The 70,233-nt window shown below is 57.2% G+C and overlaps 1 protein-coding gene across 2 annotated transcripts; it reads right to left on the reverse strand.

Moving 5' to 3' along the window:
* Positions 1 to 11,190: 11,190 nt before the first annotated feature.
* Positions 11,191 to 31,742, reverse strand: PSEN2 (presenilin 2). 2 transcript variants are annotated; one of them, XM_084868931.1, is made up of 11 exons: positions 31,648 to 31,742; positions 25,255 to 25,413; positions 23,184 to 23,398; positions 22,753 to 22,894; positions 19,769 to 19,836; positions 18,242 to 18,462; positions 17,566 to 17,664; positions 16,354 to 16,437; positions 16,016 to 16,114; positions 12,794 to 12,912; positions 11,191 to 11,786 (listed from the first exon to the last, which is right to left on the reverse strand). In XM_084868931.1, exons 2-11 carry the CDS (start codon positions 25,393 to 25,395, stop codon positions 11,631 to 11,633), a joined length of 1,344 nt encoding a protein of 447 aa, XP_084725057.1. In that variant the 5' UTR covers positions 25,396 to 25,413; positions 31,648 to 31,742; the 3' UTR covers positions 11,191 to 11,630. The 2 variants fall into 2 exon arrangements, with proteins under 2 accessions (XP_084725057.1, XP_084725058.1); XM_084868932.1 differs by having other exon boundaries at positions 16,016 to 16,117; positions 31,648 to 31,711.
* Between the last annotated feature and the right edge of the window lie 38,491 nt (positions 31,743 to 70,233).

Below are 70,233 nucleotides of genomic sequence, written 5' to 3' on the forward strand. Positions count from 1 at the left end.
ACGCCTCTGGGTTTGGGGACAATGAGCGAAGAAGCCCAGGGAGAAAGATACTGAACTTCCTGTTAACCAGACCAAAGGGGAAAGAAGCCAGTTTCCTCTAGGGGAGAAAAACCCAAAAGACAGGATCATCTTTGCATCCTAACGGGGTGGGACCATTCATCCTATGGACTCAGGTATTCCTGAACCCCGAGATACCTGTGCACGGGGTAGCACTTCCTGCCTTGGCAACGACTTCTGGAACTTGTGCTCCAGCTAACCTGGCTGCCACCTTCCTCCGAGTCCTCTGGGCGTCTGGCCTCTAGGGGCCCCCTTCCCGTCTGCAATCATTCAAGCCCCACTCATTCCTTAAGACTGAATTCCAGCCGAAACCGGTTTGGCTCAGTGGATAGAGCATCAGCCTGTGGACTGAGAGGTCCCGGGTTCGATTCCAGTCAAGGGCATGTACCTGGGTTGCGAGCACATCCTCAAGTAGGAGGTGTGCATTGTGGGTTCACACACCTGCACGTGTGCATGCAACACACAGACACACGACCTGAATCTTACTAGGGAGAGAGGAAAACACACACACACACCTCCAGTTCCTGAGGGGTTGTAACATCTATTTTACAAAATTACACATTTTAAAGCTTTTTATAACTATTGCCAAGACGTGGAACTGAGGTTTTTGGGTAACTTTTCATTGATTTCTGTATTTAAGAGTGATTTTGCAATTTTAACCTGAATTCTTACGAATATCCCAGACACTAGCAACTACAATAAACTAGAGGCCCAGTGCATGAAATTCACTGCACTTGGAAATGGGTGTGGTCCCTCAGTTCTCTTGTAGTCTTAGAGTCCTCAGGGGATGTCCGACTGCCAGTGGGGAGCGGGCCTAAGCTGGCAGTTGGACATCCTTAGAGCTGCCACAGAAGCAAGAGAGGCTCCTGCCACTGCCTTTGTGCTCGCCAGTCATGAGTCCAGCTTCTGGCTGAGTGCTCCCCCTGTGGGAGCTCACTGACCTCCAGGGCACAGCTCAAGCATTGAACATCTGCCCCCTGGTGGTCAGTGCACGTCATAGCAACCAGTCGTTCCCCTGTTCCATCAATTTGCATATTAGCCTTTTATTATATAGGATCATTTGTTTTCCTTTTAAGAAAATAATATAAGACTAGACTTCAGGTGGGGAACATACAATAGAGTACACAGACATTGCATTATAAAGTTAGTTGTATCCCTGAAGTGTTTTTTGTTATTAGCCAATGTTATCCCCATAAATTTAATTTAAAAATTAACATAGCCGAAACCGGTTTGGCTCAGTGGATAGAGCATCGGCCTGCGGACTGAATGGTCCCAGGTTTGATTCAATTCTGGTCAAGGGCATGTACCTTGGTTGCGAGCACATCCCCAGTGGGGGGCTTGCAGGAGACAGCTGATCGATGTTTCTCTCTCATCGATGTTTCTGACTCTCCCTTTCCCTTCCTCTCTGTAAAAAAAAACCAATAAAAGATATTTAAAAAAATAAAATAAAAATTACCATAGTGTGTGGCTCCTTTCACAGTGCCTAAAGTAGCAGAGCCAAATGGCTTTAGCGTGAGGTCCGTGTCCCAGCATTCTCCCCGGAAGGTGAGATGGGTCCCGATGACGGGGAGGTGGCAGGGCCTTTCTCCCCGCTGGCCCCAGGCCGTGACCTTTACACTCTGCTTCATCTTTTCCAACCTGCTTGTTTACTGGCGTTCCTGGCGAGCAGCCCCGCGCCTGTCCTCCGGGGGCCTCGCTCCTTGTGAGCCGGGACCATGTCCTGTGCCACTTTCGTAACCCGTGCCCCCCTCCTGCTGCCGTGTGGAGCCCCTCGCGTCCCCGGAGCCGGGGACAGACAGCCCGTGGAAATTTCCACCGCAGCTGCTCGGCCCCCGCCCCCGCCCGGGGCCCGGCCTCCGAGGCCACCAGCCCAAGGACACGGGCCTGGCTCGGGGTCAGCTCCCGGGCTATTTATGACTTTTTATCTCAGGGTTTGCGCCTTGGCACTTTGCTCTCGGGAAACCTCCTCCCCTCCTCCCCAGTCAACACTCACGTCCTTCTCCGGAGGAGGACAGGGGTCCGGTGAGCACTCTTGTTCGCGCCCGCCTGAGGGCCCAGGCTCCCGCATTCTTCTTCGTTTGGGGCCTACATCCTTAGAACTGAAGGAGAGGGGGAAGTTTCCAGACATGCCAAAGCTGAAGGAGTTAAATAAAATACAATTTAAAATTACAACTACCGCCCTAACCCGTTTGGCTCAGTTGATAGAGCATCGGCCTGAGGACTGAAAGGTCCTGGGTTCGATTCCGGTCAAGGGCATGTACCTGGGTTGCGGGCACCTCCCCAGTAGGAGGTGTGCAGGAGGCAGCTGATCGATGTTTCTCTCTCATCGGTGTTTCTAACTCTCTATCCCTCTCCCTTCCTCTCTGTAAAAAAAAAAAAAATCAATAAAATATATTTTAAAAAATTAAAATTACAACCACCATTTGACAATGCAGTTTTCAGTAATTCAGCTGCGGTGGCACTAGCCTCGTTTTAGGTGCTCAATAGCTGCCTGTGGCCAGTCGCTCCCACGATGCACAGAACAGAGCATGGCTGTCACCACAGAGTGATCCACCGGGAAACCCTGGTTTCGGGTCATGCTTGTCAGTTCACAGAGGCCGAAGGGGAGTCAGCCGCCCAGATGGCCACAGGGGCTGACACGATGGGCCAGCTCTGACCAGATGAACTTGAACAAATGGAAGCGCAATACCCTCCGAGGGCTCCACAATACAACGGCAGAAGTAGAGCCCTAACTGGTTCGGCTCGGTTTGGCTCAGTGGATAGAGCAAAGGCCTGCGGACTGAAAGGTCCCAGGTTCGATTCCGGTCAAGGGCAAGTACCTTGGTTGTGGGCACATCCCCAGTAAGAGGTGTGTTGGAGGCAGCTGATGTCTCTCTCTCTCATCGATGTTTCTAACCCTTCCTCTCTGTAAAAAATCAATGAAATATGTTTTCAAAAAAGAAGTAGAGCAGAATTGTGGGGGAAGTGATTCTGCTGGAAGACAAGCTCCCTGGGGCAATGCAGCTGCCCACAGCGATGAGATTTGGAGCTGAATTCACGAAGCACAAGTTCAGAACAAAAGAGGGCTCATTCCAAGCTATATTTGGTCAAAACACAAGGAGAGTTCAAGGGATCTTGATGCTGTGGTGTTTTCAGAACTGGAATTCACTGTGATAAAAGTGATTAACTAGGCCCTAACTTTTCCCAAACTTTTGACATGTGTGTCCCCCTTCTATAATTTTCGTAACGCTGAGCACCCCTCGTCCTCATGAGAGCGTAGAATTAGGCGCAGCTAAGCACGGTGCAGTGCATATCCCCACCGAACTCCGGTGCCACGCGTACCCCCACCAGACTCTTCCCGTACCCCTGGGGGTACGCGTACCACACTTTGGGAAACACTGAACTAGGGAACAATTTCCATCACTGGGGACTGCTATTGGTTATAAGGTGATCACAACTGGGAACTAGCACAGAGTACAGGAGGAGAACACTGTTATGAATAGCCCAGGACTAGGTTTTACTAAACAATTAGTCACACAGGTAACAGAAGTGGTGAAGCTGGTGAGAAACTGTGTCAACATGGTGGTGCTGTGGGGAGAGAGGGCAGAGAAGGAGGGAGAGAGAAAAGGAGGGAAGGAGGAAGGGAGGAAGGGAAAATGACTATCACACTTGAGCAAAAGCCGGAGGTAATCACAGGATGTTGAAGGTGTCACAGCAATGCCACAAGAGCTTTGAAAAACAGCTTTGTGGTCAAAATTCCTGCAGGAGAAAATCATTGTGTTATTGTACATCTAAAATTTCTATTCCCTAACCCCATCTAAAAAAATCTTATATTAGACTAGAGGCCAGGTGCATGAATTCATGCACCAGTGGGGTCCCTTGGCCTGGCTGGTGATTGGGGCCAATCAGGGTCATCTCCCACCCTGAACAGGGCCCAGGGCCAATTGGGGAGGGGCCGCAGGAGGTTGGCTGTGGGACCGCACTGATCCCCAAGGGGCAGCTCCTGCATTGAGCGTCTGCTCCCGGTGGTCAGTGCGTGTAATAGCAACTGGTTGACTGCTTGTTCAGTTGCTCGGTTGCTTAAGCTTTTATATATATAGATTAAAAAAGGGTATGTTTTAGAGAAGGTATGATTTCCTAAAAATTCAATTACCAACGAAACCGGTTTGGCTCAGTGGATAGAGCGTCGGCCTGTGGACTGAAAGGTCCCGGGTTCGATTCTGGTCAAGGGAATGTACCTTGGTTGCGGGCACATCCCCAGTAGGGGGTGTGCAAGAGGCAGCTGATCAATGTCTCTCTCTCATCAATGTTTCTAACTCTCTATCCCTCTCTGTAAAAAATCAATAAAATATATATTTTAAAAAATGCAATTACTAACAACAGTGGAGTAGATAAAACTGTGCTCAGCTCTGAGGATTTTGGCCCAAAGGGATGCTGAAGTACTCGAGCAAAAGAAAGAGGAGCGGATGGGTCAGTCCCAGGAACAATGGCAGACAGAGGATATTAGCACTGAAACTAGTGATGAGTGTGTGCACCTGGGAGAGGGGGTGTGACTAGACCCCGCTTCCAGCTCAGCACAAGGACGGCTTCCCCACAGTGAGAGGGGACCGGCGGCTGCAGGCAGCAGTGAGGGCTGGTGGGAAGGCTGGATTCCACAGTCAGGCCGCCCTGGGCTTGCATGCTGGTGCTTTCTAGCCATGTGACCTTCAGCAAGTTACTTAGCTCCTCTACACCTGTAAAAGGAGACAACGCTGTCTTCGTGTTGTTTTAAGAATTAAGTGAGCCCGGCCAGTGTTGCCCAATGGTTGAGGGAGTCGACCTATGAGCCAGGAGATTACAGTTCAACTCCGATTCGGGGCACATGCCTGAGTTGCAGGCTCAATCCCCAATTGGGGTGTGTGTGTGTGTGTGTGTGTGTGTGTGTGTGTTGGAGGCAGCCGATCAACGATTCTCTCTCATCATTGATGTTTTTATCTCTCTGGCCCTTTCCCTTCCTCTCTGAGATCAATAACAACCATTAAAAAAATAATTAAATAAGATAATGATGCCTGGTGCTTATCACAGCACCCGGCACATGGCAAACCCTCCATCAGCGTCCCCTCTCAGAGGCGACGCCTGTTCGTGTGATCACCTTGGGGTGGTGCAGCTGAGGCTGCCGATGGCTTATGGGAGGAGCCAGACTTCTCCACCGGCCGCTGGTCAGGAGGTGTCTGCCAACACTAGCGATCTGGCAGCTAAAAGGTGACGGGGGGAAGGGGTTCTGCAGGCAAACAAACTTGACAAATGCTGGACCAATGGAAGGACCATCTACTTGGAGCAAGAGAGTGAACACATTTTAAAAAACCGAATTAGGCCGGAACCGGTTTGGCTCAGTGGATAGAGCATTGGCCTGCGGACTGGAAGGTCCCGGGTTCGATTTCAGTCAAGGGCATGTACATTGGTTGTAGGCACATCCCCCTGGGGGCTATGCAGGAGGCAGCTGGTCGATGTTTCTCTCTCATTGATGTTTCTAGCTCTCTATCCCTCTCTCTTCCTCTCTGTGAAAAATCAATAAAATATATATTTTTTTAAAAAAACACAACGAATTAGAATACTTCTGATTTTCCTCTCGACTCCGACACCTGTAAAAGCCCATGCTCCAAACCATGGGCCTCACTGCAGCACGGACTGCTGACGGTCTGTGCGTGGCTGGGTTGCCTTAGCATCGCGGTGAGTATTCAGGGGGGAACACACTTGGGGTTGGCGTCAGAGTGAGAGGAAAGCACCAGCCAGGACCCAGGAGACTTGGCCTGGAAGCCTTCTCCTGGAAGTCAGAGCTCAGGCCCTGTCTCCTGAGCAGTCGTCCAGCTGGGTCTGCACGTCCGGACGCTGCAGGGTTAGGAGCGCTCCCGGGAGCAGCCGGTAAGGAAGGCGGAGGTCACCCTAGCCAGTGTGGCTCAGTGAATAGAGCGTCGGCCTGCAGACTGAAAGCTCCTGGGTTTGATTCCGGTCAAGGGCATGTACCTTGGTTGCGGGCACATCCCCGGTTGGGGGTGTGCAAGAGGCAGCTGGTCGATGTTTCTCTCTCATCGATGTTTCTAGCTCTCTATCCCTCCCACTTCCTCTTTGTAAAAAATCAATAAAAATATATTTTTTTTAAAAAGGCAGAGGTCATTCTGAGTTACGTGGCCGCGAGGCCTCCTTCCCCGTTGCTGGATGCCCATGACCTGTTCTGGCACCAAGGAGGCCCGAGTTCGGGTAAACGTCGCACGTGCCCTCCACCTCCATCTTCATGTGAGATGAGCTGGGAGGGAAGAGGTCACCTCTGCCCCTCTCGTGCCTGACCACTTGCTTGCATGAGAACTACACGCCACTGGCAGCTGCGGACAGAGATGGGCTGGACAGGTGGTTACGGTGGTGGTCACACCCCAGGCACAGAGCTTACCTTTGCCTTCAGCTAGTCCTGCCCGCTGTTCCTGTGCATCTGGCTTCACACACCTTGGACAGAAGCATAATCCCCCTTAAGAGAACACGTGATGCCGAAACCGGTGTGGCTCAGTGGACAGAGCCTTGGCCTGCAGACTGAAAGGTCCCAGGTTGGATTCCGGTCAAGGGCATGTACATTGGTTGCGGGCACATACCCAGTGGGGAGTGCGCAGGAGGCAGCTGGTCGATGTTTCTCTCTCATCGATGTTTCTAGCTCTCTATCCTTTTCCCTTCCTCTCTGTAAAAAAATCAATAAAAATATATTTTTTTAAAAAGGAGAGAGAACACGTGAACTATCCTCCCATTCCATCTCCGCCTTGCTTTCTCCCACTTGCATGTAATCGTCCTGAAATCCCTCCTCAAGTCCCAGTGCAGGAGAGGAACTGCTCGCCGTCATTCTCCAGAGCGCTGGAGACCTGGCTGCCCGGCCGCTGCCCAGCTGGGCTGACAAGCTCTGATAAAAAGCATCTGGCAGTTTCTTATGTCAACACAGCGGAGAGCACAGGTGCCGTCCCCCGACGACCATCAAACAGGAACAAACATGTCCGGGGCGGAGCGGAGGCGCCGGGAAACGGGCTGCACTCGGAGGGGATGGGGCCCACCCACTGAACACATCCCCCCGCGTGTGGCAGGCTCCGGTCACCATCAAAGCCCGGTCCTCTTCCGCTCCGGCTCCTGGAGGGAGCACGCAGGGCCCTGGACCTCGCACCCTGGCTTCCTGGGCACACAGTACCCCGCTGCTGGAGGACCCCTGAACCTGGGCGAGGCCCACGGGGTGGCTCTGGAGGAATCTGCCGCCCTCGTGTGGCCATCCTGGCTCAGAGCGCACGGGGAGGACACAGGCAGACGAGTCCCTAGGGGAGGCCAAAGCTGGTAAGGACAGCTGAACTGCAAGCCTCCAGGCGAAAGCAGCAGCCTTCCTGGGGGCTGCCTCCAACCCTTTGGTCTCAGGACCCCTTTCCACGCAGAAAATTTGAGGCCCCAGGAGGTTGGGCTCCGTGGATAGAGCGACGGCCTGCGGACTGAAGGGTCCCAGGTTCGATTCTGGTCAAGGACACGTACCTGGGTTGGGAAGCGGGCGGGAGTCAACCCATCGATGTGTCTCTCTTACATCGATGTTTCTCTCTGTGCCTCTCCCCCACCCTTCCACTCTCTCTTTAAAAATTAATGGAAAAATATCCTCAGGCGAGGATTAACAAACAAAATAAAATTATTGAGGGCCCCAAAGACTTTTGTTATGTGGACTGTCGTGCATTTAGATATATATATATATTACTGATTTTTTACAGAGAGGAAGGGAAAGGGATAGAGAGCTAGAAACTCTATCGATGAGAGAGAAACATCGACCAGCTGCCTTTTGCACACCCCCTACTGGGGATGTGATGTGCCCACAACCAATGTACATGTCCTTGACTGGAATCAAACCTGGGACCTTTTAGTCCGAAGACCGATGCTCTATGCACTGAGCCAAACCGGTATTGGCTGTCGTACATTTCTTCATACCTGGGTACCTGGTGTGAATGAAAGCCCCCTCCATTTGCAGCGTAGCCCCGGGGTCTGGAAGGTCAGCGTCCCCTCAGGTGCCCAGGCCTCAGGCACAGGATCTCTGACCAGCCCCCTGCTGCTGTGGGGTTTCCCAGCGCAGTCGCCGTGGGTCTGACCTGTGCTTCTGGGAACAAAAAATCCTTTCAGGGAGCCAGACCCCAAGACCTGGAGACAGTCTTCTCACTTCCGTATCTCCTCGCGGCCTGGAATACACGCTGATCTGCAAGTTCCCTGTACAAATCCGTCCACTTCCTCCCGAGTTCAAAGCAGACGGCGCCCCGGAGTCTGTGGTGACAACGGAGTCTGCTCTGCAGTGCCAGCCCCTCCACAAGCTCAGAGCACAGGCCCCACGTGGGAGACAAAACTGGGTCCCTACTAGAAATAATACATAAAGTAAGTTTCAGATGGATTAAAATCTTAACAAGAAAATTAAAGTTTTTAATAAATCTTTTAATATATATATATATTTTATTGGTTTTTTACAGAGAGGAAGGGAGAGAGATAGAGAGCTAGAATCATCGATGACAGAGAAACATCGACCAGCTGCCTCTTGCACACCCTCTACCGGGGATGTGCCCGCAACCAAGGTACATGCCCTTGACCGGAATCGAACCTGGGACCTTTCAGTCCACAGACCAACGCTCTATCCACCAGGGGTCTTCAAACTACGGCCCGCGGGCCACATGCAGCCCCCAGGGGAGTCTGATCCTGCCCGCCAGGTTTTTTGGGCAGTGAGCGCAGCCAAGGTGTTACAGTAGGAATTAGTAGTTCATATAGTCCGGCCCTCCAGCTCTCTGAGGGACCGTGATCTGGCCCCCACTTTAAAAAGTTTGAAGACCCCTGACTGAGCCAAACCGGTTTCGGCAGAAAATTAAAGTTTTAGCTTTTAGAAAGCATCGAGGGTCGTGAGATCTCTTAAAGGAGACTAGAAGGCACAGCGTACAGGTGAGGGGCTGACACACTGAACAACACTAACGTTTAGAAATCACTGTGGCACCGTAAGACCCCTACGGGAGGGGAGACAAGCCACAGCCGGGAGAATATCCGAAACGGACCTAATTGGCCAGAGATTTGCATCGCTCCAGAGTATGTATCTTAAGAGGCCTAAATATTTATACTATTGAAAGGGTAATATGCTAATTAGCTGGGAGACCTTATGGACATCCTTCTGGACAAAGCCACGGTGGCAGGGCTGAGGCAGAAGCAGTTAGGGGCAATCAGGCCAGGAGGGGAGGGAAGGCGGAGGTGATCACACGGCGGAGGGAGAGGCGGGTAGTTGGGGGCGAGCAGACCGGCAGGAGGGGGGCAACTGGGGGCAAACAGGCTGGCAGGCACAGTGCTTAGGGGTAATCATGTAGGCAGGCAGGTGAGCGGTTAGGAGCCAGTGGTCCCGGATTGTGAGAGGGATGTCCTACTGCCAGTTCAGGCCAGATCAGGCCTAAACCGGCCGTCAGACATCCCTCGAGGGGACCCAGATTGGAGAGGGTGCAGGCTGGGCTGAGGGACTACCCCCCCCCCCCCCATGTACAAATTTTGTGCACCTGGCCTCTAGTTCATAAATAAAAGGCCAAGAGTCCAAATGAAAAATGGGCAAGAGACAGGAACAGGTAACGTACAAGGAAACATGCACAGCCCAGACGTCTAAAAAGAGGCTTAACCTCTTTATAAACTAAAACCACACCTTGGCCTGGTAACACAATGGTTCTTACCCTTTGGTCTTCTCACATTTACTTATTGTTTCCCATCTCAACACTTACCATAACCCTTCATTATGGGACCACCATCTCCCTCCCTCACGGCCCAGCTGCTTCGGACAGGCCCTGCCTTCTGCTCCACCCCCGAGGGCACCTGTCCGGCCTCTCAGAGGACCTCTGGGAGCCTAACAACCCAAACTCGGTCAGGTCTCCTTCGGAGCCCCGCGCTGCAGCCCCTCCCAGACACACGTGGCACATCGAGTGAGCGTCCGTGCTCCTTCCCCTCACCTCCTGGGAGCCTCACGCCAGGGACCAGCCCCTCCTCCTGAGCGCGGCCCTGCACTGGATGCCGCCCCCGGCGTCTGACGCGAGCTGGTCACAGCCCCTCACAGCCCAGCTTCCTGCTGCAGGCCCGGGAATGCCACCTCCGGCCCAGGGGAGAGAAGGCTCCCGTCAGACATCAGAACACATAGTTCCTATTCCTCTCATGGCCAGCAGCCAGCTCTCAGCACCCACTGTTTCTGGGACAAGGACACGGAGTCTGACCGGAGCGCACACAGCGCCTGTGTTTCCGCAGGGCCTGACCGCCATGGGCCACCTGGGGCCTGACTGCCGTGGGCCACCTGGGGCCTGACTGCCGTGGGCCTGACCACCGTAGGCGCGGGGCCTGACCGCTGTGGGCGACCTGGGGCCTGATCGCCGCGGGGCGCGGGGCCTGATCACCACGGACGTGGGGCCTGACCGCCGCGGGGCGCGGGGCCTGACCGCCATGGACACGGGGCCTGACCGCCGTGGGCACAGGGCTGCCCCGTGCAGCTCCGAGGTCCTCGCAACTGTGAACCCTTTAGAGAAAGGAGAGCAACCTCTACCCCCCACCCGGGCCGAGGCGGACGGCGGGCGCGTTTCTGCACACGGCTGGCCCTCGCCCCACTGCACGCTGGTACCGAGGACACTTGCTCTGTTTCAGCAACTGCCTTGCAGGTTTCCGGCCACATGCAGGGTGGAAGCCAGCACAAGGCCCGGGCTCGGCACTGGCAGCTGGCACAGCTCTGAGCTGCCAGCCCCTGGGCCTCGGGCACTCTGCACACCTTTGCTTAGGGAACTTTCTAGTTAAAGAAACGACTGCAGAGATGGAGGTGGAGGTGGGGGTAAGTCTCTCTCTTTTTAACGTTTTTATTGATTTCAGAGAGAGGGAGAGGGAGAGACAGAAACGTCAGCCATAGAAACATCGGCGGCCTCCTGCACCCTCCTCCTGGGGAACGAGCCATAAACCCGGGCGCGGGCCCCGAGGGACAGAACGAGGCTGGTTCACGGGGACGCTCAGCCAGAGCCACCGGCTGGCCTGTCTCTCCTCCGTAACGGGGTCTCCTTCCTGTGCCAGACCGGGCCCAGGAGTGGCCGCGAGGTGCGGGGACGAGGCCCACGCTGACGAACGGACCACAGACACCCCACCAGGATTATCTTTTATTGAGGTTAATATTAAGCCACTTCCTAGTGGAACCGCTGCAACACGATTAGGTCTTGGTTTCTAAGGTAATAAAACGACGATGTCCCGGACGAGCACTGGAACGTTCCTCGCAGAGAAGCGGGCTTTTCCTTCGCCGCAGGGGCAGGTGCGGGTCCGCCCTGCGGGGGCCGGGCCTGCTGTGTGCGCCTTCCTTCCAGCCGCCTCCTTCCCCGTCTCCGCCCGGACGCCCCGGCCCCTCCGGCCCCTCCGCCGGACGGCCGTCTCCGGTCGGCGCGGGCGCTCGGGAAGGCTGAGCTCGGTCTGGTGGCTGAACGAGCACCGAGAGGGGTTCTCCATGGAGGGAACACGGTGCTCCATTCTCGTCTACGTTTCCTCGGAACGGAAGTCCTGCGGAGACGGCACTGGGTGTGGGCTGCATGGCCTCAGATGTGGAGCTGGTGCCAGGCCAGCGTGTCCATGAAGGGCCGCACCAGGTTGTCGGTGGAGAAGTAGAAGATGAGGCCGAAGGCGATGGAGATGGGCAGGGCGGGCAGCGCCTTCTTGAACACGGCGAGCAGCAGGAGGGTCAGGCACAGGCCCTGCGGACACGGGGTGGGGAGGGGGGCACACGGGGAGGGAGGGGGACAGTTAGACGGCCCGGCCTGGGCGCAGGGCTTGTCAAGGACACGCACAGCCTCCCGGGTCCTCCTGACAGCCGAGGCCGAGGGCAGTTCCCCGAAACTCCCTGCTCAGTGGGCGATCCCCAAAGTGGCTCCTGACTGGGTATGGCGCTGCCGCCAGACCACCTGCCGCCTGCTCACAGCAGGGACACACGGGAGGACAGCAGGCGCCCCTCGGGACACAAGTTTCTAGAATCCGATGGGCTCGACTGAGTGCCGGCACTGCGGCAATCGGAGATGGCGTGTGCCTCCCCCCTGGTGCTGCCCTGCCCGTCCCGCCTGGCAGATGCAGGCACGGTCGGCGGGGGAGGGGGGGTGGGAGTGTGGGAGGGAGGCAGAGCCAGCGTCAGGGCGTCAGGTCCCCAGGGCAGGGGGCGAAGGTCCAGCACCTGATACTCTGTGGACACAAACCCCCAGAGAACTGGACCTGAGCCGTAACATGCCGCGTGGTTTCGGGGTTTGCCCCTCAGAGCCTCTGCCCTGAGATGCAGCCACAGCCCGTCTGGCCACCCTAAGTGACTACTTCACTGCTGGGGCTCGAAGTGGTGGGGTTCCCTCCTGGGCCTGGGGGACCCTGGATTGAGGACGGCGTGGTGTCGGGGTGGCACGGAGGGAACGCACCCGCCCTGGAGTCAGAGACCCGAGCTCATGGCGTGGGCACCTAGGCTGGGCCGTGTCCTCTGCCAGGACCCTCAGGTCCTGACCCCTGACCCAGCGCCCAGCTCCCATGCCCCCTGCGCGCCTGCTCAGCAGCATCCGAGCTCGTCCCCCCCTGCCCCCCCCCCCCCGCCCCGCACTGCCCTGCGTCTCATGGACGCCCGGAGCCTGTGCCCCTCGGTCTCGTGCTGAGGGTCTCGGGAACCCTGCGGCCCTCCAGGGCCCACAGCCCCTGAGCCCCGGGAAGACCCAGGCCCGCTGGCACTCACGATGAGGATGGCCACGAAGCAGGCCAGCGTGGTGTTCCAGTCGCCGCTGCCCGTGGCCGCCGCCTTGCCCACCAGCACGCTGTAGAAGATGAAGTCTCCGAGGCCCAGCTTCACGCCCCCTGTGCCGGCAAGACAGAGGCCGTTGTCCCCGAGGCCGCAGCCAGACGCCGGGACCCCGGAGAGGCCGGGAGCTCAGGCCCGAGGGGCGGCTTCCACCGGCCCCACTGGGACCCGGAGAGGCCGGGGGCTCAGGCCCGAGGGGCGGCTTCCACCGGCCCCACTGGGACCCGGAGAGGCCGGGGGCTCAGGCCCGAGGGGCGGCTTCCACCGGCCCCACTGGGACCCGGAGAGCCGGGGGCTCAGGCCCGAGGGGCGGCTTCCACCGGCCCCGCCGGGACCCCAGAGGGCCGGGAGCTCAGGCCCCGAGCACCAGGCCTCGGGGACAGGACCGGCTGCACGGAAGAGCCGCAGCCAGCGGAAAAAGGGGGACCCGGGGCGGGCGGCCTGCAGGCTGGGCTGCGAGAAGCTGACGTGTCTGAGAACTCAGGCAAAACTGCTGCTTAAAAAACAGAAAGCCCTGGTGCTTGGCGCTTACTCAGGAAAATATCAAATACAACGCACTGTCCGGGGTGGGAGGGAGGCCGCACGTCTGTCTCAGAGCTGCGTCTGAATTACAAGGCCCTTTGGGGATCTCACTTCACTGCGTGTGAGAGCACGCACACGCCTCGCGGTCCTCGGCAGACCTTCCCTAAACACGGGGAACGTGCTGCAAGCAGCCCACCCCTCACTGAAAAGCGAAGAGAGCTTCTGGGCTGCTTTCGCGTTGGCTTTTACACAACTGCCCCTGGACACGCAGGACAATGTCTGCACACAGACGGTGAGAACCTGTATCTACATGTAAAAGCCTAATAAGCCCCTCAGGAGTTCAACCGACCGGAGTTCGATCGCTCGCTATGACGTGTGCTGACCACCAGGGGGCGGCACAGAATGAAGGAAGGCCCTGGCCCTGGCCAGCAGCCAATAGCTGGGGAAGGGAGGCCCCGGGCAGCCGACAACCACTAGGGACCCTAAGCATGCATGAATTTCCTGCACGGGGCTCTAGTGTTTCTGTAATAAACTCAAGTTGAACTGCATCGAAGGGAACTGCTGGCCTCCTCTGCCCAACACCCTCTCATGCCCTCCCCCCCACGCCCCCCTCCCCCCACCACGCCCCACCACGCCCCCCCCCACGCCCCCCTCCCCCCCACGCCCCCCTCCCCCCCCCTCCCCCCTCCCCCCCCCTCCCCCCCACGCCCCCCTCCCCCCCACGCCCCCCTCCCCCCCACGCCCCCCTCCCCCCCACGCCCCCCTCCCCCCCACGCCCCCCTCCCCCCCACGCCCCCCTCCCCCCCCACGCCCCCCCCCCCACGCCCTCCCCCCCCCACGCCCTCCCCCCCCCACGCCCTCCCCCCCCACGCCCTCCCCCCCCACGCCCTCCCCCCCACGCCCTCCCCCCCACGCCCTCCCCCCCCACGCCCTCCCCCCCCACGCCCTCCCCCCCCCACGCCCTCCCCCCCCCACGCCCTCCCCCCCCCACGCCCCCCCCCCCACGCCCTCCCCCCCCGCGCCCTCCCCCCCGCGCCCTCCCCCCCCGCGCCCTCCCCCCCCGCGCCCTCCCCCCCCCGCGCCCTCCCCCCCCCGCGCCCTCCCCCCCCCGCGCCCTCCCCCCCCCGCGCCCTCCCCCCCCCGCGCCCTCCCCCCCCCGCGCCCTCCCCCCCCCGCGCCCTCCCCCCCCGCGCCCTCCCCCCCCGCGCCCTCCCCCCCCGCGCCCTCCCCCCCCGCGCCCTCCCCCCCCGCGCCCTCCCCCCCCGCGCCCTCCCCCCCCCACGCCCTCCCCCCCCACGCCCTCCCCCCCCCACGCCCTCCCCCCCCCACGCCCTCCCCCCCCACGCCCTCCCCCCCCACGCCCTCCCCCCCCCACGCCCTCCCCCCCCCACGCCCTCCCCCCCCCACGCCCTCCCCCCCCACGCCCTCCCCCCCCACGCCCTCCCCCCCCACGCCCCCCTCCCCCACGCCCCCCCCCACGCCCTCCCCCCCCACGCCCTCCCCCCCCACGCCCTCCCCCCCACGCCCTCCCCCCCCACGCCCTCCCCCCCCACGCCCTCCCCCCCACGCCCTCCCCCCCACGCCCTCCCCCCCCACGCCCTCCCCCCCCACGCCCTCCCCCCCCCCACGCCCTCCCCCCCCACGCCCTCCCCCCCCACGCCCTCCCCCCCCACGCCCTCCCCCCCACGCCCTCCCCCCCCCCCACGCCCTCCCCCCCCCACGCCCTCCCCCCCCACGCCCTCCCCCCCCCACGCCCTCCCCCCACGCCCTCCCCCCACGCCCTCCTCCCCCCCCACGCCCTCCCCCCCCCCACGCCCTCCCCCCACGCCCTCCTCCCCCCCCACGCCCTCCCCCCCACGCCCTCCCCCCCCACGCCCTCCTCCCCCCCCACGCCCTCCCCCCCCACGCCCCCCCCCACGCCCTCCCCCCCACGCCCTCCCCCCCCCACGCCCTCCCCCCCCCACGCCCTCCCCCCCCACGCCCCCCCCCCACGCCCTCCCCCCCCACGCCCTCCCCCCCCACGCCCTCCCCCCCACGCCCCCCTCCCCCCCACGCCCTCCTCCCCCCACGCCCTCCCCCCCCCACGCCCTCCTCCCCCCACGCCCTCCTCCCCCCACGCCCTCCCCCCCCACGCCCTCCCCCCCACGCCCTCCCCCCCCACGCCCTCCCCCCCCACGCCCTCCCCCCCCCACGCCCTCCCCCCCACGCCCTCCTCCCCCCCCACGCCCTCCCCCCCACGCCCTCCTCCCCTCCAGGCTCCAAACAGGTGGCTCTCCGCCTGGTCAGGGTAGGGACTGTCCTCACTGAGCTGAACCTGGGAGCTCGGCAGTCACTCTCAGTCTCCCTCTCTGACCCCCAACCCCGGGGCAGGAACCCCTGGTGCCCCATCCCCTGTTCCCCTGCACAGCTCCCCGCCCCCTCTGAGGGGTGAGTCTCAGAGCCGGACCCTGCACGGGGCAGGCAGGCACAGGCCGGGGCTCGGTGACCGGGGTCCAATACCTGCTTCAGCCCGCGGGAAAGCCGCAGCCTGCCAACAGGGCCCATCCTCGCGGTTTCTCCTGGACGCCTGCCAGGCCACCCCTCACACCTCCTCCGGACTCCCCAGCTCCCCCGCCCGGGGCCCCCAGGGCACCTTACTTTCCTCCTCTTCCTCCAGCTCCTCCCCGGGGGAGCCAGGCAGGGGGGGCGCGAGGACTTCCGGGTACGAGGGCTCCCCCAAACTGTCACAGGAGTCTTCTTCTGGGTCCAGAGATGCCGGCATCCCCGCGGGCGGGAGGGACAGACAGAAGCTGGTCAGAGGCTTCTCTGGAGCTCGGTCCCTGCCCGCCCCAGCCGGCGCCCCCACCCCCGGGCTGAGTCAGAGGGAGGGCGGGGCAGAGGACAGGGGGCCACCCTCGCTCCATCCCCAAGGTGCCAGGGGCTGGTCTTCCCTCTGCCCCCCGAGCAGGGCCCTGGGCACCAGCCCCAGCACTCACCCATCTCCGGGTCGTACGGGAGCTGAAGGGCCCCCTGAGAGGAGGGGTCCAGCTTCGCCATGCCCACCGTCCACACCATGGCGGCTGGGGAAGGAGAGGGGGTCACGCCTCAGGCGCGGCTAACGGGCTTCCGGGGCCTAGCGGCAGGGGCCCATCTGTGTCCCCAGAACCCGCTATGGCCCCAGGCAGGAGGCCGCTGGGTGGGGAGGGGGTGGGTCCAGACTCCATGACCAGGTTCAGGCAGACGACGTCTTTTCCTGCCTTTTCCCTCCTCACAGAAACAGCGGTGACAATACCAGCGACAGTTGGATGAACCAATGGTGTTTTTGTTTATTGTGTAGAGAACATGTAACATACTAAGCCAAAGCATCTTAGCCATCGTAAGTGTGCCATGGGCCCCGTTAAGTCTATGCACGTTGTTGTGGAGCAGATCTCCACGCTCCCAACTCGCAGCGCTGAGACTTCACCCCGTGACCAAGCCCTGCCCCCGCTACTCCCCCTGACCTCCCCTGATCCCCCCGCCCCGGTCCTTCCACCTCCTGTCTCTGAGCCTGACACCTCACACACGTGGAATCTGCAGTATCGGTCTCGTGGTGACTGGCTTAATCTGCTTAGCATGTCCTCAGGTTCATGTGTGTAGCTCACATCAGAACAGCGTTCCTTTCTAAGGCTGAACACGGCCACGTTTGGTCCATCAGTCACCCATCAGCGACACCTTGGCTGCTGTGAACGATGCTGCTACGAACATGGCTGCACTCGCGCGCACGCGTGCACACACACACACACACACACACACACACGCACGCGCGCGCACCCAAGACCTGCTTTCAGTCCTCTCGGGGCCCTGTCCAGAGGGGGCCGCCGCATCACGCGGTACTAACCGTGTTCTCTGGCCGGAAACTCCCTCCTGGACTGCCCCCAGCTCTCCAGCTGCATGCGCTGGGGCATCTCACACTCAGTATGCCCCCGCTGCTCCCCACAACTGCCAGTGCCACCTTCTTGTCGCTCAGGCCCCAAACACCGCCGTCACCCGTGACTGCCTCCTGTCACATCCCAGCCACCCGCAATCTTGCCAATTCTGCCTCTAAAAGGCTCCAGAGTCCAACCACGTCCTAAGGGCACTGCGGCTGGCCCGAGCCAAAGCCCTCCTCCTCTCCTGGGCCTCTCCGGCCTCTAATCCAGACCCGTGTCAGGCGGGGGAGGGGCACTCACAGGAGTAAATCAGGGCAGGAAATATGGGCTCGTTTCGCTCCTGGGCGGTCTCCACCAGCATCCGCAGCGGCCCCTTGGGGCAGAGCACAGCCATGAGATCTGCAAAAACAAAGTTAAAGAAGAGCTTTATCCCCAAGCACCCCAAAGGGAGGAGCCAGCCCCCTAACACCAGCATGGGTGGGGGGGAGCCCACAGCCTGAGTGTGAGGCTCTCAGGATGGGCCTGCCGTCCTGTCACCCACCCCCCGGCCCCCAGCCCAGCCGCCCCCTGCCCTGAGGGAGCCCCCTGCCCTGGCGGAGCCTGCGGCCTGGGAGGCTGATGCAGGATGGGGAGGAGCCTGGAGCCCACTCCTCTGGGCCCTGAAACAAAAGAAAGAGAACTAGGCACGGCCCCCACCCTGATGCTAATGAGACCGTGGCTGAGCTTCGGGTGCCCATTACAGATGCCATGCCCAATCCGTGCCCAGCGACTGGCAGTGCATCGGTGTGCAGGCTCAGTCAATGTTTGCTATTAACAAATCGCGTCCACAGTCTGAGTCCACACAGGAGTCTCAGGAGGGAGGCCCTGCCGTGGGGAGGGACGGGGGCCTGTCCACCCCGGCCACACGTGTGCGGCAGCGAGGCTGGGCCCGCCGCTGACCCCACCGCCCCAGGCTCTCCCGCGGGTGCCCACGTACCGTACACGGAGATGGCGCCCAGGATGACCCAGGCGGACCACTCGGGCAGGTACTTGATGAAGACCAGGGCCATGAGCGCGCTGATCATGATGAGGTAGGCCTGCTGCAGCACCAGCGGGCCCTTCCAGTGCACGCACACCATGCCCACCGCCCCGAAGTTCCACACCACCAGCAGCAGCGTGGGGTAGTCCATGGCCACGTTGTAGGTCTTGAGCACCTCCCTGCGGGGCCAAGGCAAGCCGGGCGGGCACTCAGCGGAGGCAGCCCCGACGGTGCCACCTCTCAGCCTCCGTCCCCGCCTGGGCTCCAGCTCTGGTCACTGACCAGCACCCCCGCCCACTCCTGTGAGCCCCGCACGAACCCCGGGAATGGCTTCCGGAACGAGGGGGGACCGATGGCTCATGCTGGGCGTGGCTCACGTGAGCACAACCGGAGCCCCGGCCCCGGACATTCCAGGAGAAGTGCCCTCCCCGCTCCCTCCTGTCTGTGCCCCTCCCCGCTCCCCCCTGTCTGTGCCCCTCCCCGCTCCCCCCTGTCTGTGCCCCTCCCCGCTCCCCCCTGTCTCTGTGCCCCGGGCCAGGCGGACATCCCAAACCAGGGGCAATGGAGACCCTTTCGCCATGAACTAGGAGCGCCCAGGTCCCGCCCAAAGCTGAGAATGTAAACTCTGAGCGGGCTACCCTCCATGGGTTCAGAGAGCCTCGTCCCTGATGGGTCTGATCGTTTGTTTTACCCTGTTTCCCCGAAAACAAGACAGTGTCTTATATTAATTTTTTTCTCCCAAAGTTGTGCTAGGTCTTATTTTCAGGGGATGTCTTATCTTTCCATGCGCTAGATCTTATTTTCGGGGAAACACAGTATTTATTTATTTATTTATTTATTTAAATATATTTTATTGATATTTTACAGAGAGGAAGAGAGAGGTATAGTTAGAAACATCAATGAGAGAGAACCATCAATCAGCTGCCTCTTGCACACTCCCTAGTAGGGATGTGCCCACAACCAAGGTACATGCCCTTGACTGGAATCGAACCCGGGACCTTTCAGTCCGCAGACTGACGCTCTATCCACTGAGCCAAACCGGTTTTGGCATCTGCTCATTTGTTTTAAATCAGGAACCACAACGAGACGACGCATGGCCACCATGGAGACCACTCCTGCGTCAAAACAAGGCCTGCAGGCCTGGCCAGTGCGGCTCAGTGGCTGAGCATAGACCTATGACCAGGAGTCCATGATTCAATTCCCGGTCAGGGCCCGGGCCCGGGTTTCAGGCTCGATCCCCAGGAGGGGCGTGCAGGAGGCAGCCGATCAATCATTCTCATCACTGATATTTCTTTCTCTTTCCTTCTCCCTTCCTCTCTGAAATCAATAAGAATGTTTTTAAAAAAAGGTCCGTGGGGAGAGGGGCCGGCCTCGGAGCGGAGGCCCCGAGGAGGGAGCGGAGCCCGGGGAGCCCTCCCCCCGCAGGTCCTCAGGCCGCTCGTGCCCCAGGGGAGGGGCCCGGACGGGTGCTCCCGCTGCACTCACCCGAGGTAGATGTAGGTGAAGAGGAACAGCAGCATCAGCGAGGACATGATCAGCCAGCCGTGGATGAACTGGCGAGAAGGGCAGTGTGAGCACAGGGCCCACCCCCGCAGCCTCGGGTCCCGCACTGACAGCCACCCCGGAACCGCCCCTCAGGCTCCTCTGGAGGGCCGGGGCGGGGGGCATTTCCTGGGCAAACAGGGCACCACATTCACGGTCTCTCTAGGTCGCCCCACAGGTGTATGGAGACCAACTGCTTTCGGTCTGACCCCTGGACCTGGCACACGGGGCACCGTGCGGGCGCTGGAGGGAACGCCAGCAAAGGCTGCCCACGTGTGCTGCCTGCCAGGTGAGGCCACGAGGCGACACACAGATATGGTGACCGGGGTGGCACGGGCTCCGAGGAACACCAGCGCAGGCTGGTCCCCGGAAGCCATGGGTGCCATGCAGACGAGAGGGCGGACAGGCCCTTGAAGAGGCGTCTTCTGGACAGAGTGGGCCAGGGAGCCCCTTCCCACCTGAGGGCTGCAAACACTCCTCTCCTTGCCGAGCTGGGGTGAGGGAGGAGGGGGCTGTTCCTAAGCCAGTCCTGGGCCTGGCACAGGGCACAGGGCACAGGCACAGGCTCAGGCACAGGGCACAGGGCTCAGGCACAGGGCACAGGGCTCAGGCACAGGGCACAGGGCATAGGGCACAGGGCACAGGCACAGGGCTCAGGGCATAGGGCACGGGCACAGGGCTCAGGGCTCAGGGCACAGGGCATAGGGACAGGGCACAGGGCTCAGGCACAGGGCACAGGGCTCAGGCACAGGGCTCAGGCACAGGGCACAGGGCTCAGGGCTCAGGCACAGGGCTCAGGCACAGGGCACAGGGCTCAGGGCACAGGGCACAGGCACAGGGCACAGGGCACAGGGCTCAGGGCACAGGCGCAGGGCTCAGGCACAGGGCACAGGGCTCAGGCACAGGGCACAGGGCACAGGGCACAGGGACAGGGCTCAGGCACAGGGCACAGGGACAGGGCTCAGGCACAGGGCACAAGCACAGGGCTCAGGCACAGGGCACAGGGCACAGGGCACAGGGACAGGGCACAGGGCTCAGGCACAGGGCTCAGGGCACAGGGCACAGGGCTCAGGCACAGGGCACAGGGCACAGGGCACAGGGTACAGGCACAGGGCTCAGGGCACAGGGCACAGGGCTCAGGGCACAGGGCACAGGGCTCAGGCACAGGGCTCAGGGCACAGGGCACAGGCACAGGGCACAGGGCTCAGGCACAGAGCTCAGGGCACAGGGCTCAGGCACAGGGCACAGGGCACAGGGACAGGGCACAGGGCTCAGGCACAGGGCTCAGGGCACAGGGCACAGGGCTCAGGCACAGGGACAGGGCACAGGCACAGGGCACAGGGCTCAGGCACAGGGACAGGGCGCAGGCACAGGGCTCAGGCACAGGGCACAGGCACAGGGCACAGGGCACAGGCACAGGGCTCAGGGCTCAGGGCACAGGGCTCAGGCACAGGGCTCAGGCACAGGGCTCAGGCACAGGGCACAGGCACAGGGCACAGGGCACAGGCACAGGGCTCAGGGCTCAGGGCACAGGGCTCAGGGCACAGGGCACAGGGCACAGGGCTCAGGCACAGGGCACAGGGCTCAGTCACAGGGCTCAGGCACAGGGCACAGGGCACAGGCACAGGGCTCAGGCACAGGCACAGGGCTCAGGCACAGGCACAGGGCACAGGGCACAGGCACAGGGCACAGGGCTCAGGCACAGGGCTCAGGCACAGGGCACAGGCACAGGGCTCAGGCACAGGCACAGGGCTCAGGCACAGGTACAGGGCACAGGCACAGGGCACAGGGCACAGGGCACAGGCACAGGGCACAGGGCACAGGGCACAGGCACAGGGCACAGGGCACAGGGCACAGGCACAGGGCACAGGGCTCAGGCACAGGGCTCAGGCACAGGGTCACGCTCCTTCCCGCCTCCCCACCTGCAGACAGACCCAGCTCGGACAGGGCACCTCGGGCAGGACCTGGTCCCCAGGAGGGAGGCGTGCCTTGCTCAGGGCCTGGCTGCCTCTGGAAATGCCGACACTTTACCAAAGCCAAGCCACTGCCATCACCTGAACGTCCTGGGGCCAACAGGTAAACCCCAGTGCAGGGCCCAGACCGCCCACCTGATGCCTCCTGACCACAGCCACGCTGGCTTCCCCTCCCAGCTCCCAGCTGGGGAGGGGGCATATCTTCAGGCTGCGCCTCCTCACTCCTCCACCTGCTCCTCACTCCTCCACCCGCCTCCTCACTCCTCCACCTGCTCCTCACTCCTCCACCCGCCTCCTCACTCCTCCACCTGCCCGGCCGACAGCGCAGCCTGAGGGCGTGCCACACCGTGTGGGAGCGGTTTAAGGTAGGTGATGCCTAGTTTAACTTCCTCCTGGTCCTCAGGGCGTCAGAGCTCTGAGAAGCCTGGCACTGAGTCTACAGACGAGGGCATCTGGGGCATCCGGGGGCGATGCCCAGGATGTGGGCCAGGGACTCTACCAGCCCGGGGCCACTCACAGCTGGAGGAGGGGGAGGGGGAGGGGCCTCCCACCCAGGCCTGGAGCCCCAGCACAGCATCTGCAGTCCCTGCCTGAAGGGGAACGGAGAGTAGAAGCAAGCCTGGAGGGGAAGCATGGGGCAACGGGAGCCTAAAATAGAACACGCATGCCTTCGGAAGGAGAAGCAAACTAAATTAACCTTGAGTAGGAAAAGTGACATTCGAATGTTGCAAGGAGGGACTGATTCAGTGGGACAGAGCAGAGGATAACCCACGGCAGGGGCAGGAGAGGTGGTAAGAGCACCAAAAACCAGAGACTGTTGTGCAGGAAAAAGGAACTCTGGTTGTTTTTAAGCCAACGGTTGCAGCCTAAGAGGTCCCGCGAGGGGCGGTGGTGGTAGTGGGGGAAGGGGCCCGGGGGAGGGCCAGTCCCGAGGGCGGTGAGCGGGCGGCTCACCTTGTAGCAGCGGTACTTGTAGAGCACGACCAGGAAGATGGTCATGACCACGATGACACTGAGCATGATGAGGGTGTTGAGCACCGAGTTGAGCAGGCGCTGGCCCACCGAGGGCGTGTCTTCGGTGAAGGGCGTGTAGATGCTGAGGAGAAGGCAGGGCTCGGTGCCCATCCTGTGGGCCCCCCCTCCACCTGCCCCAGGGAGCCTTGGACGCCTGCCTGGGGGAGTGCTGTGGGCCATCCCACCTGCTGCCCTGCCTTCCATCCCATCGCCTGGCCCCGCCCTCAGCCTGAGGACCGGGCCCAGACCAGGGTGCCCAGACCGGGGTGCGGACCCTGCGTCCCTGCTCCTCTCTGCCGCGGGCACGCAGCTGCGGTGCCATGGCCGGGGAGCTCCCACCCGCCCCAGCCCGCCCCGCGCCGGCCACTCACAGCTGCCCGCTCTTCTCCGTGTAGAAGCGCACGGACTTGATGGTGGCCACCACCACGACCATGCACAGCGTGACGGGCACGAAGAGCATGATCACGTGCTTCGCCCCATACTTGAGGGTCAGCTCCTCCTCCAGGCCCGGCAGCCGCCCGGGCACCCCGCTGCAGACGTAGCGGTCAGGGTCCTCCTCCTGGTCCTCCCCGGGGTCCTGGCTTCCCTGTGGGAACACACGGTCAGGGCCAGGAGGCCCAGGTGGCCGACCACGGGGTGCCGGGCGTGGAGGAGGGAAGGAGGCGTGACGGCTGCTTCCCGAGGTGAGGGCAGCCACGGCCGCAGCACAGGTGCGGGGCTGGGAACGCCAGCACAGCGAGAGCTCAGAGTGTGTGAGCACAGCGAGAGCTCAGAGTGTGTGTGACAGCGAGAGCTCAGAGTGTGTGAGCACACCGAGAGCTCAGAGTGTGTGTGACAGCGAGAGCTCAGAGTGTGTGAGCACACCGAGAGCTCAGAGTGTGTGTGACAGAGAGCTCAGAGTGTGTGAGCACAGCTGGAGCCGGCATTCTCCACTGCAAATGCAGAAGGGAGGCCATGGCAGCCAGAGGAGGGGTCTCAGACCCGGGCCTAATGGCCACTGGGTGGGGCACATCCACAGAGTTCTCTTGCTCAGCACAAGGCACATGGGCCGAAGCTCTATCCACTGAGCCAAACCGGCTAGGTCGAGTAAACATTTTTGGTTCACAAATCACAATCTAGAATGGTCAGCACACATAGGGATGGACTTTCTTGGATTATAAATAAGACACTGGGAATGTGCAGAGGGATAAATTACTTTGAATGTTTGCACCGCAAAATCAAGCATGCAAATTTGCAGCTCTGAACCAGAGCGGCTAGCCGAGAGCCAGCGTCGGGGAGGTCCTGGGACGGGACACTGGGAAAGCAAAGGAGTGAGCAGTGGTGAAGGAGTGGGCGGGACGCCGGCCAGACGCAGGCACAAATGGATCCCCAGAACTGCCGTTTGGAATTGTGGCAACTCAGGGCCATGGGCTGCTCCGGTGATTACATAACAGCCGAAGCATGAGGCAAATGGAGCAAAAATAAAAAGCGACCACTGCTTCGGTAGGTGCTTCGCAGAGATTCCCATCTAGATCCTCAGCTGAGAACAGAAGAAACTGTTCATGGACAGGAAGCGAAGTAACTAAAATGCACAAAAACTCCAGGCGCAACTCGCAAGGAGAGGCTGAGGGGTGGCTGTGCGTGGCCTTGGGCTGTGAGGTCTGGGGGGAGCACAGAGGACAGAGGACAGAAGAAATGAGGGGGGAGCGGGTTGGCTGAAGAAAGAATCCCTCTCGCTCCCCCGAAGCTGCCTAAGTACAGAATGGGGAGACAAAGGAGACCGTTTTCCCTGAGGGGGAGGGTGGCTTGGCTGGAGCCTCTCCTAGGACACCCCCACTTCGTGACCTTGTAACCTCCTGCCCTGTGGCTGCAGAGACCCCCCATTCCTGCACGAACTGTCCCCCCACATTTCTTGTGCTAAAGCCGCCCCCAGTGATGTGTCAGGAGGCGGGGCCTCTGGGAGGGGACTGTCATGAGTGGGGCCTCTGGAGCAGCATCCGGGCCTCATAAAGGGCCCTCCACCGCGAGGACATGCTGCCGAGGAGCTGGGAGGGGCCCTCCAGACACCGGGATGCTGGGCTTAGCCTCCGGGACAGGGAGGGTTAAATGGGCATCTGCGCCATTTCTGTGACCGCAGCGGGAATGGAGTAAGACAGCCCCCGCTAAAAGCCGAACACGACTCAGGACCGGCCCGCTGGGTCACACGCTGCCATCTGCCCAAAGGCTGCCATCTGCCATCCTGGAGCCGGTCACTGCTCCCGCATCAAACTCACACTCCCGCTCTCACCGGGAAGGAGGGTGAGGCAGGGGCGGGCGGTCGCTCTAAAGCCCTCAGAGCACCCACCCAGCCACCGCCTGCCAGTCCTCACGTTCACCCCCTCCCCCAAGCACTGGGCACGCCGGATCCCACCCGTGGGTACAGGGACCCGGGCCGTTCCAGGCCTCCCGCGGGCGGGGACCTACCGGCCGGGCGGCGTCCTCCGCGTCCTCGGGGCCCTGCCTGCCGTCCGGGCAGGAGCGCGGCACGGGGCTCTCGGCCGACATCAGGGACGTCCGCTCGGTGCACGCGTCGTCCTCGCTGTCAGAGGCCATGAACGTGAGCATGGCCCGGCCGCTGGGCGCCTGGGGAAGCAAACGCAGGAGACTCACTGCCCTCCGTGGAGGACCGAGGGCGGCGGCTCTGAGGCCTGGACACAGGCCCTGCCTCGCAGCAGCCCCCGGACGGAGTGTCCAGTGACAGCCGTAAAGCACAGGCCCCGCAGCTGCCACGGAGGCTGCCACGCCGAGGGCACTGCCCAGGCCACGGGGAAGCACCCGCCGGGAGGCAGCCACGCCACTGGCAGCAGCTCACCCGCTCAAGCAACAAGCAGCCGCGGAGCACCTCTGGGTGCCAGCACTGTGCTGGGCTCGGGGTACAGAGATGGGTAAGACACACGTCATCTTGAAGAAAACAAACAAAACCACCCAATGTGACAGCTTCATGATGCAGCTGCTCCCCACGTGGTGCAGAGGCACCGAGGAGGGACTAACCCTTCCAGAGAAGGCGACAGGGACTGATGGACGCAGCCTTTCCGGGGGGAGGGAGGCACGGGGAAAGCCCAGGGCCTGCACTGCCAGTGGGAAGGGTCTCCCGCTCTCTCCTCCCCCAAGGCAGCGGGACAGACCGACCAGCTCGGTGTTTGGGGATGTCAGTCCAGCCACGGTCTGGAAAAGGAGGAGGAAGGGGTTCCCCAGAAGGCGTCAGCAGAGGATGAAGTGAGGGGACAGGCCCAGGAGGGTCAGGACGAAAGCAGATCGGACCGGATGTGGGCAGAACAGAGGAGAGAGTCTGGGGGGCCAGGCTGGAGGAAGACAGGGAAGGGAGATGGTCTCAGGAGAAGACGGAATTCGGTCCAGGAGCCAGAGTGTCTGTGGGTTAAAGGGAGAGCACCCAGGAGGGGCTGAGTGGGGGGAGGGAGATGCCAGTCATGAGTTAGAAGTGAGACCACGTGGGTGAGTGTGAGCGCATGTGTGTGTGTATGTGTGTGTGTATGTGTTGGCGGGGGAGGAGTACAGCTGAGGCAGGGCCCATGGGAAGGCCCAGGCTGCTCACTGGCGAGGCGGACCGGGCTCATCCTGGCCAGCGGCCCAGGCCCTGTGCTCCGAGGAACGAGGAAGCCCCTGGTGGCTCTGTGGCAGGTGTCAGACCCCCTCTGGGCTGTCTGCCCGGGAGCCAGACACCCGTCCCGGGCCCAGCTCAGAACTGCACGTGTCCAGGCACAGTCCGCCTCCCCTCCCTCACACCTCTCCTCCCTCTGCCTCGCCCTCCCACGGTGGCACCCCACTGCTCCGTGCTCTGTGCTGGTAAACGGGGGCGTGGCAAAAGGAACAGGCCTTTCTCTGGAGTCCCCCGTGTCTGCTCGGAGCAGGGCGGGCAGAGGAGCAGCTTTCAGACCCGGAAAGCTGCGGGGCCAGCAGAGTTCTCGGGCTGGGAAGGTCCCCACGCCATGCCCACCACGGAGGAGGGTGTGGGAAACCGGGACTCCAACACCCCTCAACACCCTGTACAAACTGGACCCACCTTTCCTTCTTTTTAAAAAATATGTTTGTGTTGCTTTCAGAGGGAGAGGAAGGAAGAGGGAGAGAAACATGGATAGGCCACTTCCTGCACGCCCCTTCCTGGGGACAGGGCGGCTGGGAGGACTCTGCTTCCCGGTCCCGAAGCCCTGGGGGGAGTGGCCCCAAGCCTGCAGATAAACCGCCTCCTCGCGCACGCCTGTCCACCGCAGCAGCACACGCCTGTCCACCGCAGCAGCACACGCCTGTCCACCGCAGCAGCATATGCCTGTCCACCGCAGCAGCACACGCCTGTCCACCGCAGCAGCACACGCCTGTCCACCGCAGCAGCATGCGCGTCCCCACGGAGGCTGGCTCCTGGGCGGGGGCGGTGGTGCCAATCCTGCACCCACACGGCAGCCAGCGCTCCTTTCTCTGCGGGCCAGGACGGTGCAGGGGGCGATGGGGTGGGGCAGGAGTGTGCCCTGCACAAGACTGTTTGTTGTTCTGGAAACCGAAAGCTGCCTGGGATTAGGATGCAAAAGCAACCATCTGACGTGGCCACTGCTCACCCGTCCGTCCAGCAGCAGAACAGGACAGGAATGTGGAGCAGCAAACGGGGCTCTGGCCCAGAGAATTCTCCCACCGCACCCGTCAGCAGTTCCCAGTCGTCACGGAAACCCGGTGACCCGTTTCTCCAGCCTTCTTTCCGGTTCGGAGAAAGGGAAATGTTCGGCCTTACAATTGAAGGCCAGTGCCTCGGCAGGAAACGGATTTAAAAATGCCACAGTGAGCCCCGGTGCCTCCTGGGAAAGGAAGGAGCTGCAGCCCAGGAGCCACTGGGCGTTCCTGCACTCCCCACAAGCACGGGCTGCGGAGGCCTGGGTCCCGGTCACACCATCGGCCTGTGTTTGCTCGTCTGCAGCCCGGGGGACGGGCCCCTCTCCGGGGTCACACCCCACAGGGGTCCCATGACGCCCGGGGAGTTCCCAGTCTCCCTGATACTGGGGAAGGGTTTGCTAAGGGAGGAAATTCCCTTGGAAACCTCTGCAGCTTCCCTGCCGTCTGTGTCCCGGCCTCTGGGATGGGTCCCAGGCCACGTGGGCCTTTTGTCAGACAAAGGGCACGTCCATGGGGCCTCTGTCAGAGCCAGCAAGCATCTAACGGCCACCGAGTCGCACCTATTTTACAGAAGCCCAGCGGGACAAAGAAGTCCCAAGGCCAAGAGCCCGCTACAATCCAGGTCCCCTCCTGCCCCGACCTGCGGGGGGCACACGCTGGGCGGCAGGGCCACGCTCACACCGTGTGGCTCTCCGTGCACACACCCACCTTTACCCGGCAGGGCCTTTTCCACGGGCACCTGTGTCCTGTCTTTAACACACAGCTTCTCCGACACCGACAAGAGGCCAGTGAACTGTAAATACTCAGAGATCACCTGCCACCTTGCAAACCCCGGTCTCTCCCCTGGCCCCACCTCCCAAGCCCCACCTAGGAGTTCCTCCCCCCGTCCCCCTTCTCCCTCTTCTCTTAGTGCTCCACGTGGGGCGGGTGTGTGTGTGGCGCCAACATGGGCATGGCACAGGGACGGGGAGTGAGGGCGGGCACTGCTTCTCTGGGGCCATCAGAAGGGAGGTTGGAAAGGGGCCGCTGTGGTGCTGGGAGATAACGGATGGTCTACACACCATCAAACCCGGTTTTCTAAGAACGCTCACGCAGGGAGAATCCTGAGGCATCACGTTCGCAGGAAAAACAGGACCCACGGCTTCATCTCGCTTCCTACCGCTAATACCTTAACGGTGACTGGACACGGATGTGCGCGGAATGCTACAGGGAAGTGCCTGTGACTGGCTGTCAGCCCTGGACTGAGGGCCAACGGGCTTCTACAACAGATTGCCTGAATTTTCTGGAATGCACACATATTACTTTTATTTTTAAAAAGTCAGCGGGAAGGTGAGCACCCTTTCCATTTTTCTCCCGTGTTCCAGAAGACTATGTTGGCCAAGACGACTGCGCAATCCATGCTCCCAGGCAACGAGGAGGCGGGGAAAATCGACTCCCGCCCTGATGTCGGTCTTCACTAGGGTCTGACGTGAAATTCCTCCTTTCCTCAGATTTTAACAAGGCACCTGACCGCTTCCGGGCTGAAGCCCAGGCCAGCCCCGCAGCCCGAGGTGAGAGCCTCCGGCCTGGGGGTGGCAGCGTGCCAGCCTGGAGCCCTAACTCTCCTCCCAGCCCCTCCCCCAGCTGCTGGAGCCTGAGAACAGGTGGAAATAGTCACAAAAATGTGTGTCCTAAGTCAGAACAACAGCTGAGCACCAGCCAAAGATGTCTTCAGTAGAAACACACATGTGGCTTTGGTTTCTTTTTTAAAAGTTTATACATATATATATATGTGCGTGTGTGTATGCGCGCGAGCATTTACATGTATATATATAATATATCTTTATTGATTTCAGAGAGGAGGGGAGAGAGAGAAACATCAGTGAGGAGAGAGAATCATTGATTGGCTGCCTCCTGCATGCCCCACACTGTGGATGGAGCCTGTAACCTGGGTGTCTGCCCTTCACTAGATTTGAACCCGGGACCCTTCTGTTCATAGGCCGACACTCTATCCACTGAGCCAGGACACACACACACACACACACACTCTCTCTCTCTCTCTCTCTCTCTATATATATATATATATATATATAAAATTGATTTTTTACAGAGAAGAGGAGAGAGGGATAGAGAGTTAGAAACATTGATGAGAGAGAATCATCAATCAGCTGCCTTCTGCACATACCCTACTGGGGGTGTGCCCGCAACCAAGGTTCATGCCCTTGACCAGAATCAAACCTGGGACCTTTCAGTCCACAGGCCGACGCTCTATCCACTGAGCCAAACCGGTTTCGGCTCTATATATATTTTTAAAATTTATTTTTTGCTTTGTAAGGTAGTCAGGAGACCACACACTTTCCTGGCAGCAGGGCACGGGCACGGGAGGGGGCAAATGTGGGAAACCTCTTTCCCAAACACGCCGAAGATTAAGAAGACAGCTGGCTGGCATCAGCCACCAAAGCCACATCGTAGGGAGAGTCGCTCAGCTCCCTGAATCGCAGTTTCCCCTGGAGAAGGGTAAAAATCATGGCTACTATGGAATAGTTGAAGCTCTTAAGATAATTGTGAACTCCTGTACAAAACGGCTTTTCACTGAATAGGACTGACTCATAAAGTAAGGTATGTTATGTCATGGTCGTCATCAGTAACCCGGAGAGACAGGAGCCAAGATGCGTAGGGAGCGCGCATTGGGCAAACCCTGCTGGCACCGGGGCCTGGGGAGCAGCCAGGGGCGCCGAGGGCACGGTGACAGGTGTGGCACCTGCACTGGGCCTCCAGGCACGTACGAGTGGCAGCCTGCTCGGCCCTGTCCTCCGCCTTCTCGGACAGGAACACTCATCCCCATACATACCCTCCAGGCCTGCGCTGGCACCCCAACACAGAAAGATCCAGAACGCTGCCTAAAAGCCGGAAACAGCCTCCATTCCACTCTGCGGGTCCCGGGAGCCCCCTCTCCTGCGCGACACGTGAACCTGGCCAGCCTGCCCGCCTGAGGGGTGGCGGCGGCTGCCGCCAGGATCCCCACCCGGTCACCAGCTGGGCCCCACACACAGCTGCTGACAGGTTTCCCACGCCCACACAGCCCGGTTCTCGCCGAGGGAACCCGGGGCTCACACACCTGCAGAGACTTATCCAGAGCCCGTGATTCCTGCCCAAGGCCTTGGCTGCCAGCCTGGGAGGCTCAGGTGTCTGCAGAGGGAGCGGACCGCAGGGCCTCCGAGCGGCAGCAGGTCCGCCCGGCCAGGTCACCCGCTCGCCCGCAGCCTCGGCAGCCCAGTGCAGCGAGCACCACACCAGCGCATCCCTCTCACAGGAGCCACTGTTAGGTCAGCAGGCAGGAGCCTGCCACCAGCACATGGGATGCAGGGAGCACCACCAGCAGCGCATCCCTCCCACAGGAGCCACTGTTAGGTCAGCAGGCAGGAGCCTGCCTCCAGCTGCCCACGGCTGAGCGATGGCCCCAGGCTGGGCCGCAGGACGAGAGGCCAGGATGGGGCCTGGCTCTGTGGTTCCTGTCTGGGCGCCTGGACAGTCGGTTCAGCTCTGCGGGCTGAGTTTCTGCATCGATAATTCGGGCTGGAGACTGGCTACTGTGTCCGGTTCCTCCGGCGTCAAATGCTGGATCCCGGGCGCTTCCCACCGCTGTGAGCGCCGATAACAGCCCGACACCGCCGGGCACAGTCGCCGGCTCCGGGCCCCGACCTCACACACACCCGGGAAGGCCCATCTCCCTCCGGTTTCCCCCAGCCCCTGCCACGCAGCGCCGGCGCCGGTGCCACAGGCCTGAACGCAGGAGACCCGCTGGAGGAAGAACAAACGCCCCGACCACAAGCCTCCGAGCCCACGTGCACGGCCCCTTTAAATGCTCCGGCCCTTTAACCTCAGCAGGGGCCGGCGGCGGAGACCCCGCCCGGCGGAAGGCCCCAGCCTGGGGGCCCCGCCCCGCGCCCCTTCAGCCGCCAGTTCCCCGCCGGCCCCCGCGAAAGCAGCCCCGGCGCCCTGCCCTCTGCCGCCCCCGCAGGCCCGGACCGCGGCGCGCGCAGCGTCCGCCGCCCCGGAACTGGGGAAAGGACAGCGAGCGGCCGCGGCGAGGGGCGAAGGAGGGCAAGGCTCGGCCCGCGGGTCGCGGCTCCACCCCGGGCCTCTGGGCCGCGGAGGACTGGGCCTCGTCCGCTAGCCCCGGCCCCGCCTGCCTGCCTGCCCGCCCGCCGGCCGGCTCACCTGCTCCGCCGCGACGCTCCGGCGGTGTTGACGCGGCTGGCTCTGCGCCCGGCCAGGCCCGGCGGCCGCAGGACGCCGCCCCGCCCCGCCCCGCCCCGCCCAGACCACGCCTCCTGGCCCAGGCCCTGCCTCCGCTCAGGCCACGCCCCCTACTCAGACCACGCCTCCTGCCCCGGCTCAGACCACCCCTCCCTGCCCAGGCTCTATCCCGCTCCGCTCAGACCACGCCCCCCTGCTCAGACCACCCCTCCCTGCCCAGGCTCTACCCCGCTCCGCTCAGACCACGCCCCCCTGCTCAGACCACCCCTCCCTGCCCAGGCTCTATCCCGCTCCGCTCAGACCACGCCCCCCTGCTCAGACCACCCCTCCCTGCCCAGGCTCTACCCCGCTCCGCTCAGACCACGCCCCCCTGCTCAGACCACGCCTCCCGGCCCAGGCTCTACCCCGCTCCGCTCAGACCACGCCCCTCCTATGGCGCAGGCCCCGCCCCCGGCGCAGCCCCGTCCCTGCCCCGCCCGGCAGGACTCCGCCCCTCGCCCAGCGCAGACTCCGCCCGGTCGGTGACGCCACGTTCCGGAGCCCCAGCCCGGCCCAGCCCGGAGCCTGTGCGCACTGGGTCGGCCTGCCCGCCGCCCTCGCGCGAAGGTCGGGTTGGACCTGACATGACACTACGGGGCACAGACCTGACGGCGCGTGGAGGCCGGCACCGTGGCGGCACCGTGGGCGGGCGGCGGTGCGTTTTCGGTTTCAGGTCCTGCCTTTTCTGGATTCTCTCTTTTTAAAAAAAAATATATTTTATTGACTTTTTACAGAGAGGAAGGGAAAGAGAGATAGTTAGAAACATTGATGAGAGAGAGAAACATCCATCAGCTGCCTCTTGCACACCCCCTACTGAGGATGTGCCCGCAACGAAAGTACATGCCCTTGACCGGAATCGATCCTGGGACCTTTCAGTCTGCAGGCACGCCGGTTTTGGCTGGATTCTCTTTTAAAGCCAGAAAGGAAGGGATAGTGAACGGGCGTGTGTTAGGGCTCAGTTATATGTGCTTTATGGGTCTTATCCAGTGATGGACCACGTGGGAACGGAGGTGCACACACACACAGTGTTTCCCAGTGGGCTGGGTCACGGTGGCAGTGAGTGAGGATCAGTGTGACCGGAGGCAGCGGCCGCCTCTCCTGAGGGGGGCCGGGTCTGAGTTGGGCTGTGGCTGATGAATTCATTCCCTCCGCGGTTCTCCTTTGAGGTCACCGCTCAGCTGCTTCTCACATGCTGGTCTGAGGGATGGGGAAGCGCCCTGCTGACCTGACCTCAGTCTGGGAAGCGTGGCCTCTGACTCAGGCTTTGGGGTGTGTGTGTGTGTGTGTGTGTGTGTGTGTGTGTGGAGGGGGAATTGTGTTTTCTTTTAACACATGTTAGAGACCAAACACTGTGCGGTAGCCAGTGTGGGGTCGTGGGAACGCTCTGAGCGTGAGAGCCAGATGCCCTGGGTTTGCCATCCATCTCTCCCCCTTGTTGGCTGCATGCCCGGGCAATGACCTCACCCCGCCTGGCTTTGCTCAGCTCTGAAGAGACGGTGACAGCCCTCCGAGGGTCCTGGAGAGGATTCAGAGAAGGAAGGGGAGAAGTGACGGGAGCTAGCAAGGTGAGCTGTCTTCCCGCCTCCGCCTCTCCAGCATCTGAGGGGCCTCTGGTTGGCTTGGCGCTGAGAGGAGAGGCTGTTACTGCTCAGACACCCCGCACCTCTCCCTCCTGGGGTGTCACACAGGTGTCTGTCCGGGAGCACAGGCCCGGGGGTCACACACGTCTCTGTCCGGGAGCACAGGCCCGGGGGTCACACACGTCTCTGTCTGGGAGCACAGGCCCAGGGGTCACACATGTCTCTGTCTGGGAGCACAGGCCCGGGGGTCACACAGGTGTCTGTCCGGGAGCACAGGCCTGGGAGTCACACAGGTGTCTGTCCGGGAGCACAGGCCTGGGGGTCACACACGTCTCTGTCTGGGAGCACAGGCCCGGGGGTCACACATGTCTCTGTCCGGGAGCACAGGCCTGGGGGTCACACAGGTGTCTGTCCGGGAGCACAGGCCCGGGGGTCACACAGGTGTCTGTCTGGGAGCACAGGCCCGGGGGTCACACACGTCTCTGTCCGGGAGCACAGGCCTGGGGGTCACACAGGTGTCTGTCCGGGAGCACAGGCCTGGGGGTCACACATGTCTCTGTCTGGGAGCACAGGCCCGGGGGTCACACAGGTGTCTGTCCGGGAGCACAGGCCTGGGGGTCACACACGTCTCTGTCTGGGAGCACAGGCCCGGGGGTCACACATGTCTCTGTCCGGGAGCACAGGCCAGGGGGTCACACACGTCTCTGTCTGGGAGCACAGGCCAGGGGGTCACACACGTCTCTGTCTGGGAGCACAGGCCAGGGGGTCACACATGTCTCTGTCTGGGAGCACAGGCCCGGGGGTCACACATGTCTCTGTCCGGGAGCACAGGCCAGGGGGTCACACACGTCTCTGTCTGGGAGCACAGGCCCGGGGGTCACACACGTCTCTGTCCGGGAGCACAGGCCTGGGTGTCACATATGTCTCCACGGGAGCACAGGCCTGGGGGTCACACACGTGTCTATCCAGGGAGCACAGGCCTGGCCCGGTGCCTGACCCGTGTGCAGAGAGGATATTCATGGCAGCTGCGCCCAGAGAGGCTGCTCTGGGCTGGGTCCCACTCCCCTGGGAAGGACAGGTCCGAGGAGCAACCAATGAACCTTCCGGGTTCCCAGCCCCGGAGCCCCAGAACCACTGTTACTGCAGCATCGGCCCGCTCGATCTGATCCATACATTTGTCCTTTAGCATCCCACAATTTTCTTTAAAAAAAAAAAAAAAAAAAAAAAAAAAAAATATATATATATATATATATATATATATATATATATATATATATGTATTATTGATATTTTACAGAGAGGAAGGGAGAGGGATAGAGAGTTAGAAACATCGATCAGCTGCCTCCTGCACACCCCTTACTGGGGATGTGCCTGCAACCAAGTTACATGCCCTTAACCGGAATCAAACCTGGGACCTTTCAGTCCACAGGCTGATGCTCTACCACTGAGCCAAACAAGTTTTGACAGCATCCCACAATTTTCATGCAACATTTTTCTTTTTAAACTTTCCTAAAAAGGTGTATTTACTGCATTTATGTGTTTGGTGGTGGGTACTTCACAAAAAAACTAGTTATTTTTCTTATGTAATTTGTATACTGTGTAGAAAATACAGACATACAGAAAAATGAAATGTTAGTATGTAATTTTTCTTTATTTGAAGAAAAGAAGAATTACCCACTAACCTTTTCATTTTAGGCTCTCTTTTCCTAGTATTTTTTGGAGTGATTTTCTTTCTTTTTTTTTTTTTTTTAATAAGTTTTTATTTTTCATATTATTACAAATGTTCCTTCCCCCCCCCCCACCATTGCTCTCCTCCACCAGGTTCCCACCCCACCCTCTGCCCTTTCCCCTCTCCCCATTGTCCTCATCCATAGGTGCACAGTTTATGTTCAGTCTCTTCCCACGCCCCCCTCTCCCCTTTACCCCAAGAATCGTCAGTTCACTCCCCTTCCATACCTCTGATTCTATTATATTCAACAGTTAATATTGTTCATCAGATTTTTTTAATTTCCTTGGTTTTTAGATTCACTTGTTGATAATTATGTATTTGTTGTTCATAATTTTTATCTTTGTTTACTTTCTCTTCTGAAAGAACCCCCTTCAGCAATTCATATAATTCTGGTTTGGTGGTGATGAACTCCTTTAGCTTTTTTTTATTAGTGAAGCTCTTTATCTGGCCTTCGATTCTGAGTGATAGCTTTGCTGGGTAGCTTATTTTTGGCTGTAGGTTCTTGCAATTCATCACCTTGAATATTTCTTGCCATTCCCTTCTGGCCTGCATGGTTTCTGTTGAGAAATCAGCTGACAATCGTATAGGTGCTCCTTTATAAGTTACTACCTTCTTTGCTCTTGCTTCTTTTAATATTCTCTCTTTTTCTTTTGCTCTTGGAATTTTAATAATGATGTGTCTCGGTGTGGTCCTCTTTGGATTCCTTTTGTTTGGAGTTCTGTGCGCTTCCTGGACTTGTAAGTCAAATTCTTTCACCAGGTGGGGGAAGTTTTCTGTCACTATTTCTTTCAGTATGTTTTCGATATCTTGCTCTCTCTCATCTTCTGGAACCCCCATAATTCTGATGTTGGTTCGCTTGAAGTTGTCCCAGAGGTTTCTTACATTATCTTCAATTTTCTGGATTTTCTTGCCTTCTAGCTTCTGTGGAGGAGTGTCTTCTGGCTCTTTATGTTCCAAATCTTTGACTTGATTCTTGCGATCTTCCCTTCTGTTTTTAGGACTCTGTAAAATATTTTTTATTTCAGACAATGTATTCTTTATTTCTTGTTGATCCCTTATCATTTCTTGTTGACTCCTTATTAATTCTAGTTGATCTCTTTTCATATCCTCATAGGCCTTATCCATCTTTTCTAGGAAATTCTTGAAAAACCTTATAAGCGTAGATTTGAACTCTATATCCAGATATTCTTGAAAAACCTTATAAGCGTAGATTTGAACTCTATATCCAGATGCTTTTTGTCCTCCATTTCTTTCGTTTGTGATCTATTTTGTTGTCGCATTTCGCAGATCTGGAGTGATTTTCTTAAATGAGAATTTGGTGGGCATTTTTGAAGTTGGAAATGCTGCTTGTTGTACACAGGAATGAATAGAAGCTTAGATGAACATTAATAATGTCAGCCTGCCGAAACCGGTTTGGCTCAGTGGATAGAGCGTCGGCTTGGGGACTGAAAGGTCCCGGGTTCGATTCCTGTCAAGGGCATGTATCTTGGTTGCGGGCATATCCCCAGTAGGGGGTGTGCAAGAGGCAGCTGATCGATGACTCTCTCTCATCGATGTTTCTAACTCTGTATCTCTCTCCCTCCTCTCTGTACAAAAATCAATAAAATATATATGTAAAAAAAAAAAACAATGTCTGCCTTGCGGAGACTGGCTTGGCTCAGTGGATAGAGGGTCGGCTGCGGACTGAAAGGTCCCTGGTTCGATTCCGGTCAAGGGCATGTGCATTGGTTGCGGGCACATCCCCAGTGGGGGGTATGCAGGAGGCAGCTGGTCGATGTTTCTCTCTCATCAACGTTTCTAGCTCTCTATCCTTCTTCCTTCCTCTCTGTGGAAAATCAATAAAATATATTTAAAAAATAATAATAATATCAGCCTTTTCCCCGGCACACCATGGGGTGTGTCTGGCGTGGCTCCTTTGTCTCCCCCCTGAACCATGCAGAGCCACATCCCGTGACATTCCGTGTCTGAAGTGTCTCACAAGTCGGGTTTCAGGACAGCCAATCTGCCAGGCACGAAACCCAGCCCTGGGCACTGGTGACAGATCCCCGGGTGCTCCTGGTCAGGGGTGACACTATGGGCAAAGGGTGCTTGACGGATGCCCTGAAACAGCCCTTCCCTTGCCTGGACGTTGCCATATGTCTAGGCACAGCCAGCAATTGCCTTAAAGGTTCCAGTCAATTCAACTGATGGCATCTCCGCTACAGCCTTGTCTCTCTGTGACAGCTAAGATGGCCGAGACCCTCCTTGGAGGGTGTCTTGAGGCCAGCAATTCTCAAGCTTTTTGGTTTCACTATTCCTTTACACTCTTAAAACTGATGACTTAAAACTGAAGGAGCTTTGTTTATGTGGATTATATCTATAAACATTTACCGTATTAGAAATTAAACTACGAAATTTAAAATATTAATTTATTCAAAAATATTAACAACCAATTAAATGCTCACATAACATTTTGTGAAGAAGCACTACATTTTGTTGTTTTTGTTGTTTTTCTCTGCCCTTGGTCAGAATCGAACTTGGGACTGTTCAGTCCACAGGCTGATACTCTATCCACTGAGCCAAACCAGCTAGGGCAAGAACTACATTTTACAAAAAAAAATAATTTAGTGAGACAAATAGAACCATTTTGTATTTGTGGTAGGCAGAATAATGGCTCCCCAAAATGTCCATATCCTAGTCCCTGGAACCTGTGAGTATGTTCCTTTAAATGGCAAATGGGACTTTGAAGGACTCTTTTATGACTTTGTAACATCATGTATGGACCATTTAGGAAAACATTGGTTCATTGACTTATGAAGATCATCCCAAGGTTGACACAGTTTCATCATCCAATAGAAAGACTACACCAGCATTTGTAAAAGTCACCGCCAATCACGTCTGAAGTCTGTAAACATTGGAAGTTATTAAACTCACCAGATACAAATATTCTAGAATGCTCGTTTTCACTCAAATGCCCAAATTATTGACATGAGCAACAAATACCGTCCGTTGTTTCCCTTGAAAGGACAAGCTCTCTCTGTGCAGACGAGTGGATAAAAAGCTGTGGTGCATTCACACCAGGGAGCACTGTGCAGCAGTAAGAAAGAAGGACCTCTTACCTTCTGAGACAGCATGGAGGGACTGAGAGTATCATGCTGAGTGAAAGAAGCCAGTCAGAGAAAGACAAGTACCGCATCAATTCACTCCTATGTGGAATCTAATGAACAAAATAGATCCAGGGCCCTGGCTGGTTTGGCTCAGGGGATAGAGTGTCTGCCTGTGGACTGAAGGGTCCCAGGTTCGATTCTGGTCAGGGGCACATGCCTGGGTTGTGGGCTCGATCCCCACATGGAAGCATACAGGAGGCAGTCGATCAGTGACTCTCATCATTGATGTTTCTTTTCTCTCTCTCCTCCCTTCCTCTCTGAAATCAATAAAAAAGTATATATATATATATATATATATATATATATATATATATATATATATATATATTTTAAAGATCCAGAGACATAGAAGTGTGGAACATACTGTGGAAATCTCAGAGGGAAGGTGGGAAGAGAATAATCAAAGATCTTGTAAGCATATATGTATAACCCATGGACACAGACAATGGTGTGGTGAAGGCCTGGGGCAGGGACAGAGTGGCTAGAAGCGGGCAGTGGAGGGACAATAGAGACATGTAAGACTTTCAACAACAGAGATTAAAAACAGGAAAAGCCTACTTCTTCAAAATAGACTTGCCCAGGCCATGATATTTTGTGGAAGAGCCACACTCAAGGGGCCAAAGAGCCACAGTTTGTAGACCACTGCCTTAACCACTCCCTGCCAGCCTAATCAATGCCTAACAGCTCCCCTACAGGCCTGATTGCCCCTAACTGCCCTCCCCTGCCAGCCTGGTCTACCCTAACTATCCTCCCCTGCTGGCCTGGTCATCCCCAACTGCCCTCCCCTGCTGGCCCAGTCACCTGTAACTGCCCTCCCTTGTCAGCCTTGTTGCTCCTAACTGCCCTCCCATGCAGGCCTGGTCACCTCCAACTGCCCTCACCTGCATGACTGGTCCCCCCCACAACTGCCCTCTCCTGCAGGCCTGATCCCCTCCAACTGCCCTTCCCTGCAGGCTTGGTCCGCACCCCCCCCCCCCCCCAACTTCTCTCTTCTGCAAGCCTGGTCACCCCCAACTCCCCTCTCCTGCAGGCCTGGTTTCCCCCAACTGCCCTCCCCTGCAGGCCTTGTCCCCCCTGCAATGCCCTCCCCTGCAGGCTTGGTCTCCCCCCCCAACTGCCCTCCCTTGCAGGCCTGCTCTCTCCCAATTGTCTTCCCTTGCACGCTTGGTCCCTTCCAACTGTCCTCCCCTGCCGCCATCTTGTGGTGACCATCTTGTGTGTTGGAATGATGTCAATTTGCATATTACCTTTTTATTATATAGATGGTTTGCACGCACATACCCTGGGACCTGCAGGTTACACTTGGAGAGCCTCCGATGGGGGCTGTTTTGTCTCAGGTTCATGCTGCCTTCATTCCATAGTTCTGTGGCATGCTGAATGGCTTAGCATGTCGGTGTTGGTTCCTTTAAACCATTTCAAGGATGTGCATGTGACCTTGTCATGTTTCTGACAAGGCTGATGAAACTCGCAGCACATACAATTCAGACAATTCAGCACGTGTTTCTCTTTTAAAATATGTTTTATTGTTTTTTCTTTTTCTTTTTTTTCTTTTTAGAGAAACAGGGAGAGAGAGATAAAACATCAGTGATGAGAGAGAATCATTGATCGGCTGCCTCCTGCACGTCCCCCACTGGGCATCGAGCCTACAACCCAGGCATGTGCCCTTGACCAGAATTGAACCTGGGACCCTTCAGTCCACAGGCCACACTCCATCCCCTGAGCCACACCAGCTAGGGCATGCTTTCCTTTTAACTAGCTTGGCTTCCTCTTTCCATTTCCTTTGGTTCTGTGTGCCACTCTGGACATGCTGGTTTATGAAGGCGCGTGGTAGCTATCAGACAGTCAGTCCCAGTTGGTGCAGGATTACTGAGCTGGACATGGAGGGAGGATAGAATGCTGGTTAAAGTGATAAATAGAAGTACAAGCAGCTGGCTCTAACGCCTCGGTAGTCTGTGCCAGCAAACCAAAACCTAGGCCAGAGTCAATGCCTTTGAAACTGAGAAAATGAAAGTGAGGAACAACCAATCAGAGACAGCCAACTTGGCTTTGCCAAATAAGGCAACTGCCTAACCATGGCCCCTGAAATAGCTTCCTTGCTTCGCTTTGCCTGTTCTCTACAAAAGTCCCTCCCCAGCTCCTGCCACTGACCTTGGGCTCGGTTCTACCCAGTGGGGATCATGTGTGCTCAGTAAACTCCTGGAGACACGTTCATAACAAACCTCTGTCACCTTTGTCATGCGTGTGCCTGGGCAATAATCACTTCACTACACTTTGTTTTCCTCCGCCTCTGCATCAAAAGGTGATGCTGGCTTATGATCTGCTTATCAAGGCTTGTTCTCTCTGGCCTTGCAAAGCTATGAGAGTAGTAAACTTCTATGGTGAAAGTGGTAAATATCCATTAAAGGAGAAGACAGCAACTAGTTGACCCACCTCCCAAGCTGACCAATGAGAGCATTTTGGTGCATTTCCTTGCTATTATTTTTAAAATACAGGATGAGAACCAGTTGGTGGCCTCCATTTCCCCCGCCTTAACATTGCACTACATCCGTGTATTATTAACTAGTCTTTACAAGCATCATGTGAAATAGGGGGAGAATATTCCAGTGAAAGGATAGGCCGCAGTACATTTAACCACCCACTTACTGTTATACTTTTTAGATTACTTTCGATTTTAAACAATTGTGGTCATAGACGTTTTATTTCTGTTTTTAGAATGATTTCCTCAGGCTGAGTCGGCAGAAATTAAATTATTGGATGCTTTTAAAGCATGCTATCTAATTGCTTTTTAAAAGACTTGCATTAAGGCTTACTCCCCCACAGCAAGGCATGAGAATGTTTCTTGCCTGTACCCTGGCCGTTTTTAGATATTAGCATTTTTAAAAAATACCTCTCCATTGAAAAATAAAGAGAAAAAACACACAAAACACCAAAAACAAAAGCAGAAGCCCCACACCCTCTGCACTGGTATAATTTACGTCAGTTAGCAGGAAGTAGGACTTTTTTTACGTTTGCTTACCATTTATATTTTCTCTTTGTGAATTGCCTGTTGAGCCAAAGCCAGTTTGGCTCAGTGGTAGAGCGTTGGTCTGCGGACGGAAAGGTCCCAGGTTCAGTTCCGGTCAAGGGCATGTACCTTGGTTGCGGGCACATCCCCAGTAGGGGGTGTGCAAGAGGCAGCTGGTTGATGTTTCTCTCTCATCGACGTTTCTAACTCACTATCTCTCTCCCTTCCTCTCTGTAAAAAATCAATAAAATATATTAAATAAAAAAAGGAATTGCCTGTTGAGTCCTCAGCCTGGTATCTTTTTCTTTTTTTTAATACTTTTCTTGATATTTTATGTGAACTTTTAAAAAAATATATTTTATTGATTTTTTACAGAGAGGAAGGGAGAGGGATAGAAAGTTTGAAACATCAATGAGAGAGAAACATCTATCAGCCACCTCCTGCTGGGGATGTGTCCACAACCAAGGTACATGCCCTTGACCAGGATCGAACCTGGGACCCTTCAGTCCGCAGGCCGACGCTCTATCCACTGAGCCAAACAGGTTTTGGCGGCCACTTCACTTTTAAAAAATTATATATATTTTTACTGATGTCAGAGAGGAAGGGAGAAGGAGAGATAGAAACACCAATGTTGAGAGAGAATCAGTGATCGGCTGCCTCCTGCACACCCCCAGTGCGGATTGAGCCCAGAACCTTGACCGGAATCGAACCTGGGACCCTTCCGTCAGCAGACGGACACTCTATCCACTGAGCCAACCAGCCAGGGCCCATTTCACTCGTAACACCCACATCAGTAGGGCCCATTTTCACTAACCAGGAGAAACCTAAGAGGATTTTCATTTTAACCACAATAACCCGTTACCGCGCTAGGTCTCCCGTGGACGTGGGCAGCGAACGGGGACCGTTCGGAGAGCAGGCACTCACACCGGGGGCCGGGGAGAGCGTTGAGGTTACGGAAATCGCCATCTCCCATCCAGGGTTGAACGTGACCTTCTCCGGTTACAAGTCCCTGGAGTCTGGGGTTGTTTACCATGAGCGACTCTAAACCAGAGACCTCGGGCTGGAAGGATGTCATTCATAAGTGTCTCCTCCCAGCAGACACCACCCAAAGACCAGACTAGGGTGCTGGCCTTACTCGCCCTGGGCGCGTCCCCTTAGTGATCGGAAAAGGAACGGGCACACTGGCCAGCGGCCATCCCTCTCTCTTCCCCGTTTCCAAGGCCGATGCTTGCATTTCAGCTTTCTCTCTTTCTCCTTCTCTCTCTCTCTCTCTCTCTCTCTCTCTCTCTCTCTCTCTCTCTCTCTCTGTTTCATGGTAGCCTTCCTAATGGGTATGAGGTGGGGTGCATGTTTATTTGTAAAGCTCTTATTAAGAGCCGAAACCGGTTTGGCTCAGTGGATAGAGCGTCTGTCTGCAGACTGAAGGGTCACAGGTTCGATTCCGGTCAAGGGCATGTACCTTGGTTGCGGGCACATCCCCAGTAGGGGGTGTGCAGGAGGCAGCTGATTGATGTTTCTCTCTCATCGATGTTTCTAACTCGCTATCCCTCTCTCTTCCTCTCTGTAAAAAATCAATAAAAAATATATATTTAAAAAACAACAACAACAACAACAACAACAACAAACAACCTCTTCTTAAGAGCCTGGAGTCCTTGAGCACATAATCTGATTTCTTTCAAATCCTAAGTTGGCACTTGACTGTCCATTTGTATATTTTCTTCCTCAAATCGTGCTTTCAGGCTCTGCTCCCGGTGCGGCTGGGTGGTGCCCTCGCTGGGAGGCCAGCTTAGCCGCAGGGGCACCTGCTCCCACGGAGGGGCCTGGGTGCAGCCGGGCTCGGCCTGGGAGGTGCCTTCCTCTCCCGACCCTGACGGCCCGGGCTGAGCCCTCTGCGTGCCTCCCCGCTGGACAGCCTGGTCCCTGAATACACGTACACAATACCCATCCCGGGTGCGAACATACAGCAGCCTTCATCTCACTGAGGAATAATGAAAAGATTCTAAAACCCCGGATAATGGAAGGTGCTCACTGCTAAAACAGTGTACCTGATAGTAATGCCTTCTGAAATCGCGTGGGAGTTATAAATGCAAGTAGCACAATGTTTCCTCTTCCTACGTCCCATCAGGGGTCTTTTTTTTTTTAATTTATTTTTTATTGATTTTTTACAGAGAGGAAGGAAGAGGGATGGAAAGCTAGAAACATCAATGAGAGAGAAACATCTACCAGCTGCCTCCTGCACACCCCTTACTGGGGATGTGCCTGCAACCAAGGTACATACCCTTGGCGGAATCGAACCTGGGACCTTTCAGTCCGCAGGCTGACGCTCTATCCACTGAGCCAAACCGGTTTTGGCCAATCAGGGATCTTAAGAAGATGTGTTTCCAGGGCCTCACTCCAGGCTTTGGTTACCCCTGTCCCTGACCCCTCCCGGGGGCTCAGCACCAGCCCGTGCAGCTGGGCCTTGGCAAGGCCTGCAGAGCAGCGTCTCTCCACTAGGGGGCGGAAGGCTCCTTTGTTTAGATGGGCCTTTGACAGTCCAGGGCGGCCTCTTGCTCTCTGGCTGGGCTCTGTGTCTCCGCCCTCCGTCTTGGGCTTGGGTTTTCAGGCCCAGAGACCCAGCGGAGTCAAGGACCTTGGCCGTGACCCCCTCAGGGTGGAGGAAGACAGACAGATCACCTTTTTCAGAGCATTCAGGGCCCATTGGGGGAGGTGGGTGGGTGGGGGGCAGAGAATTGTCCTCCTCACATTTTGGATTCTCAGAACTGAAGTAAAATATTAACATAAAATAAAAACTGCAAGGCCCCATGGAAACATTCCTTCCTGCGGGGCACTTCCTAAAAAGCTGAGGAGTGTGTGGGCGGCAAGGGAGCCGTTTCCCCTCTGCACGGGTCGCCTGACCTCCTGGGGCACGTGGACCGTGTCAGCGCTGAGCCGCCAGTCAAGCCGTGAGGTCCCGAGTGGGGCCCAGAACCCGGCCATGGCCATCACCCCATCTGATTCCCCGGCAGACAGATGACCCCCGACCACACTCTGAGAACTTACACCCCCTGCTCTTCACTTCCTCTTAGAGTTCTAACGCAAATTTATATTCCGGGTGGGACACACCCACACATTTATGGATCCACAAAGTTATCGATTCAATGAGAGATCCATAGTGTTATGCTGGGAGTCCATAATTTTTTAAAATATATATATTTTATTGATTTTTTACAGAGAGGAAGGGAGAGGGAGAGAGAGTTAGAAACCTCGGTGAGAGAGAATCATCCACCAGCTGCTTCCTGCATCCCGCCTACTGGGGATGTGCCCGCAACCAAGGTACATGTCCTTGACCGGAATCGAACCTGGGACCCTTCAGTCGGAGGCCGACGCTCTATCCACTGAGCCACACCGGTTAGGGCGGATTCCATGAATTTTAACATTTCAGTTAGAGACACCCCCACCATTTTTTTATTTTATTTTTTTTTAATAACCCTGAGCCTCCTGCGCAGGCACTGCCCTCCGTTCGGACATGGGGTGTCTCCCAGCAGCACCCCCAGTGCAGCCCTCAGCCTCCTGCTGGGGAAGCTCTGAGACCTCCCTGCCCGCAGCCTTTGTGGACGGCCTGAGCCTGGAGGAACTTCCCTCCGGGAGAGAAGCCCCCATGAGGGTCTGGTCGCGCCCCCCCCTCCGGCCTCCCTCAGCCCCAGCCTCACACTCCACTCTGTGTGCGCTGACAGAGCTGCTGTCCCAGAGCCCAGCCCGGCCGGAGGCGGCTCAGCCACAGGCCCCGCAGGGCCTCCCGCCCGATGGACTCGGTAAGTGACTGTCGGCGAGTTTGGGCACCGGCCATCGCCCTCCACGTGGGGGGTGGCCGGGTGAGGACACGCAGAGCGAAACCCAGGGTGAGAAGCGGGTGCACAGCGACGGGCAATTGGAGGGGGCTCCTGGCACCTCTCAGCCTGGCACGCATGGCGCCTTTAAGACACTCAGCAGCATGAACGGCTGCAAATTCAGGGTGCGCGCACACACACATATACTCACACACACACACTCACACACGCACACATGTACACACACATATACTCTCACACACATATACTCACACACACACGCACACACACACTCACACACGCACACATGTACACAAGTACATACATACACACACATACACTCACATGCATACACATACACAAACATACACATATACACAACACACACTCACACACACATACTTACACGTGTACACATGTACACACACATATACACAACACACACACACATACACCCATACACACACACTGACAGGCCCCCATGGCTGGTAGTCAGTGGCCTGCCCGGTTCAGCGTGGCAGGTGGAGGGTCTGCCGGGCAGAACCGGTCAGCAGGGTTCGGAAATGGAGGCCAGGTGCGCCTCCGTCCGCACTGACAGCTGCCAAGCCTCACACCACCCACAGCTGGCCCTCCGTGAGCCTGAGCGGCCCTGGGGGCCGGGGGCCCGATGGCCGGGGGGACAGTTCTGGTGTTCAGGGGGGCGGCAGAGGGTCCTCAGGAAGTGAGAGACGACTGACGGTTCCCTCAGACACAGGAGCACGGCTCAGAGTCAGCCTCCGGGGTAGCGTCCCCCCTGCCAGTGTGGGGAGCCCGCAGGCCCCTGCCCTCCCTGCGCCCCGGGGCTGAGAGCCCTCAGGAGCAGGCAGCGGCTGGGCCGGCGGACACCCAGCTTCCCGGAGCTCCTGCTCAGCGGACACTGTCCAGCACGCAGCAGCGGGGCAGCTCCCCTGGGCCAGGGTCAGGGCCAGGGTCAGGGCCAGGGTCAGGGCCAGGGCCAGGACCAGGGCCAGGGTCAGGGTCAGGGTCAGGCTCAGGGTCAGAGCCAGGGCCAGGGTCAGAGCCAGAGCCAGGGCCAGGGCCAGGGTCAGGGTCAGGCTCAGGGTCAGAGCCAGGGCCAGGGTCAGAGCCAGAGCCAGGGCCAGGGCCAGGGCCAGGGTCAGGGCCAGGGTCAGGGCCAGGGCCAGGGCCAGGGCCAGGGTCAGGGCCAGGGTCAGGGTCAGGGTCAGGGCCAGGGTCAGGGTCAGGGCCAGGGTCAGGGCCAGGGCCAGGGTCAGGGCCAGGGTCAGGGCCAGGGCCAGGGCCAGGGTCAGGGCCAGGGTCAGGGTCAGGGTCAGGGCCAGGGTCAGGGTCAGGGTCAGGGCCAGGGTCAGGGCCAGGGTCAGGGCCAGGGCCAGGTTCAGGGCCAGGGTCAGGGCCAGGGCCAGGGTCAGGGTCAGGGCCAGGGTCAGGTTCAGGGCCAGGGTCAGGGCCAGGGCCAGGGCCAGGGTCAGGGCCAGGGTCAGGGTCAGGGTCAGGGCCAGGGTCAGGGTCAGGGTCAGGGCCAGGGCCAGGGTCAGGGCCAGGGTCAGGGTCAGGGTCAGGGCCAGGGTCAGGGTCAGGGTCAGGGCCAGGGCCAGGGTCAGGGCCAGGGTCAGGGTCAGGGTCAGGGCCAGGGTCAGGGTCAGGGTCAGGGCCAGGGTCAGGGTCAGGGTCAGGGCCAGGGTCAGGGCCAGGGCCAGGTTCAGGGCCAGGGTCAGGGCCAGGGCCAGGGCCAGGGTCAGGACCAGGGTCAGGGTCAGGGCCAGGTTCAGGGCCAGGGCCAGGGCCAGGGTCAGGGTCAGGGTCAGAGCCAGGGTCAGGGTCAGGGTCAGGATCAGGATCAGGCTCAGGCTCAGGGCCAGGGCCAGGGTCAGGGCCAGGGTCGGATGGAGGATGAAGCCATGCTTTCCCTCCGGGCTCCGGCAGGACCGGCCTTGGCATTTCTGAGTCACGCGGTTGATGAGGCGCCGCGGAGAGCCGGGCTTTGTGAGAGGCTCTGCCAGCCAGGCTTTGTCCTGCGCCCTCCCCCACGGTTGCTCTGGAAACCGTGAACCAAGAATGTTGTTGACCAGAGGGTTCATGGCTGCACGGAGGCCCTGGAGAAGGAAGGGGCATAAAGAGAGGGCCGCGGAGGGCTGGCTCGGGAAGGCACAGGGATTTCGGCGGCTCCTGGTCCCAGCCCCTGCGGAGAGCTGTCTGTGTTCTCCTGGCTCTTACAGGGGACGGGGGCTCCGTCTGAGGAATGCCAACCCCAGGGAGAGCTGTTTTCCTCCCCAAAATACTGCTGGGGAGGCTCTTTCTGGTCACTGTTGCCTGAAATCAGTCCTTAGACGTTTTTATTTCTTTCTGTTCAAGGCCACAGCATCCTAATCCGAAGTCCTGAGAACGGTGGAAGTGACGACCTTGCCAGCAATGAGTGATTTAATAATGATCAATGTAAATGTTTAATCTGGTCCCTTCAGCAGAACGGTTTCCCAAGAAATGGATTCCCCCCCCCCCACAAGAAATGGATTTTAACAGTTGTGTTCCCTTCGGCTGGTGCTGCTCAGTGGTTGAGCATCAGCCTATGAAACAGGAGGTCATGGTTCGTCCGATTCCTGGTCAGGGCACCTGCCCAAGTTGTGGGCTCACTGCCCAGTAGGGGGCGTGCAGGAGGCAGCAGATTCTCATCATTGATATTTCCATCTCTCTTTCCCTCTCCTTTCCTTTCTCTAAAATCAATAATATATATATATATATATATATATATATATATATATATATATATATAATTTTAAAAATTATCAGCTGTTTGATTGGGGGAAGTGGGAGTATGTGAGGGTATTAACTGAGGAGCTGTTTACACTTAGGGGCGGACTGATGGATGAGTCCTTTGAGAGGATGGCAGGAAGATGGCGCGGGAACACCTCCCTTCCGAAATGGCATGCGTGCTTGTTAACGACACCAGAACTTCAGCCCCAGACAGGGTCTGTCCTGCACCTGACCCCGCCAGCTCAAAGTTCAAGCAGAACTCTGGTCACGACTAAGATTCCTCCCCAGTGAAATACAGAGGCCAGTGGTCCGTGTTCATTGTCCCTCGCTGATGTGGCTGCAGTTATTAAAGATCACTGCGGACGTGGACACACGGAGCTCTATCTGATCAATAGCTTCTATTTAACGCCTGTTTCCCCGAGCGGCCATTCCTTGGAAGCAGATCTCTAGTTCCGTTCCCACCACCCACTTGGCTTGTGCTGTGCACACAGACAGGACACCCACCCAGCTGCCAGCTACACCCAGGGCTCCCTGGCTCCTGGACCCTGGTCCCCACTGCCACCCAGTGTACCCAGGGGGGTGACCTCTGACCCATTCCATTTCTGAAGCCAGTGTCTTGCCTCTCTCATGGGCATTGTTGGCCAAGCCTCTGACCCCTCCAGAAGGTCTCCACATGACTGCCTCTCCTGCGTGCCCCTGGTGCTGGCACCATGTGTCCAGGGTGGGTGCCGTTGGGAGACAGAACTCACTTAACACGCCCATCTACCCACCTCACCCCCAGATTCTCCAATGCAACCCTTCATGACCCTTTTTATTTTATTTATTTATTTATTTATTTATTATAAGAGAATTTTCACTTTCTTTTTTTTATTTTTATTTTATTGATTTTTTTACAGAGAGGAGGGGAGAGAGATAGAGAGCTAGAAACGTCGATGAGAGAGAAACATCGACCAGCTGCCCCTTGCACACCCCCTACTGGGGATGTGCCTGCAACCAATGTACATGCCCTTGACCAGAATCGAACCTGGGACCTTTCAATCCGCAGACGGACGCTCTACCGCTGAGCCAAACCGGTTTCGGCCCTTCATAACCCTTTTTAAAAAATATATATTTTTTATTGATTTCAGAGAGGAAGGAGAGAGAGAAAAATCGAAACATCAATGATGAGACATCAATTATTTTTTTAAAGTTTTTTTAAAAATATATATTTTATTGATTTTTTACAGAAAGAAAGGGAGAAGGACAGAAAGTTAGAAACATCGATGAGAGAGAAACATTGACCAGCTGCCTCCAGCACACCCCCCACTGGGGATGTGCCCACAACCAAGGTACATGCCCTTGACGGGAATCGAACCTGGGACCTTTCAGTCCGCAGACCGACGCTCTATCCACTGAGCCAAACCGGTTTCGGCCGTGACCTTTCTTAGAACCCAAATATTGTGCTCGGATCACCTGCCCTACAGGATCCTGATGCCTGGAGTCAGGACGTCCCAAGCCACCTGGAATGGCCGCCCGTCAGTCTCCCCGGCGCTGGCACCGGTGTGACCCCACGTCCAACGCGGAGCGACCCCCACGTCCGACGCGGAGTGACCCCCACGCCTGTTGTTTGCTTCTGCTTTGAGGTGACCCCAGCCCTTCCTGCTCCCCAGGAAGCAGGATGCAGTCACCCTTCAATCATCCATCAAATCCCGAGAATCGCCTACTCGACACTCTGCAAATGATAGCACGCTGCTAAGTACAATCGCAGCAGGAGGCCGTGGCAGCGGGAACGTGCATCCTGCTTTGGAACTCATAAAACATCCCCTCGGGCCGGTGCTTCCCGCCCTGCCCGCAGGAATGTGCTATTGTTGGTAAATATAGCACACCCGCACAACGGCCTTACTGAGCCACACCCCAAACCCAGTCCTCCTGGGGGTCCTCGCTAGATCGGCTTTGCTTTTCTATCGATGGATGGATTTTATTTTATTTGTATTTTAAAAAAATGTTTTATTGATTTTTTACAGAGAGGAAGGGAGAGGGATAGAGAGTTAGGAACATCGATGAGAGAGAATCATCGATCAGCTGCCTCCTGCACACTCCCTACTGGGGATGTGCCCGCAACCACAAGGTACATGCCCTTGACCGGAATCGAACCTGGGACCCTTGAGTCCGCAGACCGACACTCTATCCACTGAGCCACACCAGCTACGGCTATTGATTGGTTTTAGAGAGAAAGGAAAGGAGAGGGAGAACAAACACGGGTATGTTGTTCTACTTACTTATGCTTTCATTGGTTGGTTCTTGTGTGTGCCCTGACCAGGGATCGAACTTGCAACCTTGGCCCATGGGGACGATGCTCTAACCTACATGCAGGGCGGGCTTTCTGGTTGTTGTTTTAAACCAACTCTATCGAGACATCATTTACATGTAATAACATACACCTGTTTTAAGTGTAGAATTCAATGAGTTTTGACAAATGTATACACTTATTTAACTACCGACATACTAAAATATAGACTATGTTCCATCACCCCCAAAAGTTTCCTATTGTCAACCCTGCTCTCCACCTCACCCCCCCGCCCCCCTACACACACACTCCAGGCAGCTACAATGTGCTTTCTGTCCCTATAGGTTAGCTCTCACGGGCTTTGATTTTAATGAGAATGCCCTCTACTCAATACCGTGGAGTTCTGCATGCTTTTGCCTGAAACTTGCAAGTGGACCATATGAGACATTAATATATATATATATATATATATATATATATATATATATATATATATATATATATTCGGCAGCTGGTCGATGATTCTCTCTCATTGATGTTTCTAGCTCTCTATCCCTCTCCCTTCCTCTCTGTGAAAAATCAATAAAATATATTTTAATAATATATATATTATTGATTTTTTACAGAGAGGAAGAGAGAGGGACAGAGAGCCAGAAACATCGATGAGAGAGAAGCATTGATCAGCTGCCTCCTGCACCCCCGCCCCCACTGGGGACGTGTCCGCAACCAAGATACATGCCCTTGACAGGAATAGAACCCGGGACCTTTCAATCCTCAGGCTGGCGTTCTATTCACTCAGTCAAGCCAGTTTCGGCACAGGAGACATTTTTAATGCTAAAAAAAGAAAGGCCATTGGTATGTTATCTGAGCCCCACACAGCATATCCCTTTGCTGACTTCCTTCCTTTTGTCAGTGTTGTAAACTGTTTTCAGAAACGGCATCAGCAGCTCCTCCCCTCCCTGTGACCATGTGCGATTATTCCTCCCGCCCAGCCTGGCCCAGCCCAGCGGAGGGTCTGTCTCCTCTGCCCTGGAGCCCGGACGGTCTTGGCGATGGATTTGACCAGAGACCATGGAGGCTGTGACGCTCAGGCGGTGCGGGGCCAGGCCTGAGGCCCGCAGGTCTGCTGTGGCCTCGGGATGCACCCGGGCAGGTGCTGGGGGTGAAGGGCTGAGGCGGAGTCTGGGAGGGGGCCCAGGCAGCTCCCGCCCTTCCAGGCAGCACGGCGGAGGCTCCCGACGGCAGGAGAGCCACCTTGGATGTCTCAGCCCCCACCCAGCTGCCAGCTAACCGCGGCCACGTGCGTGACCTTGGCCGACGCCGTGCAGGGCAACGGGGCCTGACCAATCCACAGAGTCACGGAGAGAGTGAGCCTGCAGCCAAAGCCGGGGTGGCTCAGTGGATAGAGCGTCGGTCTGCGGACTGAAAGGTCCCAGGTTCGATCCCGGTCAAGGGCATGTACACTGCTTGCGGGCACATCACCAGTAGTGGGGCTGTGCAGAAGGCAGCTGGTCGACGATTCTCTCTCATCGATGTTCCTAGCTCTCTATCCCTCTCCCTTCCTCTCTGTGAAAAATCAATAAAATATATTAAAAAAAAAAAAAAAGAAGAATAAAAGAAGTTTCGTCAGAGATGGAGGTTCGGCCGGTGCAGACGTGGCCGTGGCCTGCTGTCGCCCGAGGGGCGGGGTGAGCTGGGGACAGCGGCCCGGGGGGTCACCTGCCCTGTCCTTCCCGGGTGCCCCGGCCATCTATAACCAAATCCGCGGGTCATGGAAAAAGCCGCGGCCAGGATTTGACTCGGGGAGGACTCCCGCGGGGACGTATGTAAATCCCGGCGCAGGTGTTTGAATAGCCAGGTGGCCGGGCAGGGTGGCTGCGCTTCCTGGTGCGCCGGGCGGCCAGCGGCCGGCAGGGGCTGTTTGGAATCGGATGTGAGCCACGTTAGCCAAACGCCTTCGCCTGAAGCCCCCCTCCTGAGCTGGAGCGCCCCCGAGAAGGAGGACCGGGGACAAAGGAAATGTCCCGGATGGGGCCCGAAGGATACCTCCCTCTGCAGCTTCATGGTTCGATGTCACCTGGTCCCAGCGAGTCTCAGGGGACCCGGTGTTCCCTGTGGGTGCACGGAGGTGGGTTCCCACAGTGCCCCCTCTCGGAAAGCCGAGGAAGAGGATGTGGCCTGGGACCCAGGCCGCGGGCGGGCGGGCGGGGCGGGCAGGGGGCAGAGACGAGGGAGCCGGGCCCCGGCAGGGCTGCCTGATGGGGCCGCCGCCCGAGGAGGCGTCAGGAGGCAGCGGTTTCGCTGGCTAAGAAAGAGGGTCACATGGTAAACATGTCCGTTTGGGCCTTTCTGAGCGAACCCGAGGGCTGACCCTCTGCTGATGCAAGACCTCGGCGTGTGCCCGCGCTCCGAGGGCCAGCGCTGCCCTCCGGGGCCCCGCCCGTGCCCGGGAGCGGCCCCGCCCGCTGGCACCTGGCCTCGTAGGAAAAAGGCCCCAGGGCCTCCTCGCCGGGGACACCAGGTGACCCGGAGCCGTGCCGGCCAGGAGATCCCGGCAGGTGCAGCGGTGGGAAATGCGCAAGCCCGGCGGCTTTCCTGCCTGGACGGCATCCGGCTGAGCCACCCCCGCCCCCCAGCCCCTGAGCGGGACAAACACTCCTCTGTCTCCAGCCTTTCTTCCTCTTTCCAGACGCCCTGCCTTCTCCAGGACAGCACACCAGCCCAACGGGCCTCCAGAACGCTCCCTTAGAGACTTTCTCTTACACAGTTAACGGCTCAGAAAGAAGGCCAAGCCACAGCCGGCATCCGCCTGCGGACGGAGGGGTCCCGGGTTCGATTCCGGTCGAGGGCACATGCCTGGGTTGCAGGCTTGATCCCCAGAAAGGGGCGTGCAGGAGGCAGCCGCTCCATGATTCTCCCTCATCATTGACGTTTCTATCTCTCTCTCCCTTTCTCTCTGAAGTCAATAAATATTTTTAAAAAGAAAAAGGAAGAAAGAAGGTCACATGGCATGAAACAAACACCCCAGAAAACAAGAACCAGCTACTCAGCAAAACCAAAACCAAGCCAGGACTTCCAGTCAAAGGATGGGCGCCATCGAGGGCCAAGGACAAGGGCAGACACACTCTGTTCCCAGCACCTTCAGGGCTGAAGAATGACATTCTGAGTGTGACCGCCTCAGAACACGGTATTTCCTCAGACTTATTAAAAATAACCTTTTATTATTAACCAGGGGCCCGGTGCACGGAATTCGTGCACAGGGGAGGGGTCCCTCAGTCCAGCCTGCCCCCTCTCACATACTGGGAGCCCTCGGGGGATGTCCTACTGATGGCTTAGGCCCCCTCCCCGTTGGGAGCAGACCTAAACCACAGTCTGATCAGGGGAAGGCACCAGCCCCATCAGCCCGCTGCTGCAGCCACTGCCAGTCACCGCAGCCGCCAAGGTATTTTCATCAACACGGACTCCAGTCTCTTTACCGTGAAAACATAACAACTTTCTTTAAGCATTTTCAATTTGTGTCTTTCATAGGATATGGCATTCCTTTCGTTATTTTTCTTTTTATCCTCACCTGAGGATGTGTTTCCATTGGGTTTTTTCCCCTTCCCTCTGATCCCAGGCTCAGCCCTGCCCAAGCCTACAGCCTCCGCCCGATGGCTGGCTGGGAGTGACCTGGGTACTGAGGAGGTTCCTGAGATCTAGGTATGTATGCAAATTAACCGCCATCTTGGCTGGGTTAATTTGCATACACACTCTGATTGGCTGTGGGCATAGTGAAGGTACAGTCAATTTACATGTTTCTCTACGATTAGGTACGATATCTAATTTGTATGCTGTTCTACATTCTTTTTGGAACAAAAAAAAAGAAGCAACATCAATAATAGTATATATATATAGTTTTTTTTTTTGCAAGTACTTCCACATATGTAAGGCCATTTCTCTGGCCTTACAAAGGCCACTTGAACTGGTAGTGTGCTTTTTTTTAAAGTATTGTATGTTTTTATGGATTTTAGAGAGAGAAACATAGATTGGCTGCCTCTTGCGTAACCCCTACTGGGGGTCATGCCGGAAACCCTGGCATGTGCCCTGACTGGGAATGGAACCGGTGACCTCTCTGCGTGTTGGATGGCACGCTGCCCACTGAGCCGCACCGGCAGGGGGAACTGGCAGAAGTTTGAGTGGGTCAGGCACAGCCTGACGTCTGGGTTAGTCTGAGTCTGTAGCTGAGTGTTGGGTGGTGGCAGGGTGGGTGTGTGGGGCCCCAGGTACCACGTCCTGAGGGTGCTCCTGTCATTGCTCCTGTCGGCAGATGACCCCGATGCCGCGTGGGGGAGTTTTGCGCTGTGGCACGCAGGAATGCAGGCTCAGGGCCGGGTGCTCCTCGGGCCGCAGTAAAGGGGCAGGCCGCAGGCACAGAAGCCTGTTTGTTTGTGTTTTTAAAAATATATTTTATTGATTTTTTTACAGAGAGGGATAGAGAGTCAGAAACATCGATGAGAGAGAGACATTGACCAGCTGCCTCTTGCACACCCCCTACTGGGGATGTGCCCGCAACCAAGGTACATGCCCTTGACCGGAATCGAACCCAGGACCCTTCAGTCTGCAGGTCGACGCTCTACCCACTGAGCCACACCGGCTTCGGCACAGAAGCCTGTTTGTGTTGGCTCCGTGAGGGGCACAGGGACACCAGGATGTGTGGGTGCCTGGGAGCCCCTGGGCAGGAAGGACACGTGCTTTTGGGAGGGTGACACCGGCACAGACACGCCTTCCGCGGCCGTCTCGCAGCTGAGTCTGTGGGCAGAGAACACGGGACTCCTCCCCGACTCGAGCAAGGTGGGGGTCTGCTCCCCCCGGCGACTCCGTGTGACCCAGGGCAGTACCAGCCCCAGGCGGGACGGGGGCAGGCTCGACACCAGAAAACATGCCCTATTACACAGGGGAGGGCGAAAGTAGATCTACAGTTGCAATGCAAACGAACAATATGATCATTAATAAATGATAATACAAGAATAAAACCTCTGTGTTTTGCATGCTCACAATGGTAGACCTGCTTTCGTCTACTCCGTATATAAAACTTGAGTGTGTAACAAAGAACGAGTAACAGATGAGACGGATTAGTCAACCAATGGTGCCGATACTAGAAGTTCACTCTATTTTATACACTGGGATAAGTTCCCAAGCATTTAAAGGTTAATCATCTTTTTTGTTTGTTTTTTAAAAAAATATATTTTATTGGCTGAGACCGGTTTGGCTCAGTGGATAGAGCGTCGGCCTGCGGACTCAAAGGTCCCGGGTTCGATTCCGGTCAAGGGCATGTACTTGGTTGCGGGCTCATCCCCAGTGGGGGGTGTGCAGGAGGCAGGCACCTGTCTCTCTCTCATCGATGTTTCTAGCTCTCTATCCCTCTCTCTTCCTTTCTGTAAAAAATCAATAAAATATATTAATATATATATATATATATATATATATATATATATATATAGTTTTTATTTTATTGATTTTTTTTACAGAGAGGAAGGGAGAGGGATAGAGAGTTAGAAACATCGATGGGAGAGAAACATTGATCAGCTGCCTCCTGCAAACCTCCTACTGGGGATGTGCCTGCAACCCAGGTACCTGCCCTTGACCGGAATCAAACCCGGGACCCTTCAGTCTGCAGACTGACGCTCTGTCCACTGAGCCACACCGGTTTCGGCAAGATGCTCATTCTTGCTCTCCTGTTTCTAAGCACTCGGTCCACAGTATCCCATGCACCTTCCAAACCTCTGGGCACCACTAGTCTAAGGTGACCAGACGTCCCGATTTTTAACAATTTGTCCTGTGTCCCACGACTTTTTTAAAAAGCCGCGGGACGCAGGACAAATTGTTAAAAATCAGGACTTTCCCACCAAAAGTGGAATGTCTGGTCACCTTATATTAGTCTCACTTTTAAAGATGCTGAGCAGCTTGCCTGGTCATCCAGGAAGGGACAGAGCCCAGCTCTCTCCCCAGACTGCCCTCCCGCCGCCCATATGCTCATCCTCTGAGGTCTCCTTCGTACAATGCAAATAGGGTGAAAGGATAAAGGTCCCTCCCTCCCTCCCTCCCTCCCTCCCTCCCTCCCTCCCTCCCTCCGCATGGGTTTGGTGCAATCCCACTCAGGGACAGACGCTGATCTCAGCACTGGGCACACACCGATGCCCCTGGCAGGCAAGGCCCTGAGCTACTGGAGCTTATCCTGCAGACTAGGGGTCTGCTAGCAGGCCGGGCACACAGTGTGAGGAAGCTGATGGACGAACAAACAAGAGGCTCTCCGATGTGAAAAGTGCCACCAGGAGAGAGCCCCAGGCCCTGCGGTGACCAGTGACCAGGGCAGAGGCTGCAGTTGGTGCTGGCGGGGTGGGGGGTGGGGGAGGGACCCTGGCTGGGGGGGTGAGAATCCAGAAGGACTGGGGGTGGGGATAGGGTGGCTCATGGGGCCATTTACTGCGGGGGGGAGGAGGGGGGCCGCTGTTTTTCTGTTTTCCGTATCCATCTCCATCACTGAAAAGGAAACAGGTTCCTGAGTGGAGGAGCTGGGGATTAAGAAATTAAAGAAAGAGCCGAAACCGGTTTGGCTCAGTGGATAGAGCGTAAGCCTGAGGACCGAAAGGTCCCGGGTTCGATTCCGGTCAAGGGCATGTACCTCGGTTGGGGGCACATCCCTGGTGGGGGGTGTGCAGGAGGCAGCTGATCGATGTTTCTAACTCTCTATCCCTCTCTCTTCCTCTCTGTAAAAAATCAATAAAATATATATATATATATAAAAAAGAAATTAAAGAAAAAAAGAGACCAAGAGGCAGAAATAGACTTATCAAGCTGGGCGCTAGGTGGGCGCCATCCTCTCTGATGGAGGCAGCAAGGCGACCGAGCCATGCAGCAGGTTTAGTTTATAGGGTCAAAGGAACTTATGTGCATTCTTAACTAGACCCTAGCATCCCTGGATTTACATATCTAGACCCGCCCCTGCTGACACCTGGACAAAGGTAAGTCAGAAACTGAATAACACCCCCCGCCCTCTTATGGGGGTGTAACCGGGACTCGGACTCCGCCAGTGCCTCGGGCTCAGCTGACAATTTAAAGTAGGGGTGTCGAACTCAATCAGAGAAGGGGCCAAAATCTAAAATCCAGCCTAAATCGCGGGCCGAATGGTTTACTCAACAGTCATAAACTGACAATGTCATAAACTGACAGCGGAGTGCAGTGATGACAGCGCGGTGCGGGCCACATTGCAAGGCCTGGCGGGCTGGATTTGGCCCGCGGGCCTTGTGTTTGACACATGTGATTTAAAGGATGTCCATGTGCCTTCTCAGGCGGCCCTCTACAATTTACTCAGACGGGGCAGACAGAGACACGGAGCAGGTTTAGGGAGGACAGTTTAGGGTCCCATCTCAGCAGGTTCCATCTGAGAGGCCCACTAGGCATCCCCAGGAAGCTGTGAGACAAAGAGCAGCGCTGCACATTGTCAGACGCGCACAGCAAATGCCACAACACGTCAATGGCAGATGCGTTGACGAGGAAGGCGTGCCCAGCTCCCAGCGGACGTGTACTCAGGGGACAGGAAAGATGATTTAAAAGAGAAAGTGCAGCCAGTGAACAGAAGTGGGAAACCCTGGCCTCACCAGTCCCCCCAGACGTGCGACGTGAAGCCTCCCTGGGGTGGTCCCCGGGGAGGGGCAGGTCACAGGGCAACACCGGGGCCGGGCAGCCTGGGCCCCGGACACCCACGTGACAGGCGGAGGGGCGCCTCTTGGAGAGACTTGGTCAGACACGTGCCCACACGTGTGACTCCGTGACTTCCCGGGGTGGACCGTGTCTTTCCAGAGAGATGCCGTGTGAGGAGGGCGTAGGCGCCGGGGGCAGGAAGAGTGAAATTCAGAAGCAGGAACAGGGCGGAGCGCCCAGCCGGAGGGGAGCGGAATGAGGACACATCGACTCCATTCGAGTGTGGGACACGGATTTACCTCCAGTGACTGGACCGGGAGGTCCTCCTGGCGGCGAGATGAGCCCAAGAGAAGCAGAGGAGGCTGGGAGGCCCCTGTGTGCTGGTCCTAGGCCCCGGGGGCCTCAGAGATGCCGGAGGGAGGAGGGAGAGAGGGAGGGAGGGATGGAGGAAGGGAGGGAGGGAGGGAGGGGAAGGAGGGAGGGATGGAGGAAGGGGATGGAGGAAGGGAGGGAGGGATGAAGGGAGGGAAGAAGGGAGGAAGGAATGGAGAGAGGGAGGGAGGGAAGGAGAGAGGGATGGAGGGAGGGATGGAGGGAGGGGAAGGAGGAATAGAGGGAGGGAAGGAGGGAGGAAGGGATGGAGAGAGGGAGGGGAGGGAGGGGAAGGAGGGAGGGATTGAGGGAGGAAGAGGATGGAGGGATTGAGGGAGGAAGGGGAGGAACCACATCCTAACAGGCCTGTGCCCATTTCTGCCTCAGGCTGTGGACGATCTGGCCGCCGTCTGTGTGGCCGCAGTGGCCTTTTTCCGAGGAGGAGGGAGAGCCGTGTTCTCGGTCCTGCCCTGGGCGGGACCCGCCCTCCGAGCTGACCTCAACACACCCCGCGTTTCTCCTCCAGCCTCCGCTCTGCGTGGCCAGTCCCGAAGGCACCTGCTTCGCCAGCTCAGGGTCGTCCCTGCTCAGCAAGCCGCTCACACGCGGTGCCCAGAGGCCGCCCGCCGGGCCTGGCCGTCCCCGGGCGTCTCCGGGGGACCGGGGCCGCCGGCCGGGAATGCCTCCCTCTGCAGCGGAGCAGACGGCCTCCCCCGGGGGCTCTGCAGGAGGCAGCTGACCTGCCAGCTCCATTCCTGGGGGGGAGCCTTTGCTAGTCCAGCCCTGTGACCCCCAGAGCCGCTGTGGCCGAGGGCACCCCAGGAAGGAGCCGAGGAAACAAGCGCTGACCAGAGCCTGTGCCGAGGGGCCGGGGGGGCTCAGGGACCGCTCGCCTCACCCGAGAGCCAGGCACCAGGATCAGCTCACCTCCTCCCCTGGCGCCCTCGGAGAGACCGGGGTCCGGGGCAGACAGCCGGGAGCCCCCGGACCCGAGCCCTGGGGCTGCGCTACAGGAGCGGCGTCAGGCCCCCCACGGCCCGCCCACCACCAGCCTGCAGACTCTCCGAGTGAGAGCGACAGCGACAGGGCCCCGTCCTGCCCGCCCCTCGGACCCTCTGCCTCCCTGCCTGGCCTCCCAGAAGGCAGCATGGACACCGCCCTCCGGGCCACCGCCAGCGCCAGAGCGGCAGATGCTGCGGCCGGAGCCGCCCCGCACTCAGGGGCCTGGGGCCGCCTCAGCCCGAACAGCCTGTCCGAGAGGAGGGCGAACACCGGGCCCACGGCCCCCCATGGCCCTCCCCGGCCCCCGCCGCTCACACACCGCACGGGCAGCCTCCGAAGTCTCTTCAGAGGTCCCAGCCACGGCTTGTCACCCCTCTGCCCCCGCCACCCACAGCCCTGCTCCATGGACCCAGCCCCGTTCGTGATTTGGACCCGTGGCCCTGCCCTGACCACAGCGGAGGGACCCAGGGGGGCCCAGGTGAACGGATTTTTGTTGTTAGTCCTCACCCGAGGATACGTTCCCGTTGATTCTTAGAGAGAGGGGAAGGGAGAGGGAGAGACAGAGAGAAACATCGACGTGAGAGAGACACATTGATTGGTTGCTCCTACACACACCCAATTAGGGCCTGGGAACCTGCAATCGAGCTACATGCCCTGCACCGAATAGAACCCAGGACCCTTCAGTCCGTGGGCTGGTGCTCTGCCCGCTGAGCCACACCGGCCAGGGCTGCCTATGAAAGTTGACCGGGAGCTGGGCGGAGCTCTGGCCTGGGAGGGTCAGACTTCTCCCTGGTTCACTCTGGATTGGGCACCGCAGGCTCTGGCGGGTGTGTGAGTGTGTGTGTGTGTGTGTGTGTGTGTGGTGTAGAGATGGGGCGGGGGACAGGGGGGGCGTGTCTGCCGAGAGGACAGTGTCTCCCGGGAATCGGAAGGAAGCGCCTGGCCCTGCCAAAGCCTCGGAGCGACCACTGTTCTACACGTTATGAAGCTGCATCCCAGGCTCCTAACAGGGGCCCCCCCACCCCGAGACCCTGTGCCCAGACACGCACATCCTGGGCTCAACCTGCACGCCCCCAGCTGCCCTCCCGGAGCACCCCCAGGGCGGGCGGGCTGTTCCTCAGCGGTTTCCTCTCTGGTGCTGCACCCCCACTGCCCCCCTAAAGCGGAGGCTGGACCAGAAGGAGGGAGAGCTATCTCCCTGGGCGGGCGGGGGGTGCGGGGGTGGGCGGGGAGGAGGTGGGAGACCGGGGATGGACTAACAGGGCAGCTGAGCTTCAGTCGCTTGGAAGGGAACAGGAGGGGTTCCTGTGGCCGCTGGCATGTGGCATTCCCTCTTCCTTTCCCAGGAGCTTTGTGGGCGGGGGTGGCGGGGCTGGACGGTCAGCCATTCCTGGTTCTCCACCTCCATGGCTGCTAACAGCACCCAGACCACCACCCTACACCGGCCTGTCCCACTCACAGGCCGGCACGGCCACATGAACAAGGCTTACTGGTACATGCACATGGCTGCAGAAACAGAAGCTTCCATTGTCATAGGAACGTAGGTTTATTTCCATAGAGACATGCTGAATACAAAGGGCCGAAATAAACGCGTCATCGCTCACATAACATAATAGAGCATTTTAATAAAAACTAATATTTTTTCTGGAACATTAGCTCACCAGACACGGAATAACTGCACAGATTAATAAGCACAACGCAAATAAACCTATTTTTCTTGTTCTCCTAAAGTGAATTATTTCCTGTTGTGCACACCAGACAAGTCAGTACAAAACTAATGATGAGGCTATCGGCTGCTAACATATTAATATTTGCTGTTAGTATTAATGGAGAGAAATGGTGTGCCAGCGTGTAAGGCGTGTAAGGGAAATGAATGCAACACAATTATAGTCATCATTCATTATCGAACGTTGTAGTTCTTATTAATAACTAGAGGCCCGGTGCACAGAATTCATGCATGGGGGTGTGTGTCCCCCAGCCCAGCCTGCACCCTCTTCAATCTGGGACCCCCTAGAGAGATGTCCAACTGCCTTTAGGCCATCAGGATTGGGCCTAAATGGGCAGTTGAACATCCCTCTCGCAATCCAGGACTGCTGGCTCCCAACTGCTTGCCTGCCTGCCTAATTGCCCCTAATTGCTTCTGCCTGTCAGCCTAATCGCCCCCTAACCACTCCCCTGCCAGCCCAATTGTCTCTAACTACCCTCCCCTGCTAGCCTGGTGGCCCCCCAACTGCCCTCCCATACTGGCCTGGTCCCCCCCTCCCAACTTGCCTCCCTTGCAGGCCTGGTCCCTCCAACTCCCCTCCCCTGAGGGCCTGGTTCCCCCCAACTGCCCTCCCCTGCTGGCCTGGTCCCCCCCAACTGCCTTCTCCTGCAGGCCTGGTTGCCCCCAACTGCCCTCCCCTGCTGGCCTGGTCCCCCCCAACTGCCCTCTCCTGTTGGCCTGGTTCCCCCAAAGTACCCTCCTCTGCAGGCCTGGTCCCTCCCTCCCAACTGCCCTCCCCTGCTGGCCTGATTGCCCACAACTGCCTTCCCCTGACAGCCATCTTGTGTCCATATGGGGGTGACCATCTTTGACCTCATGGGGATGGCCATCTTGTGTTGGAGTAATGGTCCATTTGCACATTACCTCTTTATTAGAATGGATGATATATAACAGGATATTGTAAATATTAAATTGTGAAATTTTTATTAAAATATTTCTTACATACTGCTATATTGGCTGGGCCACAGGAATATTTGCTGGGGTCACATGTGGCCCGTGGGCCGAGTTTGACATGCTTGCCCTGAACTCTTCCCCCTATCCGGCTGCAGGACACAGGCCTCGGTAATTGCCTCCCCCAGGTCACTCAGAGGGCTCCCGTCGCGTCTGCTGGGGTTGCCACACACTGGGCGGCTTACAATGGAAACTCACTCTTCCGGCAGCAGAAGGCCAAGATCAAGCTGCCGGTAGGTTTGATCTCCAGCGAGGGCCTGGGCCTGGGTCCACAGAGGGCCGTTTTCTCCCTGTGTCCTCACGTGGAGGGCCAGGGGGCTCTCCGATCCCTATAGGAGGGCGCTAATCCTATTCATGAGGGCTGCACCCCCGTGACCTAGTCACTCCCCAGGGCCCCGGCCCACGGGAGGGTAGGCATGGGAGTAGTAGGGGATACAAGCATTCAGCTCCTGGTGTCCCTAAGCCAGTTCCCCCGGGAACCCGCCTCCGACAGGCACCCAGAGTGTTCTTCCTAAAATCCAACTGCCTTTAGGCCATCAGGATTGGGCCTAAATGGGCAGTTGAACATCCCTCTCGCAATCCAGGACTGCTGGCTCCCAACTGCTTGCCTGCCTGCCTAATTGCCCCTAATTAGGAGCTGCCCCTAACAGCTCTGGCCACGTGACTCTGCTCCTAAAACCCTCAATGATGCCTTATCAGTTACAACATAAAGCTCCGAGCAACGTAAACTGATGAACAAACAGAGTCAGAAGGGAAATCTGTACTAAATAGAAGTAATCCGCCAAAACCGGTGTGGCTCAGTGGATAGAGCGTCGGCCTGTGGACTGAAAGGTCCCGGGTTCGATTCCGGTCAAGGGCGTGTACCTTGGTTGCGGGCACATCCCCAGTAGGGGGTGTGCAGGAGGCAGCTGGTCGTTGTTTCTCTCTCATCGACGTTTCTAGCTCTCTATCTCTCTCTCTTCCTCTCTGTAAAAAATCAATAAAATATATTAAAAAATAAATAAGTAAGTAAGTAAATAAATAAATAGAAGTTATCCCGTTGTTTGCAGATTTTTAATATTTCCTACGACTTTTGTGCTATCATACCAAGTTAGCACAGTTTTGGTAATGTCATTATACTTAAAATCCTCTTATTCTTGAAATATTAATGTTCACTGCATGTAATGTTATTCTATGTAGTATGATTTTTATTGAATAATTGGTGTTTACTGCATGTGACATTATTATATTTAAAATAGTTTTTGCGAGACATTAATGTTTATTACAGGTATTATTATATTTAAGATAGTTTTTTCTTAGAATATTAATGTTCATTGCATCAATGTAACATTATTATATTTAAAGTCATTTTTCTTGAAATAAAAGAGCTCCCATTAAAAAAAAAAAAAAAAAGGTAGATGAGGGACAGTTTGTATAGTACAGTTAAAAACAAATAAAGTTCTGGCCGAAACCGGTTTGGCTCAGTGGATAGAGCGTCGGCCTGTGGACTGAAAGGTCCCAGGTTCGATTCCGGTCAAGAGCATGTACCTTGGTTGCGGGCACATCCCCAGTGAGGGGTGTGCAGGAGGCAGCTGGTCGATGATTCTCTCTCATCAATGTTTGTAACTCTCTATCCCTCTCTCTTCCTCTCTGTAAAAAAAAAATCAATAAAATATATTGAAAAATAAAACAAACAAAAAAAACAAAGTTCTGATTACCCACTCCCTCTCAGGTGAGCGCCACCTCCAGCCGGGGAGGCAGAGGTGCAGAGTGTGGCTTCTGGTGGCCGGACTGACATGGCCTCAGTCCGGATTATCTGAACATGCCCCTCGGAAAGTTGTGGTGAAGCTCATCTCAGCTCCAACGAAGATGAGATGCCTTCAGGATCCTTAGCTCAGCATCACCCAGAAACCCAAAGTGTCACCCCTCCCTCCGCGGGGCTGGCGTCTGGCAGGACAGCAGCAGGCGCTGGGACACGGGCGCGCCCCTCCCCGTCTCCTCCTCCGGGACAGCCTGGCCTCCCACTCGGAGAACAGGAGGCTGAAACCTGGCACCAGGTCTTTAGCAGCTCAGGTCTCTCTCTCTTATTTATTTATTTATTTATTTATTTATTTATTTATTTTATTGATTTTGTACAGAGAGAAAGGAAGAGAGATGGAGAGTTAGAAACATCGATGAGAGAGAGTCATCCATCAGCTGCCTCTTGCACACTCCCTACTGGGGATGTGCCTGCAACCAATGTACATGCCCTTGACCGGAATCAAACCCGGGGACTCTTCAGTCCCCAAGCTGATGCTCTATCCACTGAGCCAAACCGGTTTCGGCAGGTCTCTCTCTCTTGCTCCAACGGGGCCCCGTGACTTTGGGATGAAAAATCTCGGCTGAAAGCCTTTTGGTGCTGGCTCCCCCCACATGCGCTCCCGGCCCCCATGTCACAGGGATGTTTGCACCAACAGTGACAGGGGGTCAGCTGTTTTCAGCCAGCTGAGGGCTCAGGGCGGAAACCCCTGTCTCACGGCCTCCCACCATCCCAGGCACCACCTGCCGCGTGCGGTCCCTCCTCTGCCTCTGCCACTCCGCCACGCACCCCCCTCCGCGCCTCCTGGCCCCTCGGCCCGGGGCCTCAGAGGTCACGGCTGCCCCTGTCCGGCCTCCTCTGGCCCGGGACAGCGGCCTGAGAGGCGGAAAGGAAACTGTTTCTGATGACAGATGGCTCTGGAGTGGAAACTAAAAGGGAGAAAAGAATAATGATGCTAGCCATTCCAACTTTTTTTTCTTTCCTTTTGGAAAATGTCATCCATAAACCAGAAGGAAGGAAGCCTGTGTCCTAAGACAGGTCTTCTCAGAAGTCACCAGCAGTGGCTCCGAGTGGTCCGTCCCGTCTGCAGAGGCTCCCACAGCCCAGGCGGGGAAGGAGGCAGCCCAGGCCCCGGGAGGCCCCTGGGGCCCGGGTCCCGGGGGGACGGCCCGAGTGGGCTCGGCTGTCCCGGGCAGAGCAGGGCCGCAGCGACTCCTCCAGAGCTGGCTGCTGTTTGCTTGTTCTGCTTGGATCATTTAAAGACAACCAGTTGGCCAAAGCCAGTTTGGCTCAGTGGACAGAGCGTCGGCCTGAGGACTGAAAGGTCCCAGGTTCGATTCCGGTCAAGGGCATGTACCTTGGTTGCAGGCACATCCCCGGTAGAGGGTGTGCAAGAGGCAGCTGATCGATGATTCTTTCTCATCGATGTTTCTAGCTTTCTATCCCTATCCCTTCCTCTCTGTAAAAAATCAATAAAATATATATTAAAAAAAAATAAAAATAAATAAATAAAATATTAAAAAAAAATAAAGACAACCAGCTGGACCCTGCGTCACCAGCCCTGGGTGGGTGTCTGAGGGGGGGGGCTGTGGCCCTCCCACAGCCACTGTCCACACCTGTCAGTCATCAGGCCAGGTGTGGACACTCCTCGACGGGGCGTTTCAGGGCCCCTGGAGCCGTCCACGGAGACAGAGGGGTGGGACCACCCTGTGCCCGGCAGCTCCAGACGTCCGGTCCCACCCCCTTGGGTAAAGCACTTGTGCACTGGGGTCTGCAGGAGGAAGGGCCTTTCCCTCGGTGCCATCCGGGAGGTGCGGGGGGGCAATCGGGGCTGGTGCCTGCACCCCGCACCCCGCGGGCTGAGGGTAAGAGTCCTCCCCGCCCGGCTCGGTGTGGCTTCCTCTCCCAGGTTGGCACTCATTCTAATTGTAACCAAGACTGTGGTTCCATCGGCACAGTATTCTGCTGGAAAACAAATCAGTTTCACTAAAAAGAGAGATGCTGACAGGAAGCCAGGAAGGCTGGTCCACAGCCTTCATTGCTCTAACCTAGGGGTGTCGAACTCAATCAGAGAAGGGGCCAAAATCTAAAATCCAGCCTAAATTGCGGGCCGAATGGTTTACTGAACAGTCATAAACTGACAATGTCATAAACTGACAGCAGAGTGCAGTGATGACAGCGCGGTGCGGGCCACATTGCAAGGCCTGGCGGGCTGGATTTGGCCCGCAGGCCTTGTGTTTGACACATGTGCTCTAACCACTCACTCGTTAGTTGGGACATGGTTAGCTGAAGCAGCCTCCACCTTGTTTGTCCCTGAAAGTGTCTGTTATTTCCTGCCTGAGGGCTACCTGTAAGTTTCTGTTTGTGTTGCCTAAGGTGTTTTCCCCAAAGCCTCCATGAAAGGGATGGCAGGGCCAGAGCAGTAGTTCTCCCACGAGAGTTGGACTGCTGCCTGGCCCCCCATGTCGCCGAGTAGAATTTCTTCAAGTCTCTTTTCATCTGTGTGCGGCCCTTCTCCGGAACCCGCACCCTGAACTGGAACCCTTTCCACGAGGGTCATGAAAGAGATTCCTATGAAATAAGACATTAAGAATACACATCTCATGCTCTGGTTTCTCTTGAGACCGCATGAATCTTTCGCCTTTTACTAAAGAATATACATCTCAGGTAAAAACTGCCGTTTGAATGTTAAACCTGCGAAGGCAATTTTCCGGTGCCTGGGACCATAACGTTTGGAGATGAACCACTGAGTTCTGCTTCTGCAAGACAGGGCCAAGTTCCATGTCCAGCAGGATGTGACTGGGAACGCCCCTGCGGGCTGACCCCAGTTTTTAGAATATAGTCTTTAGGATTTAGAATTTAGAACAAAGGAAAATCCCTGTGGTTTGAACTGTTGCAGAGTTCCAGAGCAGTCGGACGGTGCAGGGGGAGAGTTTGGAGAGACTTACTTTGTTCATCGTGCGATGGGCTTAGGGAGGATGAATTCAAATTCTAAGCAAGGTTACAGGCAGAACTTCCTTTTTTTTTTATTTTTATTACAGAGCCAGCCCTCTGTGCACTTAGTGGTTATCTCGATGCTGGCCTTGAAAACAATGCTGTTCTATCCAATTGAGAAAGTGCACCTGGCATGGTATTGAGACTGTGGGCATATCTGGTCTCTGGCTTACAAGGTCAGACAGCTAAGTTTATCTTCATCATTCTTCAAACGGGCTAAAGCAAACCAGAAAGCAACATTTTATCTAGGAAGAACAGCAGAAAATTCCAAACAGTTTGTTGCAAAATAGGGGTTTTCCTTCTCAGAACCTTTAAAAATAACTACTTGCCCCTGAGGCAGTGCAGTCATGTGGAGTCCGCCTGCGTGTGGTGCTCTTGCGGCTGTCCTGGCCAGATATTTCAATAAATCCTTGCCTGCTTTTTAAAATAAACCATCAGCCTCTGGTGGTCTTATTTTGAACCTCTATCCACTGAGCCAAACCGGTTTCAGCTGGCTCATTATTTTTGATGTTGGGAGTGTCCTGTGACCTGGTGAAATGAGCCATTGCACTATTCCAAGTTCGCTGTTGCCATGGCTGGTCCTCGTCTCCTGTTAGAAGCCTCGCACCCCCTTTCTGATAATAAACACATGTGTGTACACAGGTAGAGTGAAACTCTTTTCTCTCTTCCAGTGTTGTACTCGGCAGTGGACACAGAACAAGACTACAAGCTGATAGAGCTGCTGGTGAGCTAAATGTCCATATGGCCTGAGGGAGAATCTAAGGGCCTCGCCTACGAGGGGTTCAGGAAACCCACTGCAGGGTTGTGTGACAGTGAAGGGCCCCGGGTCCTTTCCCACTGACGGAGCCATTCACCAAGTCTCTGTGAGCCCGCCCGTCGGAGGCCCTCTGGGGCCTCGGTGACAGCCGCGAACGGGAGCACTGCCCGTCCTTGCTGGCCGCTCACTGGCGCTGGCCGCGGTCTGACGGATGAGATCGCTGAGTTGCTAACATCCAGGTGGACAGACGGCTGTGCCGCCTTCTGCTTGTGGCTCAGGGACGGGGGTTTAGTTCAGAGCTGTGCATGGACACACACTCCTTGGCACTGTGCCCCAAGCCCCCAACCTCCCCCGTGTCCTCCTGTCTGAGGGGCCAGACACAGCTAGACGGAGGAGCTCAGACACCGACAGGAAATGAATCCAAACGCCAGTGCCGTCTGCGGACGGGCTCCGGGCACGGGGCTGAGACGGACTTCAAAACAGAGCCATCCTAGCTCCTGGAGCGCGCTCTTTCCCCCCTCCCTCTCTCCCCTCCTCCTTTCCTCCTCTTATTAGCCTGCACCAGTGTTTCCCAAACTTTTGGGTACCCCTTCTACAATTTTCCGTAACGCTGAGTACCCCTCGTCCTCATGAGAACGTAGAATTAGGCGCAACTAAGCACTGTGCAGTGCATATCCCCACCAAACTCTTCCCGTACCCCCGGGGGGACGAGTACCACACTTTGGGAAACACTGGCCTACAGGATGCACCGAGGGCCTCTGCTGTGCCGGGCTCCTGGCTAAGTCCCGGGGACCGGAAGTTAAAGAAACCCCCCCTCTGATCTCCACGGACCTGGCAGCGAGGCGATGAGTGTCAGAGTCCAGGGCGGGGAGAGGCTGTCGCACAGGGAGGGCCAGGCATGTGGGCGGGAGGGATTTATCCAGAACCGGAAGACAGGGGAAGAGGCAGAGCATCCGGGAAGGCTTCCTAGAGAAGGAGGCAGTGAACCTCACGTTTAAAGAGGAGTGAGAGCCGAAACCGGTGTGGCTCAGTGGATAGAGCGTCGGCCTGCGGACTGAAGGGTCCCGGGTTCGATTCCGGTCAAGGGCATGTACCTTGGTTGCGGGCACATCCCCGGTAGGGGGTGTGCAGGAGGCAGCTGATAGATGTTTCTCTCTCATCGATGTTTCTAACTCTCTATCCCTCTCCCTTCCTTTCTGTAAAAAATCAATTATATATATATATATATATATATATATATATATATATATATATATATAAAGATGAGCAAAATATATATAATTCTAGGAATAGCGGGTCTGCTCCTCACCTTTGACATCTAGCCCCTAAGCCCGGCCCCCGGGGTTGCAAGTCTCTCCTAGAAGAAGTGAGATGGGGCCGCTTGAGGACAGAGTCACTAGGACCTTTAACCCCCTTCCCCCTGCTCCTGCCACCACCACAGCATCCATGTCTGTCCTCACTGGCCACCTCCATGGCCGAGTCCTGGAAGGGATGACATTGGAGGGGACTGCGGGGCCAGCAGACCTCGGGGCTGTCTATGTGTGACCTCAATGCCCCTGCAGGCTGTGGGAGCCTGGCGGGTAGTCAGGTGGCGCTTTCGTTCTGAGCACAGAGCGCTTATTATGCGCCTCCTGTGTGCAAGCCCTGACCCAGGCTGTGGGGGGTCCACGTCGATTCAGCAAACCAGCCCTCCGCCCTGAGACCCGGCAGCTTATGGTCACACAGGTGGATGACTTCACGTCCAACAAAGTCCCATAGTCATGCCTTCACTTACCGGAAGCCAGTTACACTTTCTTTTAAGGAAAAGCTATTGACTTATCTTTTTTCTTCTCTTGCGAAATATTTCTTCTCAAGAAATCGGGGTGCCTGCCCGCCTGCCAAAGCACACAGCGTCCGAGTGAGCTGTTTTCTTCCTGAGCCGCTTTTGTTAGAACGAGAAGAGCTGATGACGCAGCAGAGAACGTTTTCAACCTGACCCCCCCTCCCCCACTTCCTCCCCACCCCTTCCCACCCCAGCCTGGCGCTTTTCCACTCTCCACCGCGGGCTCAGAGGGAGTCTGCGGTGTGAGCACCGGGTCATGGCTGGAATCCCCTCTGCCTGTTTGCTGTAACATCCAGGTTTCACTTTTTTTTTTTTTTTTTTTTTTTTAATATATTTTATTGGTTTTTTACAGAGAGGAAGGGAGGGAGATAGAGAGTTAGAAACATCGATGAGAGAGAGTCATCAATCAGCTGCCTCTTGCACACCCCCTACTGGGGATATGCCCGCAACCAAGGTACATGACCTTGACCGGAATCGAACCCGGGACCTTTCAGTCCCCAAGCCGACGCTCTATCCACTGAGCCAAACCAGTTTTGTCCAGGTTTCACTTTTTCCAGCAGCCATGCCTGGACATGGTGGGAGGGAGCAAGCCGGCCTGCGTGTGAACCCCAGCTCGGCCCTTACCCCTCACAGAGTCCCTCTCTGGCCTTGCTCGCTGCTCTGCAGAGGGGAGCTGAGCCACGGAGCCCCGCTGTGGACGTTTCCGGGTCAGAAGGCGCAGTGACTCAGCTGTCCCGTTATTCCTAGAATGACATAGCGTCTCACTCACCTTTCAAAGTGAGCTTCACTGCCTCCTTCTCCAGGAAGCCTTCCCTGATGCTCACCACAGGCGCCGAGGGCCCTCGTGACAATGTCCTGGCAGTAAAGAAACGCCGCAGAACGCCCAGCATCAGGACAACCAGGCCACGGAGGCCACGGCTGGCCGGACTGCCTGTGCCGCCCCGGTCCCCCTGGGGTGCAGGCCACACGCTGCCCTGCTCCCCCACCTCCCCCGGGAGGCCGAGGCCAGGGACAAGCCCGAGGCTTCTCCCCGTGTGTTTGGACGTCAGGACGCGAGTTTCCTTGCAGACGTTCTCCGCAGAGAG

Source organism: Pipistrellus hanaki (assembly GCF_964339955.1).
Source record: "Pipistrellus hanaki genome assembly, chromosome: 20".
Taxonomy (NCBI): domain Eukaryota; kingdom Metazoa; phylum Chordata; class Mammalia; order Chiroptera; family Vespertilionidae; genus Pipistrellus; species Pipistrellus hanaki.

Bases quoted from the DNA above. Each gene is read 5' to 3' on its own strand.
- PSEN2 (XM_084868932.1), bottom strand. From the start codon at position 25,395: ATGCTCACGTTCATGGCCTCTGACAGCGAGGACGACGCGTGCACCGAG. The intron at 23,399-25,254 runs GTAGGTCCCCGC...GTGTTCCCACAG, and splicing joins CGGAGGACGCCGCCCGGCCG to GGAAGCCAGGACCCCGGGGA. The intron at 17,665-18,241 runs GTACGTGGGCAC...TTGTTTTTGCAG, and splicing joins GGGCGCCATCTCCGTGTACG to ATCTCATGGCTGTGCTCTGC.